This window comes from Polypterus senegalus, chromosome 11, assembly GCF_016835505.1.
Source record: "Polypterus senegalus isolate Bchr_013 chromosome 11, ASM1683550v1, whole genome shotgun sequence".
Lineage (NCBI taxonomy): Eukaryota > Metazoa > Chordata > Cladistia > Polypteriformes > Polypteridae > Polypterus > Polypterus senegalus.
Genome location: NC_053164.1, coordinates 66,628,481 through 66,700,569, shown reverse-complemented (window position 1 = coordinate 66,700,569; position 72,089 = coordinate 66,628,481). Strand labels below are relative to the sequence as shown.

The 72,089-nt window shown below is 39.4% G+C and overlaps 1 protein-coding gene across 1 annotated transcript; it reads left to right on the top strand.

Annotated features, from left to right (window-relative positions):
* The first annotated feature begins 21,083 nt into the window (after positions 1–21,083).
* LOC120538569 (C-type mannose receptor 2-like) lies at positions 21,084–56,127 on the top strand. The gene is made up of 3 exons (XM_039767964.1): positions 21,084–21,313; positions 55,241–55,576; positions 55,784–56,127. The coding sequence occupies exons 1-3, from the start codon at positions 21,292–21,294 to the stop codon at positions 56,125–56,127; spliced, it is 702 nt and encodes a 233-aa protein (XP_039623898.1). The 5' UTR covers positions 21,084–21,291.
* Positions 56,128–72,089: the final 15,962 nt, after the last annotated feature.

Below are 72,089 nucleotides of genomic sequence, written 5' to 3'. Positions count from 1 at the left end.
CACAAAGTTGTTTTCGTCTTGATGCATCAGAAAATGTACCACGACGTGTGACACGCCTGCTTTTTAGTGTTTTCTCACAGCTTGGATTGCTGTTGTTATAATCGGTTTGAGTCTACATATACATATATATAGTGTCACAGATGTATGGGGACACTGCCCAGCCGGCACGCCGGGACAGTCCACTGGGACAATACTTCTCCTCGGCCACGAGAGGGCAGCCGCCCGGGTCTATTTGGGGGCCACAGAGACTGGGATGCCCATGAGAGGACGTGGCCACCGCCAGGGGGCGCCCAAACAGTTGGAGAATCCAGGATGGCAGCTGTAGCAGTTCGAGAGAGAGAGAGAGAGCTGGGCGAGCGACATAAGGAGAGAGAGAGAGAGAGAGAGACGCTCTGGGCGAGCGAGCGAGATAAGGAGAGAGAGAGAGAGATGCGCTGGGCGAGCGAGTGAGCGAGATAAGGAGAGAGAGAGAGACACGCTGGGCGAGCGAGCGAGATAAGGAGAGAGAGAGAGAAGAACCATAAGCTCAGTTGTAATCACATGACGCTCAGCAGACAAAGTGTATCCATACTACTCGTATTGCAAGACATTGCTCGTTTATCAAGTCAAAATTTATTAAAAATTTTTGTTCGTCTTGCAAAACACTCGAAAAAAAAAGTTACCCGTAAACGAGGTTCCACTATATATATATATATATATATATATATATATACATACTATATACAGTATATACTAGCAAAATACCAACCGCGGAGAAGTAGTGTGTTGAAGAAGCAATGAAAAAGAAAAGGAAACATTTTGAAAATAACGAAACATGATTGTCAATGTAATTGTTTTGTCACTGTTGTGAGTGATGAGTGTTGCTGTCATATATATATATACTAGCAGAATACCCGCGCTTCGCAGCGGAGAAGTAGTGTGTTAAAGAAGGTACGAAAAAGAAAAGGAAAAATTTTAAAAATAACGTAACATGATTGTTAATGTAATTGTTTTGTCATTGATATGAGTGTTGTTCTCATATCTATCTATCTATCTATCTATCTATATATATATATATATATATATATATATATATATATATATATATATATATATATACCGCGCTTGCAGCGAGAAGTAGTGTGTTAAAGAAGTTATGAAAAGAAAAGGAAACATTTTAAAAATAATGTAACATGATTGTCAAAGTAATTGTTTTGTGTATTTGGCAGCGTCACAAAGTTTTTTAGATCTAGCTGCATCAGAAAATGTACCACGACGTCTGACACGCCTCCTTTTTACTGTTTTCTCACAGCTTGGATTGCTGCTGTCATATATATATATATATATACACACACACACACACACACACACACAACACATACATATATACACATATATATACACATACATATCTTCATATCTACATATCTATATACATATCTACATATACACATATATATATATACATACCTATCTACATCATATATACACACACACAAATTATATATATGTGTGTATGTATGTATGTATGTATGTATGTATGTACGTACGTACGTACGTATGTATGTATGTATGTATGTGTGTGTGTGTGTGTGTGTATATATATATATATATATAATGTAGATAGGGGTGTGTGTGTGTATATATATATATATATACACATACATACATATATATACACATACATATACTTGTGTGTATAGCTTTTATATATGTGTGTGTATACCTTTGGTCATTGAGTGCAAGTGAGAAATAATAAAATATAGTCTATAAGTTATTAAACAGTAAAACATTAACGTTTTAAAAGTACAGGTACATTGAGCACTACTGGAGTGGTTGCGGGTAAACTACATTTTAAAGACTGTGTAACACAACAGGTAAGTAACTTACAGCAGCTAAAATGTATATGGATCATCTCTCATCTTTTGAAAGGCGCTACACGACGGCTGTGGTATAGAAATTACATTTTCTATGTGAACATTCAAATTTGTGCCTCTGGTAATGTGCCTTACCTGCATTTAAAGAAAATTAGTTTTGTGTCCTCTGCAGTGTTAAGCGAGAAAGGCTTTGGTTTGGGATCAAAGAAAAAAAGGTGTAAAGAAAGCAAAGTTGTCTTTTTCTTTTATATAGTATAGAGAGATGTGTTCGCTGACGTTATGATCGGCTTTTGGGGACAGTCGCGGTGGGTCTTGTGTAGACTGGTGAGACGTCCCTGCCATTAATCGGCTGTGATGGCACGTGCAAAAGAAAGTGTGAATTGCCTTAATATTATTTTGCCGTGGTGTAGAAAAGGGGTCCCGTGTTTGCACTTGTCTGGGCTATAGCGCAGGGGGAGGATGAAAAAAATTAAAAGTGCTCACTTTGACTTAAGGCAGAAGCGCGCTGGCTGCTCGACTTTTGCTGGGCAGGAGACAACAGTTTTTGCAGACTCGTTCATGATATCAAAAGTCTCAGCGATCTTTGGAGGTCATTCATATATTATATGATATCTATACTAATAAAAGGCAAAGCCCTCACTCACTCACTCACTCACTCACTCACTCACTCACTCACTCAATCACTCATCACTAATTCTCCAACTTCCCATGTAGGTAGAAGGCTGAAATTTGGCAGGCTTATTCCTTACAGCTTACTTACAAAAGTTAAGCAGGTTTCATTTAAAAATTCTACACGTAACGGTCATAACGGTCGATAACGTTCGACAACGTCCGCCATGTTGAACTTTCTTATTTATGGCCCCATCTTCACGAAATTTGGTAGGTGGCTTCCCTGCACTAACCAAAACCGATGTACGTACTTATTTCGGTGGTATGACGCCACTGTCGGCCGCCATATTGAATTTTCCAAACGTCACTAATTCTCCAACTTCCCGTGTAGGTAGAAGCTGAAATTTGGTACATATTTCGGTGGTATGATGCCACTTTCGGCCGCCATATTGAACTTTTAACGGAAACTGATGTCCATACTTATTTCGTTGGTATAACACCACTGTCGGCCGCCATATTGAACTTTCCAACGTCACTAATTCTCCAACATCCCGTGTAGGTAGAAGGCTGAAATTTGGCAGTGTTAAAGAAGTAATGAAAAAGAAAAGGAAACATTTTAATAATAACGTAACATGATTGACATTGTCATGAGTGTTGCTGTCATATATATGCCTGCCTAAATAAGTCACCCTCGCTTTGCTCTTACTTTTTTACCGTTCATTTAATCATGGCTAGTGGCGGAAAAATTATAAAATGGAAGGAGGATGGCTTTACCAAAACAATTATTGATGGTGAATCGATTATTTATAAAGCTTGAATTGGTGATCTGTTTTTCAGTGTTAACCTCATATTTTTTCAAACTTCTTGTCAAACTAAGGTGGTGCGAGGGTAAAATGAATCGGGATGCGCTGATCAATGTAATCTGCTTGTAATGCAAAGTGTGATTAAATGTGTAATGTGTTATTTTTTAACGCGTTATGGAGCACATGCATCGAAGCTTCTCAGCTGTGCTTGTGCTAAGAAAAGGAAAGTTTTTAAAAATAACGTAACACGATTGTCAATGTGACCTTTTGTAAGTAGTGCCTGGAGGATTCAGTGTATAGAAACTCTAGAGACAGCGTGTGGATTTTTCTGTGAGTATTTGGTGGCAGTCTGACGAAGTTGCTTCGGAAGACAGCGTTAGCAGCGGAGCTCAGCTCAGAGCGAAATTAGATGAATGGGAGGGGATATGATGACGTGACTCCCCCACCCGCCTTAACTGTCAATCCCCCACAAACACAGTCTCTCAGAATTTGCATAAGCACACCCTTTCACCTACAATTTTAACTTAGTTACAAAGTGATCAAAACTCTCGTTTATATCCTGCGTCCTCTCATTAAACTTGTATCCCGCATTACCTGTGAGCATGTGAAACACCAGCGGTAGCCTGTCTATGAACTTAATTTAAAATTTAGGTTTACACCTTGCTTTCTTTTCGAGGTAGCATCACTCATGAATATGGTAGTATATGTCACTCGCTCGCTTCTTATTGTTTCGCTGCCTTCTCAATTATATAATGCATGTTTTCTTAAGCGCTTTTTGGAGGTCTTCCTGGTTTTCTACGCACTGCGTTGACAGTCAGTTCACGTGATTACGTGGGAGGCGTGATGATGTCACACGAAACTCGCCCCCCCACGTCATTCCAGCTCAACTCCATTACAGTTAATGGAGAAAAATACCTTCCAGTTATGACCATTAGGCGTAGAATTTCGAAATGAAACCTGTCCAACTTTTATAAGTAAGCTGCAAGGAATGAGCCTGCCAAATTTCAGCCTTCTACCTACACGGGAAGTTGGAGAATTAGTGATGAGTGAGTGAGTGAGTGAGTGAGTGAGTGAGTGAGGGCTTTGCCTTTTATTAGTATAGATATATATATATATCTATACACACACACACATAAACATATATATATACATATCTATACATACACACATACATACATACACACACATATATACACACAAATATATATATATATATACATACACACACACATATATAAACATATATACATATACATACATATCTACATATATACACACACAGCTATTTCAGAATCAGTGCAATACGCTGCTTGTTAAAACGGATAACTCCCGCTCTTACGTGCAAGTCTGCGTGGATATTATGAACTATCGTATTTGTTCAAGTTCTATTTAAATTTTAAATAGAAGGAATTTTTATTTAGTCGACAGAAATATCTTTGGTAGGAATGGTAAAAACAGACAGGAATATTATTCGTGAATAAATCAACTCAAACCTTAAATAACTTAAAAGAACAAACATTCAAATTTCTTTACTCTTATGTAAATTTATATAAAAAATAAACTTAGATTTTAAATATCCCAAAAGATTTTGCTCTCCATAAAAATATATCCTTTCAAAATTATACAAATTCAAATATGAACATGCTGCATAACAAAACCTGGAAATATAAATAAAATGTGTTCCTTTCAGCAATAACAAATCAAATCATTCAGTTGTCTTTGCTCATATGTCATTTTAGAGCTGGACGCCTGGCATCTATTTTTGGCAACAGGTTCGTTTATGTTTGGTGTGAGGTTCTGTGTTGTGGAGATTCTCAGGATGGATTGCAGGTGCTCATCAGTGAGGCGACTCCTGTGTGCTGTTTTGTTAGTCTTTATCACTGAGAAGAGCTTCTCACACAGATATGTGCTACCAAACATGCACAAGGTTCGAGCCGCATGTAGACGGACTTTTTTTGTTCTTCAAAGTCACCAAAGCGCCGTGCAAACTCAGTGCGCTCGGTTTATCAGCAAAGTGCGATTTGGGAACACCGTAGTGACGACTTGGTTTAACATTACTTGGCAACAGGGAAAGTTGCACTGGTGCATTTGTGTCTCCCATAAAAGCAACTTCACTTGAAATCACTTTGTGATTGTGTACGGGTAAAACGTCCGCTGAAGTGTCAGATTCTTATTTAATTCTTCTGCTTTCTGTATCTTCTGCATTGCATTCAGGTCTTTCAGCCTCACTGATGAGCACCTGCAATCCATCCTGAGAATCTCCACAACACAGAACTCCCTGATGTTTTGTCTCATAGTGCCATCTTAGATTAAATTCTGTAATTACAGCCACATTAGCTCCACAAATGAGACACACGGGTTCAGTAAACATATACTCAGCCTCCCATCGGTTTTTAAAGGCTCTATTTTCAGAATCAACTTTTCTCTTCAGCATCGTGTGAGCTAGCTTCGCAATAACTTGCAGCATCATAAGCTAGACTTGATTAACGCGTAAGTGTTGGCAAGGCAGCTGAAGCGCTGCATTATGGGATCTGTAGTTTATTGTGTTACCAGCGCTTCATATACCCGGGCCATTAATAACAATAATACAGTATATAAAATGATCTCGCGGCCTGGATATAATTACACGGGCGGATGTGGCCCGCGCCCTTGAGTTTGACACATATGGACTAAATAGAACTTGAAAAGATATATTTTTCAAATGTGATCGCAATTCAGATAGAGTTGACGCGCACTACAGCCTGCATGCCTCAATAAGTCATCCTCCCCTCGCTCTTACTTTTTTACCGTTCATCTAATGAATACACTGAGTATGGCTTTACCAAAACAATCATTGATGGCGAATAAAGTATCCATTATTCGAGTATGTAGATCGGGATATATATATACCCGCGTATCGCAGCGGAGAAGTAGTGTGTTAAAAAAGCTAGAAAAAGAAAAGGGAACATTTTAAAAATAACGTAACATGACTGTCAATATACAGTATTTGTTTTGTGAGTGTTACTGAGTGTTGCTGTCATCAATGATTTGATTATCATTATTTCTTTCAATCAGGTTTGTATTTGTAGGATGTGTTGTGTTCAAGTTACATTCCGTGTTTGTCAATCGTTGTAAAGATGACAGGTTTCATTCATCGATTCGTTTCTTACTGCATCAATAAACAGCTCGTCTTCTTCTTTATCCGAGACCTGACACACTGCATGCGGGTTTTTTTTACACTGTCTTCCTTTAGCGGGACATTGACTTTTTCCACCGTGTGCTTTGTTTCCACAGTAGCAGCATTTATGAATATGCTTGTATGTATCAGACGCTTCATATTTTTTGCTGCCTTTTCAATTGTGTAATTCGGTTTTTGTTCAGCTCTTTGGAACTGTTGCTTTTTATCTGTGCACTGCGTCAGTTCACGTGAGCCGCTCGGTGTACATGCATCGAAGTTCCCCAGTTGTGCTGGTGCCATCTCGTGCTATGTCTATGGCTGTATTTAATGTTACCTTAGTCCTGGCACTTAAAACTTTCTCTCGCAGTTTCGCTGAGTTTGTGCCAAACACCACGCTGACCATCTCATCTTCCTCTGCATAAGCACAGTCCTTAACCCGTGAATATTTAGTGGGAGTTTGCTATTGGATTGCCGCTGACGGACGGCCTTATATGGGCAGGCACTAAATTACAAACGCCAGTGGCAGCCTGTCTATGAACTTAATTTAAAGTGTAGGTTTACATCGTGCTTTGTTTCCGAAGTAGCAGAACACATCAATATAGTTGTATATGTCACTCAACCGCTTCTTATTGTTTCGCTGCCTTCTCAATTATATAATGCATGTTTTCTTCAGCACTTTTTGGAGGTCTTCCTGATTTTCTATGTACTGCGTGATTACGTGAGGCGTGATGATGTCACACGAAACTCCCACGGCGTTCAAGCTCATCTCCATTACAGTAAATGGAGAAAAACTGCTTCCAGTTATGACCATTACGCGTAGAATTTCGAAATGAAACCTGCCCAACTTTTGTAAGGAAGCTGTAAGGAATGAACCTGCCAAATTTCAGCCTTCCACCCACACGGGAAGTTGGAGAATTAGTGATGAGTCAGTGAGTGAGTGAGTGAGTGAGTGAGAGCTTTGCCTTTTATTAGTATAGATAAATAAATAAATCTCACTTACATAAGAAAGATATATAATTAAGAGATGAAGTGTTCTTAAGTATAGATTTTTTAAAAAAGTTTCTAATGACAGTCTGATTGTAAGTCAGATGGCCAGGGTGGAAACAAATAACCCAAAAAACTCCTGCTTAAAAAAAAATCTCAGGTTAAGATGGAAAAAAAAAACCAATATGTAGGGGTTCCACAACCAAAAAAAACACCCAGTCAAACTGGACATTCTGCATAACATAAATGTTTTAGGTAGTTCTTTATTATTTTTTTCTTTCTGCTTCATCTTACAGGATTCACTGCAGTGGGTTGTGTGACAAGATAGGGTATCTGTTTTCATTTAGACATTACAGGAAGCTACACAGGACTTTGATTATTTGGTGGTGGTGCAGAACACAATAGAACTGGAAACAAAAAGAGAAGTGCAGAGAAGTACAGATTAATAAAGATTGCAGTTTCACTAAAGAAAATGATAATTATATACATGTCTAGGTTATTAGGAGAAGAACTAAACTAAAACTATGAAAAGCCAAATTAAAAAATTGTGAGTTTCTTAAAATGTTCCACATTGGTAAAGTATTCCAGGTTTTTGGTTAAAAAAGAAAATAGCAAAAGTCTGTTCCACCATTTCTTTTAAGCTTCACTCTTGGGATTATAAGCAGACCACATTATAAGATCCCAGTTTATGACCTGTAATGTAGGGGGACAGGCACTCCAAGAAAAGAGCAATATTATTCATGACTTTATAGACCATCAGTAGTATTTTAAAGTTAATTCTAAATGACAGGGGTAACCAATGTAACGATACTAAAACTGGTGTGATGTGCTCAGAATTTAATTCTTTTGTTACGATTCTTGCTGCTACATTCTGAACTAACTGCCTAAGGTTTTTGTTAGGTAGAACTATTCAGAGTGCATTACAATAATCTATCCAAGTAAAAACAAAAGCATCAAGTGGACATGGACAACATGTTTGTATTTATGACATACATTAAATTCAGATTCGTAACAGATATGTAAATATTTTGCATTATGTTTAATGCATTGGCATGAAAGATTTCCATCTCCTAATGCTGTTCTTATGTGGTTTATTACATTTAAAAATATTGCTAATGTAAAGGACGTGTTTGTGGAACCACTGATGACTGTAAGAATACCAGAAGATATCAACAGGTTGAGACAAGCTGTAGACTTTCAGCATGACATCACTCAGTGGGAATAAACATTTCAAACCAGACAGTTCATTAAATTATTCATTAGGATTTACCCAGTCACTATATAAAAAAACAAATAGTACATATATTTTTAGGAATAATTTAGCTGCTAATGTTTACATGAAAAGTAGGGTAGGTTGAACTATTTGTAAAGTCATTTAGAAAAATGCATTGAGAAATGTGGACCTGATTTGAAAATGTAATTTTTTTAAATAATGTTATATAAGACACAGTAAGTAATCTGCATTTGTTAACTGTTTTCTGATAACTTTATTCCTTATCCACCAGAGCCATTAATCAAGCAACTAAGTCAAGTGACTATTTATGCTTCCTCTTCTTCTTTCAGCTGCTCCCGTTAAGGGTTGCCACAGCGGATCATCCAAAATTGTTGTTCGCATATTGATTTGGCAAAATTTTACACTGGATGCCCTTCCTGATGTAACCCTCCCCATTTATCCGGGCTTCGGACTGGCACGAAGAAACACACTGGTTTTTGCATCCCCTGTGGCTGGGTTAAGTGACTATTTATACTATCTTTCCAAAAACAATTACATCCTCTTGCCACACCAAAAATGCTGATCTCACTCTTCTTTACTAAAGGTTAAACTCAGCATTTACTTGGACATGGAATCTCCTCCTTGTTTTGAATGATAAATATTGTTTCACAATACACTTGCTTTCCACTTTTCTGTTTTTAGTAACATTCACATGGGAAATATGCCTGAAAGGAAACAAAAAAGTGTATATGGACATTGTTAGTTGTCTACTTATTGCTCTGATGTCATTGTAACAATAATGCTCTTTTTGGATCCCAGTTTGGTACTGATTTTCATATTTGGATTCTCAGATTAAAAAGGCCAAGAATCCCTTCTATAAAATATTCATTAATATATTTAATTTAAATGGAAATAAATATTAAGAACAATATAAAAACTATTTTATGAACAGAAGAGGTAATTTAGGTCACATAGCTCATCAGTCCATACTCCTATGACATTTCCAAAAATATCATGGCAAAGATAGCTTTTAAAGTACTACTTTGTAGCACAATACTTGGTAATTTATTTCATATGTCTATAGTTCTCTCTGTAAATAAATACATTGTTTGAAATGTAGTTTAAACCAGCTTCCATCTATATCCATGTTTTTAGTTGAAGAGCTCATTTTAAAATAACAGATGGCATCCTCCGTACTACTTTCCATTATAGTTTTGAACACTTCTACCATGGCATGTTTGCTTAAACTAAAAAAAAAATCTTCAAGTGTTTCCTGTATGCCTCTTGCTCTACTATCCTGAAATCAGTCTAGACCAAAACTACATTTGTGACAGACGGTTATCAGCAAGAGTGAAAGGGAATGTCTACAGGACGTTAGTGAGTCCATTTATGTTAAATGGGTTGGAGATGGTGGCACTGATCAGAACGCAGGAGACAGAGCTGGAGGTGGCAGAGTTTAAAATGCTAAGATTTGTGTGATGAGGAAGGATAGGATTAGAAATTAGTACGTTAAGAGGGTCAGCTCAAGTAGGATGGTTGGAAGACAAAGTCAGAGAGGCAAGATTGTGTTGGTTTGAACATGTGCAGAGAAGAGATGCTGAGTATATTGGGAGAAAGGTTGCTAAGAATAGAGCTACCAGGCAAGAATAAAAGAGGAAGGCTTAAGAGAAGGTTTATGGATGTGGTGAGAGAGGACATGCAGGTGATGGGTGTAACAGAAGAAGATGCAGAGGTCAGAAAGATATGGAAGAGGATGATCTGCTGTGGCAACCCCTAACGGGAGCAGCCGAAAGAAGAAGAAGTTACACTAGCCAGCTCAGTTTGGAAACTTTGGAGCTGCTGTAGGAAGCTGTTGGTGGGGTGGCTTCCCTGCCTGCCTCCATCTTACACAGAACTGCTTTTGGGACAGGTTTCTGATGTTTCAGATCTAGGTCTAACTTTAAAAAGAAGCACTATACCCCCCTCAGACAAGTGAGTCTGGAGTCAGGAAGATCAATGGCTTACCTGGGGTACAAGAGGCCAAGGAGAGTGAAATTCTCTGCATTTTGAGGAAATTTATTGTGTAATGGTATCATTTTAGCAAATACGTTTTTATTTTTGTTTTAAGCAGAAATTGGTGTACTTAGGTGTGTCTATGTGTTATGATGCTTCTGTTCAAAAATACTAACAGCAAGTTGAGAAAGGCAACATATCACTACATGGCAAAGACACAGAGTGCATTTCAGAAAGCAATGCATTCCACTTGAAACTTGAGCATCGTCATGTAACTCCACATCATTGTTAAAGCTATGATGTTATGCTAAAATTTTAAAAGGGAAACATTAAACTGAAAAGTTTGCAAAGCCAAGAAAATCTGTGAAATCAAATGAATGGTACTTATTCTTAAAACAAGTATGGTTTAGTTATCTTCATTTAAGTCCAAGAGTTGGGTGCTTTCCTGAATTATCTAATTAATTACTGCCATTACCAAAGGCAAAAATAATAATTAATGAACTTATTAAGATGAATCAATTGATTTTTCTCATTAGTAGAAGTATAATGGCATGTTATCATTTGTGGTATATTGAAATATGAATCTATCTTTCATGTCATGCATGTATGCCACCTGGTTAAAGCTGCTTCCAACATTCAAGTTCTTAACTGATGAATGGAAGGACCTAGACACTTGAGATTATGGTTTTGAACCATTTTGGTATATTTTTTTTAAACTTCTTTGAATGCTGAATGTATTTTGTTTTTTGTGATTTTCAGATTAAATATTATCCAAATACACGTGCAGATACTGCAGAAACCCTGCAGTGATGGGAATGTATCACATTACTTTTTCCTAGAAATGCCACCCTTATGCAAAGCTAATTCAAATATAATTCACAGGACACTCATTAGAGACATATTAAATGTTCTTCACTATAAAGTTAACATAAAATCTATCAGAGGTCTCTATCACGATTTCACAGTTTATTGGGTGAGTTAAATTTCTTTTTGTTTGTCTATCTTTAATACATTTCACAAACTGCAAAAAATATGTACTATATTTATAAACAGAGGAGTAATCTAACCAATATAATAGACATATGTTCTAATATTTTTGATAATTTAATCTAGATGAGGACAGATATGGATTTTATAGATAACTGTATATTGTTTATGTATAAGGCCGATGATTTTACTACTCCATAATAAGAGTCATTTTCAAGCCAGTTGTATTGAGGTTAATTTAAATCAGAAAAATTACTGTATCTGATATAGCAAATTCATTTTTCCTACATTAATAAAATAATGTAAATGTGTACTGCTTCAATGCCAAATCGTATAATATACTGAAAAAACTATGCAGTTATCCCTATTATTATTTTTCCCTCCCTTTCCTAAAAACATCTAAGATCTTAAATTATTCTGGGAACAGAAGAATAAAAAAAGATGCTTTATTCAAGAAAGTTTGCCATTGTTTGAAAAAGAGCTGAGTTGATATATTCCAATTTTATATTAAATAATACATCTCCCAGCAATAATAAAAGAAAATGTTATAGAGCTTTTTCCATATGAGAAAACTATGTAATAAACTAGCAATAAAACAAAAGCAATTCTATTGTACTTTGTGATTGAGCTTTCCATATAGAATTCTGATTATTCTGAATGAGGTATTAAAAGTACAGATAGATGTTCTAAATAGTTTTATGATGAGGCAGTGCCAATACTTATAATCAACTGTGGTTTCAGTTTCTGAGTTTATTTTGCATTATTGGGTATATTTTTCTCTAAATCAGTCCAATAGTTGGCATAATTCAGAGTGTTGGCTTAAAGCTGTTTCAGGGTACATCTGAGTCTACAGTTGGAGTGAAGACTCACTGTAGGCAACAGTTTAGGGTCATATCACAGAACACAAGACACAATAATAGGTTTAGAAAGAGTGTGATTTGTGAGAGTTGGTGGGGGAACCATTGCACCACAAACACAAACATTCAGACAAAGTATAGTTGTTTCTAAGTTTGCCTATCCTTTATTATTCTTATTCTTTCTCCCATTTTATATCTTCTTTGAATGTATATATATGCAAGTTATTCCTTAAACCAACATATAATTTATTAGCATTGACTGACTGGAATTGTTCACAGCATGAGAAATGTGCTCTCCTTTTAAAATATTCTGCATATAATAGTATAATGTCTATAGATATTATGGATTTTACCTGGCTGTCAAGGAGTTGCAACAAGGCAAAGGTGGCACTGGAGTTGTACTCATCAAAATGCAGAAAGAGAGACACTAACACCCTGAGGAGAGGAGAATGCCTCTATGTGTGAGTGATGGAAGAATGCTAACTACTAGGACCTGCAAGGGACATCCTTGAAAAAAGAGATATTAGAGAGCAGATATTTGACTGAACACAATGTCAGCCTGTTCTTCTGGTAGGACTCTTTATCGTATACACAGGGTTACATTATAAAGTTAGCATAGAAAAGGGGGTTACACTGTATAAAAAAATTCTTACATTGAGGCTCTTTCTTGATGCCAAAACACATAACAAAGGTATAGACAGTCAGTCAGTCAGTCATTCTCCAATCCGCTATATCCTAACACAGGGTCACGGGGGTCTGCCGGAGCCAATCCCAGCAAGCACAGGGCACAAGGCAGGAACCAATCCTGGACAGGAAGCCAACCCACCCCAGGACAAACACACCCACACACCAAGCACACACTAGGGACAATTTAGGAATGCCAATGCACCTAACCTGCACGTCTTTGGACTGTGGGAGGAGACCCATGCAGACACAGGGAGAACATGCAAAATCCATATAAGGAGGACCCAGGAAGCGAACCCCTATGCCGCCCCAGTATAGACAATAATATTGTAAAGTACAACCTAGTTATTATTACGCACATTCCATTATTCTAGCAGATGTGTGCAATGAGTTAAATAGTAGTAGCAAAAAAATACTTGTAATGAATCCAAAGATTGTACTAGGAGACCTAGTTGTTGTCATCTTTTAAAGTGTTGTGTCATCACACATAATGACAAGACAATCGCATAATTAGCAAGAGGTGCCATTTCTACAAACAACATGGCTACTCCCTTGCCGGGAACAGACAAAATGGTGACAATGATAATGACAACATAACCAGAAGATGGCACTGCAATGATAAAAATAATCACATTAAAAAAATAAAACAGTGGAAGTATATTGATTCTACAGTATGGCTCCTATCTTATTGGTAATGGATCATATACCACTGAAATGTATGTCCTGGAGGCAATATGAAAGGAGACAAAGTTGTCACAGTTCACTCCATCTTTCTATGAAAAGTGGGTTAAGAACGCTGCCTGCTTCAGAGCCTGGTGGAGGGAGTGGATCTGCAGTAAACGGGAAACCAGGCCAAGAAAGTAAGAAAACAAGAAAGAGCCTAATAAGGAACCAAGAAGGAGGAAGAACAGCTGTCTTCCTTGTGTCTTAAATGGACTAAAATGTAAAACGTAAAGAAGCAAAGTATGACTTTAAAATGTACATACAAATGTAGCTTAAATTATTGACAGGTATGATGTGGCTAAAATTTTTGTTTTTGTTTTTTTTACTGTTTAAGTTTCTGATATGGAGAAAGACATTTTAGTGATACTTCTGCTAACAGGTAAGTTGTTAATAAGAAGTCAATTTAGCATTCATGAAATATACATGTTTTCCTGATAAGTTCTGTTTGTTTCTGAGCAATTGTTGGTTTTACAGCAGCTATATAATCCCAGTGTCAAATATGCGTTTGAAAGGCTTTCGACCGCAGACTTTATTTTATCTGTTGGTAATCTACAATGGAGGTTGTGATGCTGATGGAACTAGTTTTATCTGGTGCTGGGTTTGATGACATGTATGTTTAGCTCTTTTGACCAGTTCAGTCACTACATGCTGTAATTTCTGTACATGTCTATTCTCTGTCTTCTGACTTGCTCTTACCCATAATATTATTATTATAATATTTAATATTGGATACTCTGTGTGTGTGTGTCCTGTCCTTTAGTGTCTATGATCCAGATATGTCTTAGCAGGTGCAGATGAGATTTAAAAGACACACACCTCAAAGCCCAGTACTGTAGTCTCTTGATCTGTGTCTTTTTAAATATGTGACATACAAATTTTGCATCTGCTTGGGTTTTCCAAAACTGAATATTCCCTTTTTTTCCATTTCACCAATGACATGCAGGTTAGGTTTTTTTGTACTCTGGTCCAAAGTGCAAGCAACCGCAAATTAAAACAAGTGGTGTACAGAAAATAAGTTTATGCGTGGAAAAGTGTTATGATATGGTATTATAATTTTATAATTCTGTGATTACGATCTGATTAGATTAAAAAAAAACACATACAAATGCTCCTTGTATATGAAATAACTGAATAACTAAGTAAGTCAAAAAGTGAGACTAGCGTTTCAGCAGGCAACATTAGAAACAAGGTATATGCATGTTCACAAAAATGTGTTACAGTTTGCAGAAAAACTGGATAGTCTGGCTTCTCTAAAAGACATGCTCATTGTCTTTAAATTATCTGGAATAGGTCAGCATGGTTTTGTATTTGCAGTAGAATTCAATCCAAGGCTTGTTTATGCCTTCATCTGACTCCTTCCTCCCACACAAAATAGTGGAATGCTACAGACACATATACCTACATTTTCTGTATGTTAATTTATCTTCATTGTTTAAACTGGAACTGAAATTGAGATGTACACAATGCCCTGGGGCCTCATGTATAAATGTTGCGTACCCACAGAAACGTTGCGTAAGAACTTTTCCACGTTCAAATCGTGATGTATAAAACCTACATTTGGCGTAAATCCACGAACTTTTCCACGGTACCTCATACCTTGTTGTACGCAAGTTCTCCGCTCGGTTTTGCAGACTGGCGGCACCCAGCGTCAAAGCAGTTCTAATGTTCCTGTGTGGTTACACCTTATTTTCCTGACGCGGCTTTATAAATACACCGAAACTAACCGCATATTGTTTATTAGTGTAATGCATCTGATTGTAATTAACTTGTAACAATATAACGGTAGAGGGAACAGCCATAGTATTCCAAATACCATAACTGCTTTAGCGTTGTTACTCTCACTTCTTCTTCTTCTTCTTCTTTCAGCTCCTCTTGTTAGGAGTTGCCACAGCGGATCATCTTTTTCAATATTTCTCTCACTGCACCACTCAGAGTATTTATATCGCTGTATCTGAGTGTGAATCACAGCAGCAGCTGATCGGAAAGGGAATTATCGGTATACAGCTTCAAGGACACGCTGTCTCAGCCACTGCAAAATGTTTTAAAGCCTTTCCTGTACGGACCTCGCGGTTCAGAAACAGAAACGATATCATTTATAAGGTGAAATTCAGCAAAATATGTTTATTAAATTATACAGATAAAACTTTAACTTCATTTAAATAATCTATATTCTTCACTGGGAGTGTCGTTAAGGATAGAATAATTAAACATGTACTACAAAAATATTTCAATGTTCTTTAAACGTTTTGAAGAATCGGTAGCTAAGCTTACAGATGGCTTAACGTCTATTACAGAGCTGATTGTATGGCGATCGGTTACTTGGGGAAAGAAAAGCACTGACTGCAGTGGCGGCTACGCCAATATATATTGAATATAAAACAGAAAGAGAAAATAACAACACAGCTAAAAACACAGCGACAAATTTCGGCAAAAGTTAAATGCGTGTGTCATGAGCACGAGGCGGCTATGCAGTGTCCGCAACGGACGTAGCCATCCACTGTGCATAAGCTACCTTACTGACGGGCGGGCGAAGGAGCCACCGATTCTTCCTCTGCCCAGTGCCACCACAAGCCTAGAGCCGCCCCTGATTGTACTGCTGCAATAAATTATTTCATCGAAGTGAAACACATGTTTAATAACGTGCTTTAACTCCTATCATCATGAAAATGATATCACGTATACATCTCAGTATTTTAGTTATTCAGAGAACTGTAATATCACGAATGTAATTGATTCTGTGTCCAGTTGGTGGAAGAGAGCCGGTTTAAAAAGCAAGTAGTGATTCACACACATAGAGCACATAGAAGATCAAATACAAAACAAAGCATTTAACGTGCTACTTTAATTACAATGTGATTTGAGAAACTGGTTAATTAAACGATTTTAAGATGAAGTTTATGATGTTCTACTTTAATGACAAAATAAACTACGTGATTAAAGTGGAAATGTTGAGATTGAAGTTGACATTTCGTGCTTTTTTCTTACTGTGTGCCTTTTTTCTCTGTACCCTAATAAGCTTTCATATGACACTCAGACAGTGGGCTTACAACTCTTCTTTTCACGGCAACTTTGATATGTGACTTCTTTTTTATTTCCGGCACTGTGCGATTTGTGAATGTGAGCTTTCAAGTTTCTCCAACACGCTATGTCACTCGATCAAATTCCTTTTGTTGATTATACCACGGTTTATTTGAACAAATAGTATGTTTTTCATTTGCCTCCACTTGGTATTCGCTGAAATTCTTATATTTTCCCTGTGCTTTTCCCATTGTCTTTTCACAGAAGGCTGCGCTTAAGGGTGATTTATATTGATTTGCATATTCAAATAGGCGTAATTCTGGGAGGATTTGGGGCGTTACATAATGCGCGTGCACGAGCGTTAGTTTTCACGCTGATCGGGATTTATGTAGCGGAAGAACGTGGAAGTTGGAGTACGCACAGATTCCTGCCTCTGGATTTTTCTGTGCGTAAACACATTTCGGCTTTTGTGCTTACGCCATGTTATAGTGCGAGTTCTACGCACGGCGTTATACATGAGGCCCCTGGTGTTTTTGCACACAAAAAGGACTAATTTTATAGTTTTACTTTTATTAAACTAAAATATTACAATCTAAGCTAAATTAAAATTTGAAAGTTTTTCTTTCCTGTTTTCACGTACACCCGTATATACACTGCTAAAAAATTAAGGGAACACTTAATCATCATAGTCTAACACCAAGTCAGTTAAGCTTCAGAGAATTTAGTCTGTCCAGTTAGGAAGCATAATAATTGTGAATCAACTTCACCTGCTTTGGGGCAAATGAAAGTGACAACAGGTTCACTGGAGAGGCAACTGCAAGATGATCCTCAAAAAGAGAATAGTTTTGCTGGTGGTGACCACAGACAATTGCTCTCTTCCTTATTCCTTCTCTATTTTTGCATTTTGCTAGTGTCTTTGAGCCTTATGTATAAATGGTGCATACACTTATTTCCACGCTCACTTGTATAAAAACTAAACTTGGCGTAAATCCACGCACATTTCCGCAGCAGCCCCGCACATTCCATAAGCTTTTTTCTGCTTGGTTTTGCAAACTGGTGGCACCCACTGTCTAAGCAGTGCTACTGTTTCTATGCTGTCTCCTTTTATTCAGATTTGCATCAGTTCAATTCAATTCAATAGAAGAGAGCACATATTTACAGATGATGACAACTGGCTTCTATGTCAAATTAAATTTCCAAGAGCTATCCCGAAGCTGTGCAAATGAAATGAGATGAAATTTGTTAAAGTATGTATATTACATTTTACAGATAGATTGTTAACTTCATTTAAATAATGTATACTGTTAAGAATTAAACAAGTGGAGTCACAGCAGTGCAGTAGTAGCGATACGCTGGTGCCCTGTCCAAGGATTTTGTACCTCACTTGTGCTGTATGCTTGCTGAGACTGGTGTGACCCTGGATGGATAGATGGATGAAATAATTTAATGTGTATTGAGAAGATTTTTCAATGTTCCTTAAAAGTTTTGAAGAATTGGCAATCTGAGCTTACAGCTGGTTTTACATTTACTGCAGAGCTTATACTGAGGTGATAGGTTATGTGGAGAAAGGAACTTGGGGTTGGTATGTTTGACAGACATAGTATTGCTGCAATAAATTATTTCATCCAGGGTCTTGCATCTTGTGGGAAGCCAAAACAATCCTTGGACTGGGCGCCAGCTCATTGCTACCTCTGCACCACTGTGTTCTCATGTTTAACACAAGCTTTAATGCATTTCATCAAGAAAATTATATCAAATATACATCTTAGTATTCTAAAATATTCAGAGAGCTGCAATATAATGTATGTAATGTGTGATGATCACTGCCTGCACACGCCTGTCAAAAAGTATGTTTTTCTTTGCCTCCACTTCACTAAGTAGGACCTCCACTTCTCATTCGGTGACATTCTTCTTTTTTATATGTGCTTTTACCATTGTCTTTTAACAAAACATGTAACAGAAGGGGCTATTCATATTAATTTTCATATTCAAATATGCAAAATTCTGGGAGGAGTCAGTGTGGGGCTGTAGGTGCGTGCACGTGTGTTGAATTTTATATTCATCGGGATTTATGAAGGGGAAGTGTGTGGAATTTGACATATGCACAGTTTTATGCATTTGGATTTTATCTGTGCACCATGTTTTAGTGAGAAAGTGGTCACTTTCCTCGTCACATTGATGCCATTGATTGGACCACACATCTATTGGTATCTTCTCCACACTCTTGAGACACCCTTGCAACACACATATGGATCTGCCATCCTGGAGAAGCAACCTGAATCAGCTGTAGATACTGCCTCATGCTACCAGTAGTGACAAGGACACTAGAAAAAAACAAAACTAGAGGAGAATCATTCAGGAAAGATAAGGAGGGAGCAATTGTCTGTTTCAGCCAACTACAAAACCATTCCCTTTTGGGAATGTGTTGCTGTTGTCTCTCCAGTGCACCTCTTGCAACTTATTGGACCAAAGCAGGTGAAACTGATAATTCATAATAACTTTTGCTTTCTAACTGGACAGATTGATATCCCTAAAGTTTAATTGACTTGGTGTTATTGTGATGATTAAGTATTGTTTTAATTTTTTGAGAAGTATATAAATTAATTATGTAATGCGTGTCTATATATCTCAAAATAAAAAGAATGCTCTTTTCCAGTCTGCACGCTAATACCGTCATCAAACTTTCACTCAGAAGTGAGGCACAGTTTTTTCTATAAAACAGTATTCTTGTTTTATTTTGAACCTGTAATTACCTTTTCTATACTTTCAACTCTGTCTTTGTGTGAGCCACCTGTTAATGCTGCCACCTCCCTGATTTTGCATATACAAGCTTTATTCCATCCATCCATTTTCCAACCCACTGAATCCAAACACAGGGTCACAGGGGTATGCTGGAGCCAGTCCCAGCCAACACAAGGCGCAAGGCAGGAACCAATCCCGGGCAGGTCGCCAAACCACTGCAGGACACACACACACACACACACACCCACCAAGCACAATACTAGGGACAATTTAGAATTGCCAATACACCTAACCTTCATGTCTTTGTACTGTGGGAGGAAACCCAGGCAAAAACAACATAACAGATAGATAGATAGATAGATAGATCTTTATTTGTCCCGAGGGGAAAATTTGGCTTTTTACAAATGCTCTTCAAATAAATAAATACATTCATTACATACTGCTTAAGTAGGTTGGTAAGTAAGCAAATAAATAAATATACACACTCACTTTGGTCTGAATACACCCCCGAATGACTACAAAACAAAAAAATTAAAAAAGTAAACAAAGAAAACTTCTGACTTAGCTGTCATAGTCACAGTTAGGCATTATGCAGGCGTGTTGCTGTTTCGTCTATTTACTTCAATATCAGTACAGGGAAAACAAAAGGTAAATATAAATAAAGAAAACAAAGTTTTCAAAATGGAAGTGATCTAACAATAGAGGTCTGTCATATATATATATATATATATATATATATATGGTTGAGGCCCCGAGTGGCTGGACCAGTCCAAGGGGACATCCATGTAACACCTGGCTGCAGCAGATAGAGGGTCATTTCTGGAGGGTGGGACTGGACCGCGTGTTTGCCTGGGGGGTTGCCAACCAGGATCCTGAGCTGTTTCGTCATGTGGTGGGTGCAGCAATGTGCTGTACCAGTGCATGCTCCCCAACCTGACCTGGGCTGACCTGACAACTATCTAGGCTTAATAGAAATATGTTTGCATAATATAAAGCAATATAATAAATATTAATTTATCCATTCTTCCGAATCTTGACTACATAATCTTTATAAAAAGCAGGATATGAACAATTGGAAGGAAGGAAAAAAGAGGCACAATGTACTTATCAAATAAATAAATTAATTAGGTATTTGCTTAACAAATGATTCATAAGCTAATCATACTTAATGATTGTATTAATCTTAACAATTGAACTTAAAAGGCGTTCAAGGTAGAAGAGGAAACTTGGTGTCATAAATGATGTATGTAAGAAAAAATGTACAGTACAAATACATTTAGAGTGCATTTACTTGTTTAAATAAAGGCTTGTCATGGCCCTTTCTAATAATATTTCTAAAAAAATCTTTATTACAGGGTCATATTCAATGATGTCTTGCAATGTCACCCAATTTACCTTTGTGTCAAACAAAATGACGAGGGATGCTGCACAGAATTTCTGTAGAACTAATTACACAGATTTGGCTACAGTTGAAAATGAAGAAATAAATCAGCAGCTGGTAAACACCTCTCAAGGAAATTCATTCTGGATTGGACTGAGACGTAACAGAGACAACTGGCAGTGGTCAAGGGGGGAAAATGTTACTTATACCAACTGGAGTAGAGACTTCTTCTGTGCATTTGTTCAATCAGATGGCTCCTGGAATGATGATATATGCAGTAGAGAAATGCCTTTCATGTGTTACAATGGTAGGCAATTTAATATTTCATGATTTGTGCACATTTATATTGCCAAAAAACTGAACAGAGTTTGAATGGAATAGTTTATTGGAAAAAAATATCTTGGCTGAAAATAAATGTGATGGCTGATAACTGAGTCTGTCAAAATTCAGAATTAATGGTTTTTCCAATGCTCTTTTAATGAGTCTAAAAAACTGAATTCCCAGGAGATACAAGTGAGCATGTAAAGGGTTACAGCAGTTTTAGCTTGGTGATATGTAATTGATTCACCTGAGCTCCCCTTGAATGTTATTTTTCCTTACTGACCAAGTTGGATTCACTTCTAATATATAATTTTACAGCTTATGACCAGCAGGGGGCCCAACACAAAGGCTCAGACAGAAGTTCTCCAATGAGCAAAGCGTTTTATTGCACAAAACTGTTACACCACAAAGCATTTCCTGCACCACAACTATCATTCTCACTCTCTACAATTCCATTGTCTCTCTTCCACTCCTCCAGGCAAGCTTTGTCTTCCTCCTCTCGACTCTGGCTCATTAATGTTGAAGCAGGAGGCTCCTTTTATGGAGGTCCCAGTAGTACTTCCATTGTCCTGAAACTGTGGCTCGAGAGTACCCTGGCAGCCCCCATGGAGCCAACAGGACTGACCCAACAGAACTACAACTCCCATGAAGCCCTGTGGGTGTCTGGACATATAAAAATGTGTAAGAAAGGAGCCTACTGCCCCAGATGGCATGACAGGTTTGCTTCAAAGCACATGATAAATCATTTATTATCAGAATATAATCTATGTACAAACTAAAATTGAGTATTTTGAAGATTAGGGTTTCTAGTTGATACCGACATGTTTTTGAAGATGAGGGTCCAAGGATAGATCATGTGGTCAAATACTTGAATAGGCAAAGCACAATGTAAAGCATCTCGCAAATGTGCATATAGGGCTGATACTGGTTTTGCACACTGAGATATTAATGTGTATAATTTGATTAATGGATGAGGGAGGGGGTGGAGAAGATATAGACATTTTACTTGGATTAAGGATTGATCTACACTGTAGATAAACAAAGAATGACAAAGAAGGAATGCCATAGATGGACCACAAGGACAGAAATGCAAAGACCAGAGTCATCAAAAAGTATCTGTGTGGAAATGTCTTACTTGGACCAGTGTGGGAAGGAAAACTAGGTTATCTACAATAAATAGTGCTGAGGGTTGAAAAATAAGTTTGAAGATGCCAAGATAGGTATGAATCCACCTTCTCTTCACCTTATGCCACCTTTACACTGGTACTAAAACAGCTATGACCCCTGGTTTTCAATGTTTGTTGATTTTTCCAGTACCTTTAACACCATTCTGCCTCATTGGCTAGGAAAAAACCTCAAAGCTTTGCATCTTGATGCCCGCGCAATCTCCTGGATTATAGGCTACCTAACCAACAGACAACAGTTTGTATGTCTGAGGGGACTGTGTGTCAGAAATAGCGGTGAGTAATACTGGAGCACTTCTGGGAAAAGTCCTGTCTCCCTTCCCGTTTACCCTCTACCCAAAAGATGTCCAGTACAGGGGGATTTGACGATGCGGGTTTGGGAGCCCTTGAACCCAAAACCGTCGATAATGTCACCAAGATGAGCTAAACAGTGAGACAACATTTGTGCAAGGGAATGGTTCAAATGTGCAAAAGTGCTTTTATTAAAATCAAATCAACAAAACAAAGTGTCACAATAAATAAAGTGCAATGATTCCAAAACTGTTCAAATAAATAATCCAATACAAAAAATTGTGGAGGTTAAAAACAATAGAAAAAACAATCCTTTAAAATCGAGGTTAAAACGTTCTCTAGGAAGCAGTTTTTAAAACAATGACAAGCTCGGTGCTTCTTCTATGCTGGCATCTCAACTGCTTCTCCCGACTAGGCTTTGCAGCAGGCGAGACACTCTCTCTCCAGCTGCCCTTTTCCATCCACACACATGAGACTGGAGACCTCCCGATCCCTGGCTTCGATCTGGTACTCATCCCAGCCTCGAGACTTGGACTCCTTGGTCTCCAGGACGCCCACACCAAGGACTGCCACATCCAAACCTCCCGACTTCCGCTGCCTTTCCAGCCTTCCGCGGCCAGTCGCCTTCCACTGGTCACTCCCGCTACCTGGTTGCTCAGCGGGAGCAACATCAACTCTAACGCCTGGGTGTCGGCCTAACACACAGCTTCCTCGCAGCTGCCCACGAGCACTCGTTCGCTTGCCCACACGCTCCGCGTGTCTCTGTCTCTCTTGCACCGACTTTCTCGCTCCCTGTAACCTCTGTCCTTTCTTTCTCTTTCCTTTCGTTCTTTTTCCTTATTTTTCCGACTCGCACTTCTTTTATACAGTGAGGGGCCATAGCAGCTGCAGCATATTAGCCACGGGAACAATCACGGATGTGGGCAGTTCCTCACCTGTGCACTCGGTGAGAAACGCCCACACCGCAGATCGCCCCATGGCTTGCTATGGCCCAACGCCCCCTCACTAAGCCGCCACGAGAGCGGTGATTATTTATTTAAAAGAAATGCTCTTTGCTCAGCGAGCTGTGGACCCATAACACCACAGGGGGTATTTTTCGTACGTGGATTACTCGTTTAGCCGGATTTAATTGTTGACAATTTGGCATGACCCTGGATCTGTCGGTTTTTTGAAACTCTTGCTGGATGTGTTGTCATAGCAGCACATCCAAATCCTCAAATCTCGTTGGAGCAGGTTTGTTCTATGTAAACAAGGATTAGCTCACACACTTAATTGTGCATGGAATTCATTCAGTCATGGCTTCGCCGTTCATTAATGAGCAACCAATTGCTATCGGTACACAAATTATAAGAAGAGAATTTCATATAGAGAGGGTTTTGCGCAATCGGCAAGACACTTTATTGTTCCCGGATGAAATTATTTTCGAAAGATACCGCTTTAGCCGGGTGGGAATATTGTACCTTAAAGATTTATTAGCACCTTATATTTGAAGTCAAAATCGTCGAAGTCGGGCTCTCACAACTACAGAGACAGTATGCATTGCTTTGAGGTTTTTTGCAAGCGGCACTTTTTTATATACTGTAGGCCAGGAGTTCCCAAACTTTTTTTTTGCCGCAGACCCCTTTACCAAAAACTTTTAAAACCATCGACCCCCTAGTCACATGCAACGGTTTTTCATGTCCACACTTGCTTTGATAAGTACGTTAAGACAATGCACAGACATGTTTGTGCTACATGTATTTTCATGCATTCTTACGTGTGACTCTTTTAATGACACATTTTACCTTTTCGTTCACAAGTTTGGTATGTAATGTGTTTTTATTAAAAAAGTGTTTTTTTGAATTATTTTGCTTCATAATTAGGTACTTATTGGAATCATAGATATTTTGAAGTAACAAACAAATAGCAGTAGTAAAGGGGTCTATTTTTGCTGTCGTCGACCCCCAAATTTTTTTATTGAAACTATCGACCCCTAGAAAGTTCAAATCGACCCCAGGGGGTCAATATCGACCACTTTGGGAAGCCTTGCTGTAGGCTATGTGGAAAATGTGTCTAAAAGTGCAGTTTGCCAGGCAATTCGTGAAGTCTGTTTGTCTCTGAAATATTTCCTTCGGGTTTTCATAGTGTTTCCTGGACACATGCGTGTGCAGACAATAAAAGAGGCGTTTCATGCCATTGCAGGTACACAGGCAAAAACACCCACATTTCCGTAAAGAATCTCACAATCAGCCTAACATTCTCATTACCCAGGATTTCCAAATGTGATTGGGGCACATGGGACTGATCAGAGTGGAGTTTGATCAAACATTATTTGGAAAATGTACCTCTCCTCCTGATGAATAATCAGACACAGCGTCTTCATCAAATATTTGACCTCCGTCAATATCTCGTTGGTCAGACACAAGTTCTATGGATATGACATTCACTGTAACTGACTCCAAAAAAAAAAAAGAGGGCTATATGGAACCTACCTATAGCACACATTGAGGACAAATATATGCAATGACCATCCTTTACCTGAAATGAAGTGACCACTGCATCCTGCCACTGGTTCTGAGGAGGAGCTTCCCACTGGAATGCCCTCAGAAACAGGGCGATGGGCATTTTGCTGGAGAGCCAACTCTTCTGCAGGGGTTAGGTCTGGACCGCGTGGACCTCCACCTGTTTTTTGCTTGTCTGCCTTTTATTAGCTTTAAAATTAATGTTTTTTATATTTTATATGATTCTTTATGTCAACAATTCTTTAAATAGTTATATATCAATATTTACTACTTTGAAGTATATTCTTGTACTTCACTTTAACCTGTCCCCATGTTCTCCTTGTGCTCACATTTGATCTGGAATTATGACATATTAAATAATAATTAATCTGACATAGGAAATGAAACTCTGCTTTTAGTAAATTTAATGCACACGCGTTTAATCTGTCGGCCACTTTTTGCCAGCCGTCTTTTCTGGTGTGGGCTGCTTTTGCGGTGTTACCCCTTGTGCACATTAAATCTTGAAATCCTTTGAGTAACACACACACGAACGCACGCACGCACAGCTTGTGTGAAAAAAATGCTCCCGTTCTTTTGTCATTTTGTTGCAGCCTATCAAAGACTTGCTGATCATGTTTTCTATACTCAATATATATGGGCTTTTCAATCAGCGCGGGCGCGCGCATTCATCTCGGATGATTAAATCCAGCTAGACTAATCTACTACACCGCTGCGTTTGAAAAAGCGACTTATCCCCGATGAGTTTCACCGGCATTAACTCATCCAAAGTGAGGCATCTGATCTTGGATGATTTAAGCGACGTACGGAAAATACCCCCCAGTACCAGTGATTGCAATCTACAGAAATTTCAGATGATACCTCCATCATAGGCTGCATTAATAACGGAAAAGAGTCAATGAACAGGAAAGTTATTGAGGACTTTGTCTTGTGGTGCAGTGACAACAACCTGCAACTCAACATCAGCAAGACAAAAGAGCTGGGGGCTGTTCCACGAAGCGAGCTTATAAAATCGAGGATTATTTGTAATAGCCTCGCTTGAGTTAGCCTAACAGTTCACTTCAGGCTCATTGAGTTCCACGAACAAAATTCAGGTGTATTTAATCTCTGCTAATTCAAGCCAAGCTTGATAAGCGAGGCTCGTGCGCGTCCACGCGATATAAAAGGCAGCCTTGTTAATCGATGCTGGATAAGTAAGAATGGAAACTAAGGAAAGAGCTGCGTTTTTAGGCGAGCAAAATTATTATTACAAGCCTATGAGGACTACAAAGCTATAATAACTAGAAAAGGGAACACGAGCTGTATTATCAAAGCTCGTGAGGCTGCATGGCAGAAAATAGCTGACAAGTTAAATGCGTAAGAACATGATTTTAGTAACTTTTGTGTTAAGGATGTCAAACTATTTAACAACTAAATGAGAACAGTTTCAAGCCTTCAAAATGTATAGTCATTAAAATTTCCTTTTACATATGCATTTTGTTACCAGTTGTAAGGTACATTAAGGTTATTTTAACACATTGATAAACAGGACAGCATGTTAATTATATGGGTTCATCTTGGATAAAAAGTGATATATAATTGTAATTATTAATATAATCTATACTAATAAAAGGCAAAGCCCTCACTCACTCACTCACTCACTCACTCACTCACTCACTCATCACTAATTCTCCAACTTCCCATTTGGGTGGAAGGCTGAAATTTGGCAGGTTCATTCCTTACAGCTTCCTTACAAAAGTTGGGCAGGTTTTATATCGAAATTCTACGCGTAATGGTTATAACTGGAAGCTGTTTTTCTCCATTTACTGTAATGGAGATGAGCTTGATCGCCGTGGGGGCGGAGTTTCGTGTGACATCATCACGCTCCCACGTAATCACGCAGTACATAGAAAACCAGGAAGACCTCCAAAAAGCGCTGAAGAAAACATGCATTATATAATTGAGAAGGCAGCGAAACAATAAGAAGCGAGCAAGTGACATATACAACCATGTTCATGAGTTCTGCTACTTCGGAAACAAAGCACGATGTAAACCTACACTTTAAATTAAGTTCATAGACAGGCTGCCGCTGGCGTTTGTAATTTAGTGCCTGCCCATATAAGGCCGTCCGTCAGCGGCAATCCAATAGCAAACTCCACTAAATATTCACGGGTGAAGGACTGTGTTTATGGAGAGGAAGATGAGATGGTCAGGGTGGTGTTTGACACAAACTCAGCGAAACTGCGAGAGAAAGTTTTAAGTGCCAGGACTAAGGTAACATTAAATACAGCCATGGACATAGCACGAGATGGCACCAGCACAGCTGGGAACCTTCGATGCATGTACACCGAGTGGCTCACGTGAACTGACGCAGTGCACAGATAAAAGCAACAGTTCCAAAGAGCTGAACAAAACCAATTACACAATTGAAAAGGCAGCAAAAATATGAAGCGCCTGATAAGCATATTCATAAATCCAGCTACTGCGGAAACAAAGCACACGGTGGAAAAAGTCAATGTCCCGCTAAAGGAAGACAGTGTAAAAAACCCGTGCATGCAGTGGTGTCAGGTCTCAGATAAAGAAGAAGACGAGCTGTTTATTGATGCAGTAAGAAACGAATCGATGAATGAAACCTGTCATCTTTACAACGATTGACAAACACGGAATGTAACTTGAACACAACACATCCTACAAATACGAACCTGATTGAAAGAAATAATGATAATCAAATCCTTGATGACAGCAACACTCAGTAACACTCACAAAACAAATACTGTATATTGACAGTCATGTTACGTTATTTTTAAAATGTTCCCTTTTCTTTTCTAGCTTTTTAACACACTACTTCTCGCTGCGATACGCTGGTATATATATATGTATATATATATCCCGATCTACATACTCGAATAATGGATACTTTATTCGCCATCAATGATTGTTTTGGTAAAGCCATACTCAGTGTATTCATTAGATGAACGGTAAAAAGTAAGAGCGAGGGAGGATGCAGGCTGTAGTGCGCGTCAACTCTATCTGAATTGCGCGATCACATTTCAAAAATATATCTTTTCAAGTTCTATTTAGTCCATATTTGTCAAACTCAAGGGCCACGGGCCACATCCGCCCGGCGTAATTATATCCGCCCGCGAGATCATTTTATATACTGTATTATTGTTATTAATGGCCCAGGTATATGAAGCGCTGGTAACACAATAAACTACAGATCCCATAATGCAGCGCTTCAGCTGCCTTGCGAACACTTACCGCTTAATCAAGTCTAGCTTATGATGCTGCAAGTTATTGCGAAGCTAGCTCACACGATGCTGAGAGAAAAGTTGATTCTGAAAATAGAGCCTTTAAAAGATGGGAGGCTGAGTATATGTTTACTGAACCCGTGTGTCTCATTTGTGGAGCTAATGTGGCTGTAATTACAGAATTTAATCTAAGACGGCACTATGAGACAAAACATCAGGGTAACCTTAATGCAATGCAGAAGATACAGAAAGCAGAAGAATTAAATAAGAATCTGACACTTCAGCGGACGTTTTACCGTGCACAATCACAAAGTGATTTCAAGTGAAGCTGCTTTTATGGGAGACACAAATGCACCAGTGCAATTGCCCCACTTTCCCTGTTGCCAAGTAATGTTAAACCAAGTCGTCACTACGGTGTTCCCAAATCGCACTTTGCTGATAAACTGAGCGCACTGAGTTTGCACGGCGCTTTGGTGACTTTGAAGAACAAAAAGTCCGTCTACATGCGGCTCGAACCTTGTGCATGTTTGGTAGCACATATCTGTGTGAGAAGCTCTTCTCAGTGATAAAGACTAACAAAACAGCACACAGGAGTCGCCTCACTGATGAGCACCTGCAATCCATCCTGAGAATCTCCACAACACAGAACCTCACACCAAACAGAAACGAACTTGTTGCCAAAAAAAGATGCCAGGCGTCCAGCTCTAAAATGACATATGAGCAAAGACAACTGAATGATTTGATTTGTTATTGCTGAAAGGAACACATTTTATTTATATTTCCAGGTTTTGTTATGCAGCATGTTCATATTTGAATTTGTATAATTTTGACAGGATATATTTTTATGGAGAGCAAAATCTTTTGGGATATTTAAAATCTAAGTTTATTTTTTATATAAAATTACATAAGAGTAAAGAAATTTGAATGTTTGTTCTTTTAATGTTTACTTTATTTCTAACTTGTATAATTTAGACAGGATATATTTTTATGGAGAGCAAAATATTATAAGTTGTTTAAGGTTTGAGTTGATTTATTCAGGAATAATATTCCTGTCTGTTTTACCATTCCTACCAAAGATATTTCTGTCGACTAAATAAAAATTCCTTCTATTTAAAATTTAAATAGAACTTGAACAAATACGATAGTTCATAATATCCACGCAGACTTGCACGTAAGAGCGGGAGTTATCCGTTTTAACAAGCAGTGTATTGCACTGATACGAAATAGCTGTGTGTGTATATATGTAGATATGTATGTATATGTATGTATGTGTGTATGTATATGTATGTGTATATATGTAGATATATATGTATGTATATATGTGTATATGTATAGATATGTATATATATATATGTTTATGTGTGTGTGTGTAAATATATATATATATATATATATGACAACAACACTCATCACTCACAACAGTGACAAAACAATTACATTGACAATCATGTTACGTTATTTTCAAAATGTTTCCTTTTCTTTTTCATTGCTTCTTTATCACACTACTTCTCCGCTGCGAAGCGCGGGTATTTTGCTAGTTATTAATAATGCTTGGTTTCAGGAGCAACATGAGTGGAACGAAAAGGTCCTGGCAGCAAGTGAAGAATGTGTCATTATTGGCATACGCTCCTGCTGCAGTATTGCCACATTATGCAAAACTGCACAGGCTACTACAATGTCACATGCTCTGTCTGGTGTAACTCTGAGATGCCGCAGGCAGTTAAACCTGGATTTTAACTGTCCAAATGTCATTTCAATGCGTGCCCTTGTCTTACAATGGGCATGGTTGAAATGTCTTTCTGCTTGTGTTGCAGGATCTGTATATGGTGTGAAAAGAAACGGTAGACATGGGTATCCTCTGTCACCAAGCAGCACACCAGGAAAAATTCCTATAATGGAAAGTAGACACATTAGACTGTAGTATAATAAACTATAGTATATTTGTGAATTTTAGTTGACTTGCCTTGTCTGAGGCTTTGAGCCAGTGAAGACTTGCAAAAAATTCTGACATCATGTACTGATCCTGGCCATTTTGCCACAATGTTTGAAATTAGATGTTCAGCAGTGCATACCATCTGAAACATTTTAGGAAATGGTAATGACATACATTGCTAATGTTGGACGACTACACTTTCACCTCTTGTATATAAATGTGAGATATTATCAGTACTTACCTGTACATTAATACTGTGATATGATTTTAGGTTTATGTAATCAGGCTCTGTTGGACCTGCTGGAGCCTTTATCCTCACGTGTGTACAGTCAATGGCTCCAATGACGTTAGGAAAGCCTGACAAATTAAATTCAGTTACTTATCAGGTAATGATTTATGTGCTGTAAATGAGTAGATGTTTAAGATTAAGCACCATTAATTCCAAAGAAAGTTTCCTTAATGGCAAGAAATTCCTCGGTGGCCAGGAAAGGTAATGAATATATTTAAAAAGGCCTTAAATGCAACGCAAACCTTCCTGATTTCACGGCACACTGTAGCTTTGCTTAAATGTTCAGCATCCCCCACACTGTACAGAAATGAACCACTGGCAAAATAACGCAAAGCGATACACAAAGACTGTGCAACCGTAAGGGCTTTAGAGCGGCGTGTGTTTTAGAAATGTAAGGTTCCAATAACTGACACAAATATGCAATACTGTGTCTACTAAATCTATAGCGCTCGGATAAATAATCATCCGCAAAATGCAACGGATCTATCCTGGGCCAAAGTAATTGTGGAACCTGTTGCCTTAAAGCTCTACGAATGAGCCTCGCTCCCTCATCAACTGGATTATGAATAAATGGGCACGCCATGGTTATTCATGTAAAAGCCTTCAATGCACTCCTTGTCATTTTATACTTTCTAAGTAATTAGAATCGCCTGCATGTAATCTGTAATAATTTTATATTGGAGGGTCGATGTGTGTGAAAGAGGGAGAGAACAGCAGCAGAATAATCCCAGCCCCGCAGAATGTCGTGCTGTGACATCACATGGCTTGTCCAATCATATTCATCAAGCTAAGCTAAGCTTCACAACTAACCTGCCACGGAGCAGGCTTGTCCAAGAGCATATGTTGACATAGTAATTAAGCGGAGCTTCAGATTAGCCTCGTTCGTGGAACCGAATTTGGAGAAAATAAGCCGGGATTATCGAAATAAGCCTGGATTTTGAGGTTAGCTCGCTTCGTGGAACAGCCCTCTGGTGTTGGACTTGTGCCAAGGAGCCTATGAGACCTGTCACCTTTCGGGGAGGACATGGAAGTAGTGCAGTGCTACACGTAACTGGGGATTCACATAAACAACAAACTGGACTTGTCTGACAACACAGTAGTTCTTTACAAGAAGGGTCAGAGCAGACTGTACGTCTTAAGGAGATGCAGGTCTTTTGATGTATGCATCAAGCTGCTAGAAATGTTCTATCACCCCATTGTAGTTAGTGTGCTGTACTAAGTTGCAGTCTCCTGGGAAAGCAACTTGAGCTCAAAAGAAGCACAATGCGGGAACAAACGTATTAGGAAAGGCTGCACCAACACAGGGCAAATGATGGATACACTGGAAGCCGTTGTGGAAATGAGGATGGTGGGAAAATTGGATGCAATCAGGAAAAAATCCCCTCCATCCCCTCCAGGAGGCACTCTCTTGGAGCACTTTTAGCCACAGGCTCATTCCACCAAGGTGTACTAAGAAGTGTCTCTGGGTTTTGTTTTTTTCCCATTTCTCTAAGGCAATTCAATACCGCCTCCCAATGTACTTAAGTCAATTTTGAAATATCTGCATATTTACATAATGTATAAAATAAATATACATTTATTTTATTGATTGATTGATTGATTGATCAGCTGTATCATTTGTCCTGTGAGTCTGTATCCTTGTTTTTATGTTTCTGTTCCTATGCATCAGAATTTCCCCATGGAATTAATACAGTTTATTTAATCTAATATTATAAAGAAAGTGTTTCTCAGTGAGCAGCCTTCACTGTCATACACTGCTGAGTCAGGAAGTTGAACCCACAGCAGATCCAGTCAGAGACAAAGAGACATGTGATGTCTTTCAGAATAACCATTTTATTTTATACTAGACATTAAGCCTGTTACAATAACGGGCGCTAGAACAGTAGTGCATATACATTAGTAGGAACAGTTTATATTAAATGGCAAGGACCTTGACCTCATTCTGTTTCTTGTCTTAATTTTTTTTTGTCAGAAATATTTTTGCAAGAAGCCTAAAGTAAAATAATAAAAATAAAATAGAAACGGATGACATTATAGTAAGTATAATTAATATTGCCTTAGTGTAAACCTTTGTAACAATCTGTAATACACAATATCTGAAGAAGATATTTAGAAAAAAAATTCTATTTTTTTACCTCATGAATTTTTTCTATAAAATTTCATTATAGACAACATTTCTTGTAAATATTCTGTCTGAGTTTTGTCAAGAGTTTGCCTTGTTCAGGACCATCTGAAACGTTGACAACAACATCTGGATAACTTCTAACTCTTGATAATGCAACATATAACTGACCATGGCTGAATACTGGTTCTGGCAAGTAAATGCCAACTTTTTGTAAGGTCTTCTGAGTCTCTCTCTTTTAGCATTTTTCTGACGCTGATTTTCTTTTTCTTCAATTGATCTATTTGTTCGTATTTTTTTTATTGTCTTTCAGCCTTTCTTTTGTTGATGTTTACTTGTTGAGCTGACCTATCTTCCAGGAGATGTTACTTATATAGGATTTAATTGTCTGTGTCTTTTGTCCTACTTGATGTGTACTTTTTTTTTTGGGTGGCATGTTGTTAGCAGGCGGCACGGTGGTGCAGTGGTAGCGCTGCTGCCTCGCAGTTAGGAGGAGTTTGCATGTTCTCCCCGTGTCTGCGTGGGTTTCCTCCGGGCACTCCGGTTTCCTCCCACAATCCAAAGACATGCAGGTTAGGTGGATTGGCGATTCTAAATTGGCCCTAGTGTGTGTTTGTGTGTGTCCTGCAGTGGGTTGGCACCCTGCCTGGGATTGGTTCCTGCCTTGTGCCCTGTGTTGGCTGGGATTGGCTCCAGCTGACCCCCGTGACCCTGTGTTCAGATTCAGCGGGTTAGAAAATGGATGGATGGATGCTGTTAGTAGATATGTCCGTAATATTTTCTCTTACAGTAATACTGGCTTGTATGTGGCTGTAATATGCGTCAGTGTATTGTGTGCCTTTAAATTTCTCTCGCAGTAATACTGGTTTGTATTTCCATAAAATGCCTGTAATTTTCTCTGACAGTAATACTGGCTTTGATGTCCGTAATATGACTTTAATTTTCTGTCACAAAAGTGGGCAATCAGCAGAGTGTCCCCAGCAACTGATGTAATGTGTGGCGTGCAGTTGATAATCGTGACTGTGTCGAGAAATTAGACAGCATCAGTTTCCATAAGGAGGAGAATGATGCTGTCCATCCTTTTTTTACTGAATTGGACAGATAGCCATTTTAACATTATCAAAAAAATAGGCAAACTTGAAAATAATTATATAATGTTTAATATATAAAAATGCATTTTTCGGCATTTGGCAAAAGAAACCAAGTATTCTAAACCAATACTCAAACAAAACAACATTTGTGAAAATTTAGTCCCACAGTGTCAAACGTTTTTACACATTACATGACGCAATAGCCAAACTGAGTCTCTGCTGATATGTTACTTGGTCTGCAAAAAAGAAAAACTTTGCTCCAAATTCAATTTGATCCAATAAATGGAATTTCGGGTTCCCCTGGTTATACGTTTTATTTTAAACATTCGACTAACATGAAAAGCCAGTGTTACATCACAACTTGGACAATCTGGGTAGCTTTGATTTGTCTGAATTGTCTAACTTGTAATTTCAAGTCCATTGAGTACTTATGTAGTGTTTCCAACTTGACAACTTACATTTTCTGTCTGTCTGACAGCATGTGAGGGCAGAAAAATTGTGCATATAACATAAATAGTGAATGAATGAGATAACATGCTACTAATGTGCAAACAATGAGTGTTGGAGAGAGACTGAGGATCTATGTAATGGCAGGAGGCCTACAAATCACTTCATATGCAGGAATTTAGCGTAGCACTCAGCGCATGGCAGATTCAACTTTTGCTTTTTTTAATATATTTTTGATCTACTGTTAGTTGAATTTTTGGATGCAGTACCCACAGATACGGAAGGCCAACTGTATACTGTATGTGTTCAATCACTGAAGTTTATACTGTTCACTTACGTAGTACACATTAAATACATTCTTTAGTTCTGTGTCTACGTAGCTTCTGCAGTCACTTTTCCAAAACCAAACCTTTCCTGAAGTTTGTATTCATTTCATACTCACAATACCGCAGGTGTTGTTATTTTGATACACATACAGTACCTTTGGCAGTCCCTATTATCACATCTGTGCAAAACTCTAGTTTTTACCACTAACTGAGCTCCTCCTTTGAAACAATGTACTTATCCATGATTTCCCTAGGCTCAGTGATTACTGTTGGGAATGCCTGTAGTGGGTCTTTTCATTCCAGATGGATACATCTGTAAAGGAGCTGATTATCCACTATTACAAACTAAAATGAAAAATACAACAATGCTGTAGTTTATGTGTATATAGACAATACAGACAGTAGACAACAGATGTGGTATCCTGTTCACTTATACACAACTCTCTTTCTGTTTCTGTTTCTCTTAATCTTGTCCCCCTTGCCCAAAATTCTCCTTCTGGCCTTAGATGTTATTGTAACTTGGCTATTAGATGGCTTTAACCTTTTTGAATCTCCTTCATTCTAGCTCCAGAAACACGTTTCTGGTTAGGGGTACCCACATGTAGTACCCCCAGTACACCTAAACCCCTCTGATTTTGGTTTTCTTTATAGGATCAGATTTTGCAGGCAGGCTCCTTGCCAGTCGCTTAGAGCAGACAACACAGTGCATATATATATATATTTTTTTAATATTAAGCAACCCATATGCTGTCTCCTGTAAGTCAGAAGATATTTTCAACTCCTTCCAAACAATCTTATGTTCACTTTTTGCCATTTTTGGTGCTCCTACACTTGAATGGAATATAAACTTATCAAGACTCTACTACAATAAAATTTAAAAAATAATAAAAATAACATAATTACAATAGAAGGCACAAAATGTGAAGCCGAGTGAAAGAGCATTTGAATAAAAACAGAAAGACAAAACAAGACAAAATAAGGGAGTGACCAGGATTGTTGTTGTACCAGTCTAATGTTCAGGGTGACTTTTTCCCATGGTGCAGTTATCTTGGATATCAAGTGCAGTAGAAGCGTGTTTATTGATTGCTCACAGGTTTGGTGTAAGGATGCACGTTAAAAACACTTTGTACTCTTAGATAGAGCAATAACCTGTTATGTAGCATGTATTTCACTCATTTCAATGTGTAAACAGTACTGCTGAATACTTGTGAATACTGTGCAGCTGATTATTAAAGGCTTCCTGGTAGATATCTTTGTCGTGGACCAGTTTTTATCCAGTCCACGTGGATTAGGGTTAAACAACTAAAATGCCTGACTTCTATCTAGTGTGAAAGGCACTATATGGCGCCCGACCTGGCACAGACTTACGCAGAGGCACATGTAAAATAAACAGTCTTTTTATTTTTCTTCAGCTGGAGAGCACATCTTCCCCGCAATCCCTCCAGCCACAACACAGTCCCATAAGCACTTAATACAGCACAAACACTCTTTTCTCTCCACCTTGGCACCACCACTCCTCCCAGGCAACCTCGCCTCCTTCTTCCCGATTCTGGCTCCTGAGTGGTGGATGCTGGCCCTTTTTATAGCCCACCCGGAAGTGCTCCAGGTGCTTGATCACCTGAGTGGGTGGGGCTGCAGAGATGTCCAGGCGGGTTCCTGGCTCAATGCAACACCCCCTGGCGGCCACCCCAGCTCCCCACAGGGTTGTGGAGAACTCCATCTCCCATGAAACCCTTTGGGAAACTGAGGCACCATCATCAGCCAGGGAGGCTGCCACCAAGCGTCCCAGGGGAGGTAGCGAGATAGCTGCTCCCCCGGAACATATACAGAAGAGCCATCCTGGCCGGGCATTGGACCCGGCCGCCTGTCACACTAGAAAACAAGTCCTTAAAGTATAGCCTACAATGTCCATTTACTCATTCATCCTTACTGTATAAACAGTATTCGCAAGAACAGTGCTAGGAAGAGGAGTTTTATGTGGAGCAACTCTTAGCCTAGCCAGTAATTCTGCTTGCTTATCTCTCTTTTGCTTCCTCTCTCTGTGCTGTCTTTCATCGCCTTCTTCGGAGGGTAGGAGTCAATGTTACTCCCAGTGATCTGAGAATCTCCTGCGTTATTGCTTCTGTGTTATAATAATTTTCTGTGCTGTTTGAACCAATCTGTGAAAGCTTTTGGGAATTGTAGTGGATGCTCGCTTTTGTTTGAAACAATATTAGCACAAAAGAGCACCTAATCAGGGAGCACAAAGCATCTGTGTGTACTGCCATTGTAAAAAAAAAAGCAAATTGCACAAAACACATATATAAAGAAATACAGTAAATACGTGAACAATAAAAAAAATTTAAAAGTGCTCCATTCAAGCAACCCTCTAGTTTTTTGCCGATTATTTGGTGCACCTGATGCTAATGTTTCAGCAGATGACTACTATCCTTTAGGGTATATCTTTAGATCTTTGTTGACTAAATAAAAGCAATGCACAGTGCTTCAATGTTTGTTTACATCTCAGGCCATCTTACTCATTGGATTGCATTGAAATGAAATTCAGATTTCCCTCTGTTTGCATGTTTGCAAGGGATCAGTTTATTTCATACAAGGGACGCTATTGGCAGATGGCTGAGAAACTACCCAATCAGAGCACGTATTACATATTAAATAAAACTCCTCAATGATATTCGATATGCTTCCCGCGCGCTGCTTCGCACACTTAAAAGCTCTAACAGCTCATATTGATTTTTCATTGTTTGCTCACTCTCTCTGAGAAATACAGGCAGATACTTATCCATCATGCAATACCATCAGGGAGACGTATGATTGGACCCATTATCTGCTCCTGATGCAGGGGGTCTGAGCAGAGGGGCTGTTTGCACAGAGGCTGTTTGCTTAGAAGATACGGACGCGCCTGTAAAATAATGCTGAAAGGCTACCTTCACATTGATCCCTTCATTGCGCCGCTTTATCGCGGTGCTTGCATACTTAAAAGCGCACCAGCCCTATTGATTTTTGATTGTTTACTTTACTCTCTCTCTGACATTCTCCGCTCCTCACACGCACCTTGAAGAGGAAGATCTGTTTGCATTCTTTTAATTGTGGGAAAGAACTATTATCTCTGTCTTGTCATGGAGTACAGTTTAAATTTTTGACTAAAGGGTGTTATTTCATGTCTAGAGGGCTCTAATAATGTTAAAAAAACGTATTTAGAAGGTCGTAAACAGGTTTTCAATGCTCTAACTGAGAAAATAGTAGATTTATAAATAAAAAATCCTACTTCTTGGAAATTCATTTATCTGTCTGGAGCGGATCAACCGTTATAAACGAGGGTTTACTGTATAACTGTGCGGAGAATATTTATGAACAGTGTGGGAGAGTTTCTAAGAGCTTAAAATATATAAAAATAACCATACAAACATATGGTTTCTACTTCTCGGATTTTCACCTATCGCGGGGGGTTCTGGAACACAACCCCCGCGATCGAGGAGGGATTACTGTATACAAATGCAAAAATAAACAGCAGTCATTCTTTGTTTCTGTACACATCAGCAGTAAAATCAGTATGTGTGCATGTGATTCAATACATGCAATTATATTGTAGAAACACATACTATTGTGTTTGTATGTTATTCAATATGTGCACTGGCATTTTCATATAGCTATACACAAAAATTTTTTTTGAAAAGACACTTTATTCCAAGCCAAGTACCATATTCCATCAGTCCTTCAATCTTCACAAAGAAAGCCCACCGTTTATTTTCTTATTTGCATATATAGTCAGGCCTGCTGTTATTTGTGGAAACATTGTGAGTAAGACACCTTTCAGCACAATGCCTTTCTCTCATGTCCAAGTGCCTTAGCCACCCATCTCCACAAAGAAAGCCCACAGTTTATTCTTGTATTGCGTACATTGCTGGGTCTTCTGTGTCTGTGGAAACATTGAGTGAGATGGCTTTCACTTTGAAAAATTCAATCTAGCCACCGTTATTGAGGGTACTGCATTTTGCTGCACAAATATGAATTGCTGTCTCTCCTCCAGATGTCTACACAACGCTCACAGAAAAAAATATTACTTACAATCACTGACATTGTTTCAGTATGTGATATACTGTAAATTAATCTGAAAAAACTTTCCAAAAGAGAGAGGCGGTGACCTGGGTAAAAATGATCAGTGGTGTTGCTTGTGGCATTAATAGCAAGGTCTTTGGTTTAAAAATAAAAATATCATGTTTCCTACATCGAATTTCAGACTTATAAAAACACAGGCGGTAATTTAAGAAACATCAATGAGTGACGGGAACATAACAGGAATGATGAAATAATTAAGCATTTAAAAATACAAAATGCCATATGGTGTCAACTGTAACACTTCTTGTGCTACAGGCAGTATTAACATATGAATACTTAAGCATCACGTAGTACTTTTTATAATGTACTGTGAGTATCGTGAAGGACAGACGAGCATCCCAGCCAGGATGGAAGTTGTCTTCCAGCCAGAAAAGGAAGCCAGAAATGAAAGGACAACAGACACCTGTCACATAAAGTTATATTCTTCTCCTATACACAAAGTAGCAGCATCTCACTGATGGGACACCCATAGGAATGTCTTTGGGACAGACTGGAAACTGTAATCCTTAGGAGACAGTCCTGTTGGGGTACTTGAGTGCCGCCAGGGGGAGCTTCAAGGGATCAGCATGACTTCTTTAATAGAATTCCACCTGGCCTGGATGTGCTGCCGGTGTGCAATACTGGGAGTACTCCTGGGTCTGGCATAAAAGAAACAGTTTCCAGTAAGTGTAGTCAGAGTGTGGAGATGTGGAAAGGGGGTAAATTAGTTGATTTTGATAATTGTATTATTAAGGAAGAGAACTGGGAGAATGTTGGAAGTAAAGATAATAAAGAAGATCTTAGATTTGAACCTAGGACTGTATTGTGTAGTTGTGTCTGGGAGTTTAGGGTCACCTACTGGTTACAACTACATAATTTGTCTTTCTGTTGTGGCTTCCTTTTCTGGTTGGAAGCCAACCACCATCCCGGCCGGAATGCCTGCCCATCCCCCATGACCCTCAAAGTACATATTTTTTTAATACAAGAAGGTGGATAATGAAACATTATGTTTAAAATATATTTTTATTTATAGGTGTAATTAACTGTCTACATGTGTTATTATCACACAATTCAAGATGGTTCTTACTTTAAAATGTTGAAAAATTGCAAATGACTGGCTTTCTTAGGGGAATGTATTTAGGGCACTGACTTAGTGTCCACAGGCCGAAAGTGACCAGGTTTTAAAACTAATACAGTAAAAATAAAGAAGAAGTGATAGAGCTTTAGGTTAAAGCCATGTCCATGTTCAATTATTCTTCATGAAGAAACCAACAAAACTACATTTTTATTATGATGAAAAACATTACTTGCTAATGCCTGTACACAGTGCCTTGAAATACATTCTTGGCAGATAAACCCAGGTTACAAAATTTAGCAGTATGACCCAGGAAACATTCCTTGATGCCAAATAATTGTTTCTATCAAGATGGAAAAAAGGGAGAGGAGAGGAGACCGAGATGTAATTGGAGACTTAGAGTAAGGTATTGACGTGTTGATGTCATCCTTGCAAGTTGAAGTGAAAGGAGTGCTAAGTATTGTGCATTACTGCTGAATGAGAGTTAATTGAAGTTTGACTTTTGTTCCTAAAAAATCTGTATTCTTGGTTGTCACTAGCTAGCATTAACATTGGTAGAGAGCGAAGGCATATGTGCTCATTTAAGGAGGAATTAAACTATTTTAACTGTTGTAGGCAATGGGCAAGAAAGTAAAGAAGTATAAGAGATGGGCTTTGTGGTAGGCAAACAGTCATTCTAGTGAAGGTAAGCAGTGGTAGGCACTGGTATGTGAATATGATGGCTTGTTGGTAAGGTAACTGGCTAATCCCTCAGTGTTTCATGTGTTCCATAATATTCATTGTTCCAGAAATCAGGTCATAACATGTGCTAGGTAATAATGGCTACCTGTTCAGATGCTGGCACCTTATGCCTTTATCAAAATCCCAGAGTGCTAATGAGCAGCGTTACAATGCTATGGAGACCATATTACTTCTCAAATGCAATTGGTGGTGGCTGGTTTATTTAGTTGGGAGGTTGCTCTATTAGCCAATGAAGGTCTGCAGCATCGCGACTGCATATGTATGAGGTTCATTAGCATAGACCATGTATAATTTTTCCTGGATGGCAACCACACAATGTTCCAGGTTTGTTCATGTGCATACATTTGCAAGGTGATTATGATTTAAAAAGGTGAATTGCATAGAAATTTGTGCACACCAGGTTTTATAAATCTGACCGTTTTTGGCATAAGCATTTTCCTATTGTTTATTTTTGGTGTAAAAGCATAGTTTCATGCTTCTATCTACACAAAGTTTGATAAATGAGATCCCTGGCCCTGGTGTCCTTTATGGAGTTTGTACCACTAATGTAACATGGGAGGAGACTCCTGATTAATGATGTAGAGATGGGTGAATTATAGTCTAATTTACTGTAAGTGCAAGGTAAAGGGTGCAAACCATTCAGGGGCATTAACCCCAGAACTGGAATTGTCAAGCATTTTTGAAAGACCTTTTCAGAGCTGCACAGCAACTCTAAAGGTTGTGAGATGGTAGGCAAGCATGAGGAGCCTCAGTGACCCATGTTAAAACCAGTCCCCAGAAGGAGAGAGATGTGATAGTGGAAGACTCAATCTTTATTTGGTGTGAGATGCAGTTTTGCTCTAGATATAGAGAGTCTCATGTGTTATCTTCCAAGTGCAACCATAAAGAAGGGTATTAGGGAGGCTAAAAGGCATTTCAAGAGGAATATTGCAGGTAAGGCAAAAGATGACCCAAATAGATTCTTTGAATATTTTAGTAATAAAAGAACAGTCAGGGAGGAGATGAAGAAATTAAAATATTTAGACAATGAAATGGCAAATGCTTTAAACTTGTGTTTTTTTGAAGTTTTCACATGTGAGAAAGTGGTCAACCAGCCGACAGTAAAAGAGGGAAGGAGAAGTACTGCTTACATTAAATAGGATGAGATCTAACAGCACCAGGTAACATTTATCCTCAAGTGCTTAAGAAGGTTAGTCACTGCACACTCAAGAAATTTCTCAGGACTAGAAAATAGCCAATATTGTTCCGTTATATAAAAAAGTGTGATTGGGTAGATCCAAGTAAGCCAGTAAGCTTAACATGCATCAAAAGTAAATCAATGGCATTTACATCAGAAAAAAATGAAAAAACAGGTTAAAGGGGTGTGGAATATAAAGAAAAAAGAAGCTCCACAAAAACAAAGTTTTGGGGACCGTGCCCGTTTATTGTCCAATGGACAAAAATAAAGCAGCAAAAATGGCTGAAATGATCAAAAGTACTGTAATGGTAGCAATTGACAAAGTACATGAAACAAAATTGCATTTATATACAGTATGGGAATGAAAACAGGAAGTGGTTGGCAGGAAATGACATCGAATTCAGGAGCTGGAAGTGACGTCATTCTGAACGGAACCGAAGTGAAGTCATTCATAGTGGCCGGTCCCAGAAGTGAGTTCTTGGCAGCCATTTTGGAATCCGGAAATGGAAGGACTTATTTTTCCTCTGCTTTCCTGTTGGGAGATTAAGAGATTTGGGTAAGTACCACATGACAACCCCTTGTCTCGCGATGTTTCACTCACCTTTAGGCTTTTTGACTGTCTCCTAAACGCATGTGTGTGACAGGGTCTAACCAGGAAGAGAAGTAACTAGGCAGGCAAAGATCTAAACCAGGAAGACAAGAGATCTGGCAGCTAAACTGAAGGGTAAGGAAAATCTTTGCTCAAAAAAGAAAACAAAGCAGGGTCAAAACAAGAAAATAAATGAAAGATTATTGTGTACATTTTTCTATAGTTATCCACAAAGTGGGATAGTGAATGTTTCACTCAGAAATGATTTATACTACTTATACTATCATGTAACTGACATGGGAGCCAAACGTTCTGTAGAGATGTAACCCTGGCAATCACCTAGCAACAAGGTTCCTCAATGGCAATGTCCAAATAAAAACAAAAAGGTATCATGGCATTTTAAAATACTAACATAAAATAATTAATCATTTTCAAAAGGCACAATTTCTCAACCTTTCTCAACCTTATGGTTGAAAAGGTCCAGAGAAGAGCGACTAGGCTGATTCCAGGTCTACAGGGGTTGAATTATGAGGAGAGATTAAAAGAGCTGAGTCTTTACAGTTTAAGCAAAAGAAGATTAAGAGGTGACATGATTGAAGTGTTTAAAATTATGAAGGGAATTAGTACAGTGGATTGAGACTTGTATTTTAAAATGAGCTCATCAAGAACACGGGGACACAGTTGGAAACTTGTTAAGGGTAAATTTCGCACAAACATTAGGAAGTTTTTCTTTACACAAAGAACGATAGACACTTGGAATAAGCTACCAAGTAGTGTGGTAGACAGTAAGACGTTAGGGACTTTCAAAACTCGACTTGATGTTTTCTTGGAGGAAACAAGTGGATAGGACTGGCAAGCTTTGTTGGGCTGAATGGCCTGTTCTCGTCTAGAGTGTTCTAATGTTCTAATGTTCATCATGACACAGAGGGGCCACTTGTAGCCCACTTGCACTCCCACTGCCTGGCATGAAAAAGTAATAATAATAATACATTTTCAGATAAAGGAGTACTGGAATCACAGGGTAGAAGAGTCCTTTCATCAGATTGGCTAGTTTCATCAGAATGTCCAGTTCCATTACCTCAAAACACTACTCACATCTAAAGTTAATCCAGTTTCAAATAAAAACTATCAGCGTGAGATCCCTGGGGGGTCCGGTAGTATGTATCATGATCATGACTGAGAAAATAAAACGGTAACTTTTACATGTCCTATAAATGTATACCGCCTGTTGCAGACCCAAACCAAGTGTATGTGTGTACTGTATATTATTAACAATAAGAGCAGCTCACTACTGAAAATGACAAATAAAGGAGGTAGTCAGGATTGAACCGGGGACTGTTGATTACAAGTCAGCAAACCTTACTGCTGCACCAAGGATATCGCATGTTAGTTGAGGTATAGCTGCAATTCTTGAGAGACGATCTACCAGAATTATTGCAGGTTTGAATCTTGCTCATGGCACATTGCTAAATGGAAGAATATATCTCTAAAATAAATAAAAAAAAAACTTTCTCTACAATGAACAGTGGTTTGAATCCTACTTTGCAGATGTAGTTGTTTGTTTTTTTTTTGATTAAATAAAAACTGTTTAGCGAATGATTGATTTTTCAAGGAACACATGGACAACACACATACTGTAGTTAAAATCACACTTAAAGAAACTGCCTGCCCATTCTATTAAATCATAATTATAACAAATAATAATGAATTTCACTTACCTATATAGCACCTTTACCATGGTCTGAGATGGCTGCACAGATAATCAAGAGGGGTACAATAAAAATGAAAGCACAATAAGAATGAATAAATAATAATAGTGCACAGCCTTGTGTTTGCATGTATTTATAAAATTTGGGAAGTAATATATTGTAGTTGATGATGACATTTAATAAATTTGAAGTAGGTAAAAAGAAATATTTGGTAATATTGCAAAGTGAAATGTTTATATATTTATTGTAAACAGCACACACACCATTTAGTTAATTATATATATATATATATATATATATATATATATATATATATATATATATATATATATATATATATATATATACACTGCGGTGGGCTGGCACCCTTACCGGGTTTTGTTTCCTGCCTTGCGCCCTTTGTTGGCTGGGATTGGCTTGCACACTTTCTGTATATCCAATAAACTTCATTTCACTTCTCAAATATCACTGTGTGTGTCTCCTATATGATATATTTAACTGACATTTTTTATCGTAACAACCAACGATTTACACAGGAAAATAATGACTATTAACAAGGTTGCCCAAACTTTTGCATCCCACTGTATATATTTATGTATACATATATACCTCCTAAATTTAACATGTCTTTCTTTGAGGAATTCTCTGACTTAATGTTAATTTTAATTAGGAACTATGACACAGTCTTAATAGTCGGCGACTTTAATTTTCATATCGATAATCAGTGTGACCTAAAAGTAAAAGAATTCATGAACCTCCTGGACTCTTTTGATTTGAGACAGCTCATTAATCAGCCTACACATAAAACAGGTCATACGTTAGACTTAGTAATTACTAAAGGACTAAAAGTTGATATAAAGCAGGTCATTGATATTGGTCTATCAGACCATTTTCTTTTACTTTTTAGTATAGAAATGATAGAAAACACTCATGAGAAGCATATTGTCAAAAAACACTTCTTTGACTTATCAGCAGCTTTAAAACTTACAAACATTCTAAGCAATCAGTCTGTTTATAGTGCCAACTATAATAGCGAGTATAATGTAAATAATAAACTGGAAAGATTTAATACTAAAGTGAGAGCTGCTGTTGACATAGTTGCACCTGAAAAGACAGTTAAAAAATCTAGCATTGTGATACCATGGAAGACCCAAAGAGTGTCTGATTTAAAGAGAACATGCCGCAGAGCTGAGCGTAAATGGAGGAAAACTAAACTAACAAACCACTATGAAATATTAAAAGTTAAAATAACAGAATACAATAACACAGTCCGTCTTGAGAGGCGCTGCTATTTCTCTAAGATTATAAATAACAATGCTAGTAATCCCAGAGTCTTATTCTCGACAATTGATCATCTGCTAAACCCAGGTAACTCAAAGGAATGCCTACCAAGTACTTCCAGTAAAACCTGTGAGACTATTGCTGTATTTTTCAATCAAAAAATTAATGATATTTGAAATAACAAAGTACATCTCCCCAACACCGCGGATCCTCCTAAACCCCAATTCTCCATTATAAACAAATTTAACTCTTTCTCAAGGATAGATTTACCTGATTTACAAAAAATAATTTCTCAACTGAAACTCTCCACCTGCGTCCTTGACCCAATACCAACAAATTTTTTCAAAGAAGTATCAGGCGTGCTATTTGATAATATTCTTGACATAGTAAATTCGTCATTAGATACGGGAGTCTTCCCAGACTGTCTTAAGACTGCTGTAGTTAAAACCCCTACTTAAGAAAAATAATCTTGACCCCTCTTCTTTTGAAAATTTTAGACTTACAGTATCTCTAACCTGACTTTCTTAAGTAAAATTCTAGAGAAGGCAGTCATTATACACTTAAATGACCACCTCAATAAACATGCTATTCTTGATAAATTTCAGTCAGGTTTCAGAACAAATCACAGCACAGAAACTGCTCTTGTTAAAGTAGTACATGACTTGCGGGTAAATGCAGATAGAGGCCATTTATCTGTACTCATCCTCTTAGATCTGAGTGCCGCATTTGACACCATTGATCATAATATTCTTAGTAATTGCCTTAGTCAATGGGTGGGCCTCTCTGGCAGTGTCTTAAATTTGTTTGAATCCTACCTGGCAGGGAGAAAATTCTTTGTTAGTTGTGGTAATCACATCTCAAAGACACATGATATCCGATATGGTGTTCCACAAGGCTCTATCCTGGGTCTGCTGCTCTTCTCAATCTCTATGCTTCCGTTAGGTCAGATTATCTCAGGTTACAACGTGAGCTACCACAGCTATGCTGATGACACACAGCTGTACTTATCAATAGCACCTGATGACCCCGACTCTCTTGATTCACTATTTCAATGTCTTACTTGTATTTCTGAATGGATGAATAGTAACTTTCTCAAGCTAAATAAAGAGAAAACTGAAATCTTAGTGATTAGCAATAATGGATACAATGAGGCTATTAGAAATAAACTGGATACATTAGGATTAAAATTCGAGACTGAGGTTAGGGGTAATTGTTGACTGTAATCTGAATTTTAAATTGCATATTAATCAGATCACTAGGACATTTTGCATTTAATTAACGCGCACACGTGCCAGTCCCGGGACATAACAGCGTTTTAAAAACGTTACAGTAATGTGTGCGTGCCCATCTGCCATGCATCTCGACACCCTACCCATCAAATGAAACTTCAAAGTCTCATCTTTCCGATTATATAAACCATTTTGACACACAACAACCACAGCACTGACACTAAAGCCTTTTTTGCAGAGAAGTACATACTTTTAAGAGTTGACTGTGCCTACCTTTGAAGACCCCCTGCAAGTCAAACATCAATATTTCCGAGCAGTATTGATCCCATTGTGTCCGTAAGGCTCCAGCGAATATAATCCAGTAAAACGATTTAGGTCCAAAACACACGATATATTCTCAAAGGGACAAAACTCCAGAAAACGTTTCATAACTTGAGACCACCTATGTAATTTTTTTTCACTTATATTGCTCATATTAGACGTAATTTGTTTCTGTCGGCGATAACCATGCTACCGCATGAAACACGGAAGTGTTAGCTTCCGAAAGACACCTAAGTTGGCCAATTACGACGGGTCTGGGGTTGACTGGCACCTCGTATAGCCAACCAGTGTCACAGAAAGCTTTGAGGATGACGTATAGCTCTGAACTCTGGTAGAATCTACCAGTTTGATTGGACACTGTGACTGACACTCAAAACTTACAGCCAATGAGCAGCCGAGCATTTTGATATGTAACTTGCCATACTAACTTGTAAACAAAACGATCGAGCTGCGTGAAGGTGGCATTTGTGCCAGTCTGCAGAGTTGGTGCGTGGTTGTTTATTATGATTTCGCCAAGTTTTTTCGCATTTTAAATATGAATAAAAGTAGAAGTTTAAACGTAAATAAACGCTCGATTAAATAATAGATGCATGTACGCGTTGAAAGTATTCAACCGGCACAGGGGACTTGTAATGGCGGAGAGCGACGTGCCACGCCCTTGTGCTTTCTGCTTGCTAGTGATTGCTGCCATCAAGTGGCACATGGAAAAACGCTGAGCTGTGTTGTAACAGTTTGTAAAAGAAATATATATAGTTTGTGTGCATTTTATAAAAAAAAAAAGTAAAAATATAAATATATTTTTGGCCCATAACTTGTATTGACTATTTTACATAGAAATGTGTATTTTTATTGTTTTATTATGGAACATGAATTTCCATAACTAATAGAGTGACACTGTGTGTAGATATAGATTCCTTTAGGTGTAAGCTTTCAGTAGAGCCCTCATTGATATAAGTGGGTTGAAGCATTCAAAAGTTATTACACTTTTTCCATATGTTCCAAAATGTGGATAATGGTCCCTCTAAACAGCCCCTGGGCATGCCCACATAAAAACTGGTGTAAAAAATGTCATTTTTACAGGTATTCTTTTCAAATTTGAAATTTGAGTAGTCAACAAGTTATTCTGTTGGTACATAGTGTGTTTCTGTCCCCACCTACCTACTGCAGCTTTATTTTCCTTTATTTTCATAAAAAAACTTAGGCGAGAACAAAGAAATTCGTTTTTTTTGTGAGTTCTAATGTGCATAACTTTTGATCAGTCACACCTACAGTGATTCTGACTACTAAGGGTGAAACTAGAGAATGTTACCTTTACAAAGAGACCAAACATGTGTTTATACTCCAGATAGTTCAATAACAGCAATGATTCTAATTTGGAGAGGTCGAATTACAAGCGATTTAGCAAAAATGACCCCGAATGATAAGGGGTTAAGAAACACAGCAAAAGTTAGACTTCTTATATCACTGAAAGATGCTGAGAAATTAGTTCACGCATTTGTTTTCAGTCGACTAGATTACTGTAACGAAATCCTCTCAGGAATACCCAAAAAAGACATAAATCATTTGCAACTAGTGCAAAATGCAGCTGCTAGAATTCTAACCAGGAAAACGAAATCCAAGCACATTTCTCCAATTTTGATGTTACTACACTGGTTACCTGTGTCATTCAGGATTGAGTTTTAAAATTCTGCTTATGGTTTATAAAGCCTTAAATAATCTCGCCCCATCTTATATATCGGAATGTCTGACATCTTATATTCCAAATCGTTACCACAGATCCTCAAATGAGTGTCTCCTTAGAATTCCAAGAGCAAAACTTAAAAGAAGTGGTGAAGCGGCCTTCTGCTGTTATGTACCTAAAATCTGAAATAGCCTGCCTAAAGGAATTCGCCAGGCTAATACAGTGGAGCACTTCAAAAAACTGCTGAAAACACATTTTTTTAACATGGCCTTCTCATAACCTCCTGTAATTTAATCCTGATACTCTGTATATCCAATTAATTATAATAACTATTAATGGTGGCTCTAAAATCTGTACTAACTCCTACTCTCTCTTCTGTTTCTTTTTTCGGTGTCTTTTTGGTGGTGGCTTGCACCATCTCCATCTACTCAAAGCACTGTGATGTTCCAACAGTGATGGATTAAAAGCCAGGAGTCTGCATGACCATCATCAAGAGTGTCCGTGAGAACCCTAAATAAAAAGAGGACTATTTCATTTTTATTTATGTTAGGTAGAATGCCCAGAGGGGACTGGGTGGTGTCGTGGCCTGGAACCCCTGCAGATTTTATTTTTTTCTCCAGCTGTCTGGAGTTTTTTTTGTTTTTTCTGTCCTCCCTGGCCATCGGATCTTACTCTTTTTCTATGTTAACTAATGTTGTCTTATTTAATTTCTTATTTTGTCTTTTATTTTTCTTCATTATGTAAAGCACTTTGAGCTACTTTTTTGTATGAAAATGTGCTATATACATAGTTTCACCACACACCATTTAATTACAAGAATATTTACAAGTTTGTGCTCACGTGCACCCCCAGTGCCTCCAGCACCGTTCCCCCAAATGTCCAGGCCTTTCTCTTGGCCGCCTCCCGTCCTCTCTCCAGCTCTGTCCTCTTCCATCCGACATCCACTAACGACTGGAGGGAGGCGGCCCCTTATATGGGAACCCGGATGGGCTCCAGCTGCTTCCCGGCAATCAGTCATGGCCACACCCCAGTGTGGCGGAAGTGCCGGCTGATCACCCAGAAGCTGTCCGGGTGTCCCCTGTCGTCTTCCCCCCAGCACTTCCTGGTGTGGTGGAAGTGCTGGGCTCCAGGGTTCCTCAGGCACCTGGGCACCGCCTGGCGGTGGCCACGGGCACCTACAGGGTTGGGCTTCCAAGCCCCCTACCCGAGGCCACCAACATAACCAGGACGGACGCCCCCTCGCGGTCTGAAGGAGGCACAAGCCCTCCTCTGGTCCTCCTGGGTGTCCCGGCCGGGGACCACAGTGTCCCACCGCTAGCGAAGACATGTGGGTCTGAGTGACACGCCCCGAAAGGGCAGCACGTCCCCGGAGAGGGTCCTACTATGTCCCCAGGGTCCAACACGGCACCCTGGGACATTTCGCTTCAGCACCCTCTCCAACGCCAACACGCCCCTCCTGTCTGTGCCGCTCTCGCCCCCGCCGTCCCCACCAGCTGGGTCACCATCGGCCCACCCGCGGAAGGGCCCGTTCCAGAAGGGCAGGTCCCAAACGACGTCGGCTCCAGCGCTCGTCGGGGCTTCGGACCTTTATAGTTTATGCCTACATTTTGTCATTTACTACAAAAATATGAAAACGTTTCTCTTTTAAAAATGTGTTTACACTGATTATTGTAGAAACAGAACACACATGAAATGCATGTGTTCCCAATAACAATCTATTATTTCCATTCTAAAACTCAAGACTGGGAGAACTTTGTGCACGTTCTAAATCGGTGAGTAGATGGAGCAGTAGGCTGCTTGCTGCTTGTCTTTATCAGCATATTTACAGGACAAAAGACGCTGGCGGAGAGGTGCAAACGGATTTAAAGTGGGCCGGGTCTACAAGTTTTTTCATAGGCTCTGCTAATTCTAGTGTAAGGAAAAATGTATCCTTCCCAGGAAAAGTTGTGGTTCATGACAATGGAATGAATTATTATGGAGAAGATTGAGCAGAATATGGAAAGAACAGGAGTTAGCATGGGTTCCGACAGGTGAGGTTATGTTTATTAACATGGTGGATTTCCACGGAGAAGCAACCAAACAACATGACCAGAGTGGTAAATAGGATATTATTTATATTGATTTTCAGAAAGTATTTGATAAGGTCCCTCACAGGAAGATGGTCACATTCCAGGGTTCTCCAACAAAAGTATTTCAGGACCTAGGAGCATTTGTAGGGGACCAACCGCTAGCAGGACAATAAAGGAGGTAGATAAAAGAGTAGCTAATGCAAATAATGTGTGCTTTTATTGTGTAATACATAATTAAAAACTATTTCAAGGGTTCAACCTCTAAAATAATTAAACTAATAATAAATATATGTTACTAAAATGGTGAAATAGTGTTTTTTTAAAACATGTGCAATAAATACATTATATTTATATATAAACCTTTAAGGGCTCTATGCAAATCATCAACCCTAATCACAAACCTTTGCAGCTCTCTCTCTCATATCTATTCAAAGAGTGCAACTGTCCCACAGGACACTGGCTTCCAGCCTCTCCTTTCACTCTCTACCTTCATAAACTAACCCTTCTCAGGCACACACCAGCCTTTTAACAGGTCTCCTGGTGTATCAAATGATACTGGACTAAACTCCAGTACCCTGTCACATGCATGCACATGACATAAATTATGCTATTTCCATGCAAAAAAGCATTTGGAGCCACACACACCAAGAAAAATAAAAATTATCTAACAGTTCTCAGCGGGCACAGAGGCACAGTGGTAGTGCTGCTACCTTACAGTAAGGAGACCTGGGTTCACTTTGAAGGGTCCTCCCTTAGTGGAGTTTGCATGTTCTCCCCGTGTCTGCATGGGTTTCGTCCGGGTGCTGGTTAGGTGCATTGCCGATCCTAAATTGGCCTTAATGTGTTTTTGTTGTGGGTGTGGGTGTGTGTGTGTGTGCCCTGCAGTAGACTGGTGCCCTGCCTGGGATTTGTTCCTGCCTTGTGCCCTGTGTTGGCTGGGACTGGTTCCAGCAGACCCCCATGACCCTGTTTTTTGGCAGGTTGGACAATGACTGATTAACTGACTAACGGTTCTCTAGGTGATTCATTCCATCACAGGCATCAAATTAAAAGAAGTGGGAGTTCAGGATATAGTGTGTAGATGGGTGCAGAATTAGCTAAAACACAATAAGTAGAGGGTTATAATGTGAAAAACCTTGTGTGAATTGGGGGCAGTTAAGAATGGTGTCCCTCAGTGGTCAGTGCTGGGATGCTGCAATTTTTAACAAATATAAATGATCTAGACAGGAGTATATTTTCAGCTTTGCAGATGATGCCAAGCTAGACGAATTAGCAGATAATCTAAAATCTATTGAATCATTACAGAGGGACTTAGATCAGCATTCAGGCCTGGGCAGAAGTGTAGAGTACAAGTCAAAGAAGGTTGTGATTAAGAATTACAGTGCACTTATGAGACCTAATCTGGAGTACTGTGTGAATTTTGTTTTTTCAGGTTACAAAAAATATATGGAAGTACAGTAATCCCTCGCTATATTGTGCTTTGACTTTCGCGGTTTCGCTCTATCGCGGATTTTATATGAAAGCATAACTAAATATATAACGTGGATTTTTTCGCTGCTTCATGGTTCTGCGGACAATGTGTCTTTTACTTCCTGTACATGCTTCCTCAGTTGGTTTGCCCAGTTGATTTCATACAAGGGACGCTATTGGCGGATGACTGAGAAGCTAACCAATCAGAGCACGCAGTTAAGTTCCTGCCTGCTGAATGCAGTGTTAACCAGGAAGTCTCGTCTCGCTCATTCAGCATCAACGTGTTTCGCTGTGTAAAGAGTTGTGCTCTTTTGTGTTTATCTTTTTGCATAGTCAAGCCCTTCATTATGGCTCCAAAACGATCTGCTACTGCTTCAAGGGCCGTGCCCAAGCGCAAACGGAAGATGTTAATGATTGCCGAAAAGGTAAACGTTTTGGATTTGTTGAAGGCTACGATTCTTTTTATTTAAAAAGTAGGAAAGGAATATAAGATCTACGTTCGCAGTGTCCTTTTAACCAGGGTGCAAAACGAGTTGTAAGTGGATGTAAAAAGGCAGTAGTCTAGATGAAATCTGCTTTAGGGATTTGCATTGAAGACTGCCAGAAGAAGAACGGCAGTGCTACACAATCGCCTGAAGTAGCTCCTTTAAGGGCTGTAACGCTCTCCTTTGTTGTGCAGTAAAATAAAACTCATTGTTATCGGACAAGTCATCGTGTCATTGTTGGTGAGTAACCATAATTAATTTTCTACTTACAGTACTTAGTACATGTACGTGCGTTTAGTGTCACTGTACACACATTTACTGTATACTATTTTTCTTGTATTGTACGTATTTATTGCTGGTGGCATGTCTATCGTAATGGCTGTAACATATGTGCTATCGGAGACACTCAATATCTTTAAAATAATATTTAGGTTTTACTGTATATAAACAGTGTGTTTATATACATAATTTCAATGAATCTTACCTAATATCTAAGAGAATACAAAGGGATTATGCTGTATATCTCTGCGGGGAATATTTATAAACAGTGTGGGAGAGTTTATAAGGGCTTAAAATATATAAAAATAACCATAGAAACATATGGTTTTTACTTCGCGGATTTTCACCTATCGCGGGGGGGTCTGGAACGCAACCCCCGCGATTGAGGAGGGATTACTGTACTAGAAAAACTCCAGAGAAGATTAGGCTAATTCTAGGACTGCAGATTAATTTATAATTTACAGTAATCCCTCGCTATATCGCGCTTCGACTTTCGCGGCTTCACTCCATCGCGGATTTTAAATGTAAGCATATCTAAATATATATCACGGATTTTTCACAGGTTCTCGGATTTCTGTGAACAATAGGTCTTTTAATTTAAAGTACATGCTTCCTCAGTTTGTTTGCTCAGTTGATTTCATACAAGGGACGCTATTGGCAGATGGCTTAGAAGCTACCCAATCAGAGCACGTATTACATATTAAATAAAACTCCTCAATGATATACGATATGCTTCCTCGCAGCTGCTTCAAGACACTTAAAAGCTCTAACAGCCGGTATTGATTTTTCATTGTTTGCTTTTCTCTGTGTCTCACTCTCTGTGAGAAATACAGGCAGATACTTATCCATCATGCAATACCATCAGGGAGACGTATGATTGGCCCCATTATCTGCTTCTGACGGAGGGGGTGTGAGCAGAGGGGCTGTTTGCACAGTGGTTATTTGCTTAGAAGATAGGGAGGCGCCTGTAAAAAAATGCTGAAAGACTACCTTCACATTGATCCCTTCATTGCGCCGCTTTATCGCGGTGCTTGCATACTTAAAAGAGCACCAGCCCTATTGATTTTTGATTGTTTACTTTACTCTCACTATCTGACATTCTCTGCTCCTGACGGCGCACCTTGAAGAGGAAGATATGTTTGCATTCTTTTAATTGTGAGAAAGAACTGTCATCTCTGTCTTGTCATGGAGCACAGTTTAAACTTTTGACTAAAGGGTGTTACTTAATGACTAGAGTGCTCCAATAATGTTAAAATACGTATTTAGAAAGTTGTAAACAGGTTTTCAATGCTCTAACTGCGAAAATATTAGATTTATAAATAAAGAATCCTACTTCTTGGAAATCCATTTATCTGGCTGGAGCGGATCAACCGCTATAAACGAGGGTTTACTGTATAACTGTGCGGAGAATATTTATAAACAGTGTGGGAGAGTTTCTAAGAGCTTAAAATAAATAAAAATAACCATACAAACATATGGTCTCTACTTCGCGGATTTTCACCTATCGCGGGGAGTTCTGGAACGCAACCCCCGCGATTAAGGAGGGATTGCTGTATAAGGAAAAATTAAAGGGTTTTAACATTTTCAATTTAAGCAAAGGAGCTTAAGAGGTGACATGGTTGAAACATTTAAAATGATGAAAAGAATTAGTAAAGTGGATCAAGACTGTTAGTATAAAATGAGTTCAACAACAATATAGAGATACATTAGGAAACTTGTTAAAGGTCCAGCACAGCTGTTTATGTTACGTTAGGAAGTTCTTCTTCACTAAGAGAACTATAAATGCATTGAATAAGTTACATTGCAGATTGGTAGAGAGCAGAACTCTAGGTACATTCAAAACTCAATTTTATGTTATTTTGTAGGAATTATGTGGCTAGGATTGGCAAGCTTTGTTTGACTGAATAGCCTGTTCTCGTCAATTTTTTTCTAATGTTGTAAATGTTTCACTTTAATGGAGTAAATCAACACATTCAAATTAAATTTATTTTTCCTAAATCTTTAGTCATAGTTGCATAGTGACTAGTTGGTATATGCTAGTATGTCACCTAGTAACTTCAAAAATGAATATAAAACAACAAAAGCATAACCTCCTCAAAAGATTTCAGACAAATCATATTATAATTGATTCTATTTTTTGAATGTAAAGTTGAAATACTGTGTTACAGACTGCATGTATTAAGTAAAGAAACTAACATACAGTATATATGTACATTTTGCTGTTTAAAAAAAAAAAAAAGAATTATTTAACCCAATGAAAAATTTTCCATTTTGCTAAGCTAATATACTTTGTTTTCGCAGAAACCAATAACATTAATGAGAGGTATTTCTGGGTAAATGTGAACTTGAACTGGAGTAGAGCTCAGAACTACTGTCACGTGAACTACACAGACCTGGTCACTATAAGGAATGAAGCAGAAAATCAGGAAATAATGAAGAATGCTAAAAGCTTCCCCTTTTGGATCGGTTTATTCAATAACCCATGGAAATGGTCTGATGGTGGGAATTCAACATTTCAAAACTGGGAAAACAGTCAGCCCGATAATTGGCATAAAACTGAAAAGTGTGTGGAACTTAGAACTTCAGCTTGGAATGATGCTGCATGTAGTGAACAGAGACCATTTTTGTGCTACAACAGTAAGTTATCTAAATTATGTATGTGACCTAAAAAGAACATTTCTAATTCAGATTAAAAGGTACACAAGAGGTGTCAGAATAAATTTAAGGCCTATAAATGTAGTTATTTCTAAAATTAAAAGACTCATCTGATAGACCTTTACAATATGTTTTACAGACTAGTTGATATCATTGTAAATATTTGAATTTGTACACCCTGTTTTTCAGAGTCCTGCACTTCACTCTCCTACACCAGCACAAACATCTTTGTGTTAAATTCATTGTCCTGGGATGATGCTCAGAACTACTGCAGAGCAAACTACACAGACTTGGTGACTATTGAGAACCAAACAATGAATGACCAACTGTTAAATATGACAGCAAAGAAATACACTTGGATTGGACTCCGCCATGAACGTAACAACTGGCAGTGGTCTAATGGAGAACCTCTAGCGTACACAAACTGGGAAAGGGAGTATTTCTGTGCTGTGCTCCAGTCAGATGGCTCTTGGAATGACTCAGTCTGTGGAGAGGAAAAGCCTTTCATGTGTTACAAAGGCAAGTTCAATTAATAGTAAATGTTTTATAAAGCACACTTCCATTGACAGGTTCAGAGAGCAGTAGACCTTCACAAAATTAAGACATTGAAAATAAAGCATAAAGCAACATGTAACAACAAACAAAAAGGTGATAAGCGCAAAAACCCCATACAATGTGGCATATACATCAAATGGCAAGCAGCTAACTTGTCCAATCAAAAGTATAATCAGAAAGATTCAGTAGTTTAAATAAATTATTGAAACATATATTTATCTAAATATCAATAAATACATGAAAAAAATGTATGACTATTTCAAGCATTTGCCAACTGCTGATGAAATACAGAAATAGGAACTCTCAGGTTAGAAAAATGTGATCTTCCCTTGGATAACAGGTAGTTCTGCGCCACCATTTCAATGAGGATCTGGATTTAACTGTGCCATACTCAGAACCTCAATTGACACTGTCTGTTTCATTATGCACAGATAGCAACTGGGGAACTATGTTATCTCTTATGCCAGCATACAAAGTTCTAGTCCACTGTTGCCAGGTACTAAACAGCAATGTCTTCTACCACTGGCTGAAGTAAGAGCACTTATGATAGCCATAAATTAAACTTATACTGTAATTCACTTCATGCCTGACAGCTCAACCACATGCCTATATTCACTTAGAAAACTTCACACTCTCATTTGGCACATTAGAGACAGTTGGAGTTTATGGAAGTGGACACTTGCTAGTGGCATCTCACCAATACAGCAAAACAAAACAAAGGCTACCTGGACTGATGCTTGCCAAGCTGTACAAACATGACAGAAACAAGTCAGCAGCTGATTAGGTCATAAACATCTTGCAAAAACATAACTGTCTGGTTGTCAGCTTGCTAAACAGCCGGTGCTTTATACAACTGGAGACTGAACAAGATCAAGACTGTCATTATGCTAGAGACCCAGCTTAACAGAAACACTGACAGCTTCTCAGGATACCAGCAGGTCAGAAAGATGGACATCTTAATTATGGAATATGATTTGTGCCAAAATTAAATAATTAAAATAGCATTTATGAAATAATTAAGTGTAACAGTACAGTGATATATATTAATATATCTTAAAAATGGTGTAATAAATTAGATACAAGTCATCTAATTATTATAAAAAGTCATCTATTATGAAATAAAAAATTATTTTTATTACTATTATAGGTTGTTTTTCACAATGGCCTTATCTTTATTTTTAAATTTCATTATTGTTTCATAATCAACTTTTCCAAATGACACATTTCCGAATGGTTCTTTTACTGCTATCGCTATTTATTTCACAATGCCTCTTTTCATGATGGTTTTGTCACTTGTTAATCAAGGCCAATTGGCTGAACCTTTTTTATTGGTATAGGTGGTATAGTGCTGTCAAAAATCTTTTAGTGTTACTTCCACTTTTCTCACATTCAAACTGAAAAAACATTGAGACAGTAAGAGTTACGATAATTTTGCAGAAGAAATTTATAAAAACAGTTTAGTTTATTGTAACTGTATTGAATCCACTCATTAGCATTTAAATATTTCTTTACTTGTCTTCCTCTCACGTCATAGAAGTGCATAGACATGGTGTGCTAAATCCTGCATAACCCTCTAATAACCCCCTTATTTCAGTGTGATATTCTAATAAAATAATAATAATCATGGCCGTTCTCCCTTCTTTCCAGGATTGGTCATTGTTCAACATTTTGCTTTTCTGGAATTGGCTCTTCCACTGTAGGAAAGTCAACTGCTCTTTCTTTATTGCACTGTAGGTGTCTTCTATTCCTCCTCACAATTTGCCCACAATCCATCTTACCATCATATTATCTCTGTTCCAAAGCTGTCACTACTGCCACCCATTTCCACAAGTGTGTATTTCTTGTGAGCTGTTGGACCCTTGTTTTATCCTAGGGGTGTAGTTCTGGGACATCTTTAACTGAGGTGACATAATATTGACTCTGTCACAGCTGTCTGTTTGCATACTTCTCTTGCTTGCCCCCTGTCCCCACTGATAAGCTCTCACTCGTTGGCAGCAATGTTTTAGTGTGCCTGCCCATCAGTGCCATTGCTGGGCTGCTATCTATTCCTTGGCTCGGGTTATTTCTGTGATCCAGTATTGCTAGGAAAGATCACTTCCAGCACTTCTTGCCTTTGCCATCAGTCATTTTTGTGTTTTCACTGCCACCTCAACTTTCCCATTGCTTTGGGGGTATGCTGGTGAGGATGCTTTGTGTGTGAAGTCCCAGGATTTACTGATTTTTTTGTAATTCTTCAGATGAATATTGTGGGGCCATTGTCAGAGAACACTATGTCTGTTATTCCATTCATCCATCCATCCATCCATCCTCTTCCCATTATCCGAGATCGGGTCACGGGGGCAGCAGCTTCAGCAGAGATGCTCAGACTTCCCTGGACACTTCTTCTAGCTCTTCCGGGAGAATCCCAAGGTTTTTCCCAGGCCAGCCGAGAGACATAGTCCCTACAGCGTGTCCTGGGTCTTCCCCGGGGCCTCCTTCTGGTTAGACGTGCCTGGAACACCTCACCAGGGAAGCGTCCAGGAGGCATCCTGATCAGATGCCCAAGCCACCTCATCTGACTCCTCTCGATGCGGAGGAGCAGCGGCTCTACTCTGCCCCTCCTGGATGACTGAACTTCTCACCCTATCTTTAACGGAAAGCCCAGACACCCTACGGAGGAAACCCATTTCAGCCACTTGTATTCGCGATCTCGTTCTTTTGGTCACTACCCATAGCTCATGACCATAGGTGAGGATAGGAACATAGATCGATCGGTAAATTGAGAGCTTTGCCTTGCGGCTCAGCTCCTTTTTCACTACGACAGACCAATGCAGAGCCCGAATCACTGTGGACGCCGCACCGATCTGCCTGTCGATCTCACGCTCCATTCTTCCCTCACTCGTGAACAAGATCCCGAGATACTTGAACTCCTCCACTTGGGGCAGGATCTCAATCCCAACCCTGAGAGGGCATTCCACCCTTTTCCGGCTGAGGACCATGGTCTTGGATTTGGAGGTGCTGATTCTCATCCCAGCCGCATCACATTCAGCTGCGAACCGATCCAGAGAGAGCTGAAGATCACGGCCTGATGAAGCAAACAGGACAACATCATCTGCATAAAGCAGTGACCCAATCCTGAGTTCACCAAACCAGATCCCCACAATGCCCTGGCTGCGCCTAGAAATTCTGTCCATAAAAGTTATGAACAGAATCGGTGACAAAAGGGCAGCCCTGACGGAGTCCAACTCTCACTGAAAATGGGCTCGACTTACTGCCAGCAATGCGGACCAAGCTCTGACACTGGTTGTACAGGGGCCGAACAGCTCTTATCATGGGTTCGGTACCCTATACTCCTGGAGCACCCCCCACAGGATTTCCCGAGGGACACGGTCTAACGCCTTTTCCAAGTCCACAACACCCATGTAGACTGGATGGGCAAACTCCCATGCACCCTCCAGGATTCTGCTAAGAGTATGGAGCTGGTCCACTGTTCCACGACCAGGACAAAAACCACACTGTTCCTCCTGAATCCAAGGTTCAACTATCCAACGGACCCTCCTCTCCAGGACCCCCGAATAGACTTTTCCAGGGAGGCTGAGGAGTGTGATCCCTCTGTAGTTGGAACACACCCTCCGGTCCCCTTTCTTAAAGAGGGGAACCACCACCCCAGTCTGCCAGTCCAGAGGCACTGTCCCTGATGTCCATGCGATGTTGCAGAGGCGTGTCAACCAAGACAGTCCTACAACATCCAGAGCCTTGTCGAACCCCGGGCGTATCTCATCCACCCCTGGGGCCCTGCCACCAAGGAGTTTTTTGACCACCTCAGTGACCTAGTCCCAGAGATGGGGGAGCCCACCCTCGAGTCTCCAGGCTCTGCTTCCTCATTGGAAGGCATGTTAGTGGGATTGAGGAGGTCTTCGAAGTACTGCCCCCCACAGACCCACAACATCATCGACAGGCACCGACCACCTTACGGCCACAGCTCCGGTCAGCCGCCTCAACAATAGAGGCACAGAACATGGCCCATTTGGACTCAATGTCCCCCACCTCCCACGGGATGTGGTCGAAGTTCAGCCGGAAGTAAGAGTTGAAGCTACTTCTGACAGGGGACTCTGCCAGACGTTCCCAATAGACCCTCACAACACATTTGGGCCTACCAGACCTGACCGGCATCCTCCTCCACCATCGAAGCCAACTCACCACCAGGTGGTGATCAGTTGACAGGTCCGCCCCTCTCTTTAACCGAGTGTTCAAGACGTGGCCACAAGTCTGATGACATGACCACAAAGTCGATCATCGAACTGAGGCCTAGGGTGTCCTGGTGCCAAGTGCACATATGAATGCCCCTATGCTTGAACATGGTGTTCGTTATGGACAATCCGTGATGAGCACAGAAGTCCAATAAACAAACATCGCTCGGGTTCAAATCGTGGGGCCATTCCTCCCAATCACGCCCTTCCAGGTCTCACTGTCATTGCCCATGTGAGCATTGAAGTCTCCCAGCAGAACGAGGGAGTCCCCAGAAGGTATGCCCTCTAGCACCCCCTCCAGGGACTCCAAAAAGAGTGGATACTCCAAACTGCTGTTCGGCGCATATGCACAAACAACAGTCAGGACCATTCCCCCCACCCGAAGGCGGAGGGAGGCTACCCTCTCATCCACCGGGGTAAACCCCAATGCACAGGCTCCAAGTTGGGGGGCAATAAGTATGCCCACACCCGCTCGACGCCTCTCACCGGGGACAACTCTGGAGTGGTAGAGAGTCCAGCCCCTCTCAATGAAATTGGTTCCAGAGTCTAAGCTGTCCATCGAGGTGAGTCTGACTATATCTAGCCGGAACCTCTCGACCTCACGCACTAGCTCAGGCTCCTTCCCTTTCAGAGAGGTGACATTCCACGTCCCAAGAGCCATTTTCTGTAGCCGAGGATCAGACCACCAAGGTCCCCGCCTTCGGCCACCACCCAACTCACACTGCACCCGACCTCCTTGGCCCCTTGCATAGGTGGTTAGCCCATGGGAAGGGGGACCCACGTTACCTCTGCAGGCTGTGACCGGCCGAGCCCCAAGGGTGCATGCCTGGCCACCAGGTGCTCGCCATCGAGCCCCACCTCCAGGCATGGCTCCAGAGGGGCCCCGGTGACCCGCGTCCGGGCAAGGAAAAACGTCGTCCAAAGTTTTGATTCATTATTGGAGGTTTATTGAACCGTTCCTTGTCTCATCCCTCACCTAGGACCAGTTTGCCTTGGGTGGCCCTACCAGGGGCATAAAGCCCTGGACAACAGATCATTGGGACACGCAAACCACTCCAACACGATAAGGTGACATAAGGGGCAATATGTGCTTTCAGTTTTCCTGTCACCATTTTTGACTTTGTGTTTTCTAAATGGTCCACCTCCAGTAAGCTAAACAGATGATCTATTAATATCAGGTAGTCTCTGTCATTGAATTGGAACAGATAAGTCCCTATTTTTCTCCAGGGCCATGTTGGTTCTTTGTGAGTTCTATGTGTAACTTTTTGTTGTTTCAGCTCCATGCTAAGCATGCACTGCATTGTTCCATGAATGCTTTCAACTGTGCATTCATGCCTGGCTAGTAAACACACTCAAGGGCTTGTGTCAGCCAACCATCAATTCTAAAATGACAACACGCTCACCTCTAAAAATTATTCAATTTTATAAACTCAGCTCATCTCTGTGTTGGAAGTATTTAGTCATGTTAATATGCAGAAGTTCCTTCACTTCAGACCAAACCTGCAAGATAAGATTCTTTAAGGCTTGAAGCTCATTGTGTGATAAAGTGCCCTCTAAATAGCTTTCAGATTCTTACTTGATACAGGTAAGTCGTCTTCTTCTTCTTTCAGCTGCTCCCGTAACAGGTGGATCATCTTTCTCTGTTACACCCACCACTTCATGTCCTCTTTCACCACATCCATAAACCTTCTCTTAAGCCTTCCTCTTTTCATCTTACCTGGCACCATTATCCTGAGCATTATTTTTCCAATATACCAACGCAATCTTGCCATTCTGATTTTGTCTCCAAACCATCCAACCTTAGCTGACCCTCTAATTTACTAATTTCTGATCCTGTCCATCCTCATCACACCCAATGCAAATCTCTGTCACCTCCAGCCTTTATCCTGTTTCTTTGGTCAGTGCCACCATATCCAACCCATATAACATAGCTAATAAATAATAATAATACATTTTATTTATATAGTACCTTTCCAATGCTCAAGGCACTTCACAGGGTATACAGTATATAGCATTGTACAAACCAGGTAAATAAAGAACATTAAGACAGTAAATTCAGAGAAAAAGCCTAACAGACAACATAATTGATGGGTTAGCACACACATACAGGATACATAAGTATTTTGACATAGAGGTAAACTGAAAGAAGTATAGTAAAGTGAAGTAGAGTTAAAAGCTTTCCTGAACAGATGAGTTTTGACTTGTTTTTTAAAAGAATTTATGGAGTCAGCTGACCTAATTAATTTCGGTAGGTCATTCCAGAGACTGAGCGTTATACAGTAATCCCTCGCTATATCGCGCTTCGACTTTCGCGGCTTCACTCTATCGCGGATTTTATATATAAGCATAACTAAATATATAATGCGGTTTGTTCGCTGCTTCGCGGGTTCTGCGGACAATGTGTCTTTTCAATTCCTTGTACATGCTTCCTCAGTTGGTTTGCCCAGTTGATTTCATACAAGTGACACTGTTGGCAGATGACTGAGAAGCTAACCAATCAGAGCACGCAGTTAAGTTCTCCTGACTGAGAAGCGAACCAATCAGAGCATGCAGTTAAGTTCCTTTGTGCTGAATGCAGTGTTAAAGAGTTAACTTTTGGACTCTTTTGTGTTTATCTTTGTGCGTAGTCAAGCCCTTCATTATGGCTCCAAAACGATCTGCTCCTGTTACTTCTTCAGGCGCTGTGCCTAAGCGCCAACGGAAGATGTTAACGATTGCCGAAAGGTAAATGTTTTGCATTTGTTGAAGTAAGGGAAAATCTACACCGCTGTAGGACGCCATTACAGAATCAATGAGGCTACGATTCTTTTTATTTAAAAAGTAGGAAAGGAATATAAGATCTATGGCCGCAGTGTCCTTTTAACCAGGGTGCAACACGAGTTGTAAGTGGATGTAATAAGGCAGTATTCTGGATGGAATCTGCTTTAGGGATTTGGATTGAAGACTGCCAGAAGAAGAACAACAGCAGTGCTACACAATTGCCTGAAGTGGCTCCTTTGGAAGAGCTGTAACGCTCTCCTTTGTTGTGCAGTAAAATTAAACTCATTGTTATCGGACAAGTCATCGTGTCATTGTTGGTGAGTAACCATAATTAATTTTTCTACTTACAGTACTTAGTACATGTACGTACGTTTACTGTCACTGTACACACATTTACTGTATGCTATTTTTCTTGCATTGTACGTATTTATTGCTGGTGGCCTTTCTATTGTAATGGCTGTAACATATGTGATATCGGAGACACTCGATATCTTTAAAATATTTAGGTTTTACTGTATATAAACAGTGTTTTTACATACATAATTTCAATGAATCTTATCTGATATCTAAGAGAATACAAAGGGTTTATGCTGTATAACTGTGTGGGGAATATTTATAAACAGTGTGGGAGAGTTTATAAGGTCTTAAAATATATAAAAATAACCATACAAACATATGGTTTCTACTTTGCGGATTTTCACCTATCGCGGGGGGCGCTTGGGTTCTGGTACGCAACCCCCGTGATCGAGGAGGGATTACTGTACATCTGAAGGCCCTGTCACCCATGGAGTGTAGATTAGTGTGGGGCACAACAAGATTGCCTGAATCAGAGGACCTTAGTGGGCGGGCAGGCACACAGTGATGGAGAAGGTCACTGATGTGCAGTTTGGTCCATAAATATTTAGACAGAGACAACTTTTTTCTAATTTTGGTTCTATATATTACCACAATGAATTTTAAATGAAACAATTCAGATGCAGTTGAAGTGCAGACTTTCAGCTTTAATTCAGTGGGTTGAACAAAACGATTGCATTAAAATGTGAGGCAACTAAAGCATTTTTTAACACAATCCCTTCATTTCAGGGGCTCAAATGTAATTGGACAATTGACTCAAAGGCTATTTCATGGGCAGGTGTGGGCAAGTCATTCGTTATGTCATTATCAATTAAGCAGATAAAAGGCCTGGAGTTTATTTGAGGTTTGGTGCTTGCATGTGGAAGATTTTGCTGTGAACAGACAACATGCAGTTAAAGGAGCTCTCCATGCAGGTGAAAGAAGCCATCTTTAAGCTGCGAAAACAGAAAAAAAACATCCGAGAAAGTGCTACAATATTACGAGTGGCAAAATCTGCAATTTGGTACATCCTGAGAAAGAAAGCAAGCACTGTTGAACTCAGCAACGCAAAAAGACCTGGACGTCCACGGAAGACAACAGTGGTGGATGATCACAGAATCATTTCCATAGTGAAGAGAAACCCCTTCACAACAGCCAACCAAGTGAACAACACTCTCCAGGGGGTAGGTGTATCGATATCCAAGTCCATAAAGAGAAGACTGCATGACAGTAAATACAGAGGGTGCACTGCAAGGTGCAAGCCACTCATAAGCCTCAAGAATAGAAAGGCTAGATTGGACTTTGCTAAAGAACATCTGAACAAGCCAGCACAGTTCTGGAAAAACATTCCTTGGACAGATGAAACCAAGATCAGCCTCTACCAGAATGATGGCAAGAAAAAAGTATGGAGAAGGCGTGGAACAGCTCATTATCCAAAGCATACCACATCATCTGTAAAACATGGTGGAGGCAGTGCAATGGCTTGGGTGTGCATGGCTGCCAGTGGCACTGGGACACTAGTGTTTATTGATGATGTGACACAGGACAGAAGCAGCCGAATGAATTCTGAGGTTTTCAGAGACATACTGTCTGCTCAAATCCAGCTAAATGCAGTCAAATTGGCAGCATTTCATGATACAGATAGACAATGACCCAAAACAATACAGCCAAAGCAACCCAGGAGGTTTATTAAAGCAAAGAAGTGGAAAATTATTCAATGGTCAAGTCAGTCACCTGATCTTAACCTAATTGAGCATGCATTTCACTTGTTGAAGACTAAACTTCAGACAGAAAGGCCCACAAACAAACTGCAACTGAAAGCCGTGCAGTAAAGGCAACATTTTATTGCCACATTTTATTTCCAGTTATTTAATTTGTCCAATTACTTTTGAGCCCCTGAAATGAAGGGATTGTGTTAAAAAATGCTTTAGTTGCCTCACATTTTATGCTATTTTATCACTGAATTAAAGATGAAAGTTTGCACTTCAGCTGCATCTGAGTTGTTTCATTTAAAATTCATTGTGGTAATGTACAGAACCAAAATTAGAAAAAAGTTTTCTCTGTCCAAATATTTATGGACCTAACTGTAGTTCGGCGCAAGGTCGTTTAAGGCTTTGTAGGTTATTAGTAGGATTTTATATTCGATTCTGTAAGACACAGGGAGCCAGTGAAGGTGGAGCAAGATGGGTGCTGCTGGTTCAAGTAAAGACTCTTGCAGCCAAGTTTTGAATAAGCTGGAGCTGTGATATGAGATTAGAAGGGGCACCTGCCAGTAGGGAATTACAATAATCGATGTGGGATGTGATAAAAGCATGGACAAGTTTCTCAGTATTAGAAAAGGAGAGGAAGGAGCGAACACGGGATATGTTACGGAGGTGAAAGTAGGAATGTTTCTTAATGTGGTTTATGTGGACGGAATAAGAAAAGGATGAATCAAAAATGACACCAAGAGTCTTTGCAGTAGAGGCAGGTCTGATGAGATCACTGCCAAGATGGACTGGGAAGGAGCTCATTTTATTAGTTTGTGTTTTAGTCCCAATTTGCAGGACTTCAGTTTTGTTGCAATTTAATTTTAAAGTGTTCTGCTCCATCCAGGTTTTAATTTCACTGAGGCAGGTTGTGAGCTGAGAAAGCTCTGATGAAGTTCCACTTTTAACATTGAAATAGAGTTGAGTATCATCTGCATAAAATGATAACCCAGTCTAAAGCTACGAATAATATGGCCAAGGAGAAGCATATAAATACAGAAGAGAAGAGGGTTGACGACAGAGCCCTGAGGAACTCCTTGTGTGACTGGCGAGGAGCTGGACCTGCTTTTGCCAAGACTAACAAACACTTGCCTATCAGTCAGATAGGACTTGAACCACTGGAGAGAAGTGCCAGAGATACCCAGCATGTTCTCCATTCTGGACAGTAGAATGTCATGTCTGACAGTGTCAAATGCTGCACTGATGTCTAACAGAATTAATATGCTGGTTTGTCCAGAGTCTGCTGCCATAAGCAAATCATTGGTTACCCGTAGCAGAGCAGTTTCACAGCTGTGCTGCACCCTGAAACCAGACTGAAAGGGTTCCATCAAATTATTAGAAGTTAAGTAGTTGGTGAGCTGAGAGGCTACAACACGCTCAAGAACTTATGACAGAAAAGGTAAGTGTAAAATAGGCTGAAAATTGTTAAAATTGTCAGCATCAAGACAAGACTTTTTTAACATTGGGGTTACAGAAGCGATTTTAAAAGTGTGCAGCACAGAGCCAGTGTCAAGGGATGAGTTTCTTATTGACGTAACAGTCGGGATTATGGCATGAAGGCAGGATTTAAGTAGTGTGCTGGGAATGGGGTCCAGTACACAAGTAGTCGGTCTTATCTTACAAAGCAGGTTATTAACAAATGCAGATGTGACTGGTGAGAACTTAGAGAAGGAGCTGGATGGAGTGGGAAAACAGGGAGAGATATAAACAGATGATGTATTTATGTTAGTTGAATTATTTAGATCTTTAATTTTGTTATGGAAAAAGTGGAGGAATTCCTCACAGACTTCAGTAGAAGAAGTAGTTGGGCCAGATGCAGGTTCAAGTAATTTATTAACTACAGAAAATAAAAACCTTGGGTTATCATGGCCTCTTTCTATTATTCTGCCATAATGAGTGTTCTTGGCAGCAGTTAGTGCTTCTCTGTAAGCTCTTTGGTGGTCAGAGAAAGCCTGGATGTGCACGGTGAGGCCAGTCTTACATGACATTCTCTCAAGGCATCGGCCAGCTGCTTTCATAGATCGCAATTCTGAGTTATACCAAGGAGCTGAACGCTTAAAGGAAACCTCCTTATGTTTTAAAGGAGCTGTTTTATCTAATGCTGAATGAAGGGCTGAGTTATAGTGGTCAACAAGACTATCTAGTGTTGACGGAATAGGTGCAGACAGTAAAAGATCAGAAATGGATCCAGAAAGGATAGAGGGACACATATTTTTAAGGTTTCTGTAAGAAATTTGTCGTTTACAGGCAAGAGGAGGGAGAGGCAATGTACTGCTTTATGGTCAGAGAGTCCCAAATCAGTACTGTAAATGTTGGCAACAGATAGTCCAGAAGTGCAGATCAGATTCAGTATGTGATCACCAGAGTGGGTGGGAATATCAACATGTTGTGTCAAGTCAATACAGTACAATAAGGATAGGAATTCATTTCTCAGTTTAGATGTAGTAATGTCAATATGGATGTTTAAATCACAGAGAAGAATAATTCTCTGAGAATAAGAGCTTAGGTGGGTCAAAAATTCAATCTGATCGGATAAGATGGGTGCATTGTATTTTGGAGGATGATAAAAAACAATGAGTGAGACGGGACCTGAAACCGTTATTAGTTTAAGAGCCCGGCATTCAAAAGACAATGGACAGTCAATTGGGATTTGTTTGATGTTTAAATCAACTCTGACAATTACTGCAAGTCCACCTCCTTGTCTAGAGCTGCGTGGTTCTGTGTGGAAAGTGATTCCAGATGGTGTCGCCTCCGTGAGAGAAGTAAATTCATTCGGTTTTTGCCAAGTCTCCGTTAAACACAGTATACCAAGTTTGGTGTCAGTGATGAATTCTGACAGCACCAATGCTTTGCCATTAAGAGATCTTGAATTAAACAGTGCAATATTAGTTAATGAGGCTTCCTTTTGCACAGAGCCATGATCGGAGTTTATTTTCACATAATGTAAATTCGGCACACTGACACTTCTATTTCCGGGGCCATGAGTAGGATGGTGTATTCCTGAGCAAATGCAACCTGATCCGCGATGTATATATTTCGGGCCACAAAATTCTGGCGTCTTTTAGGATGATCCAGTCAGACCATTTGCTCTGGACAAACTGTTTAATAAGAAAGAGTTTGTCATGAGAGTATTTTAGTATGAAAGTGAGTGATACTTAACTGATAGCAGTGGAGAAGAAGCACAGCACAGCAGAGCTGGTAGGACAGGTGGGTGTGGTAGCGTAGAGGGGCGGCGATAGCAAAACAGCAGAAAGCATAACAGGAGGAGGTGGCAGGATTTGGAGGTTCCAGTATCCAGCCATAAACAGTAAAGCTGGGTATTACAGGCGTGATCACCCCGGAGCCACCACCCAGGCAGGAATGGACATAAGATCAGTTCTTAGTTGTAGAGTACTGTAAAATGAATCGGGAGCAGACCAGGATAGCAAATATAATCAAGGAGACAGATTATACCGAGGTCCTAGAACGCTAGGTACAAAGAAATGTTCGTAGGTCTCGTCCCCTGATCCTCAGGTTCAGTTGTTCCCAGTCACAGTAGAGTCCATAAACTTCTGTAAAAATTAACCAGATCCATAAAATTCGAGTCAGCTGCATCCACGAACTATACGTACAATAAAGGAAACAAAACAAGCGTAAGAAAGTGTAGAATTAAGTCGAGTTTTGAAAAGTGTTGTTAACAGGGAGGAGTGATGACAGCATGCGTGTGCCAGCGTCCCCTCCCTACCAGATACAGGGTTCTACCATCCTGTAGACCTTCCTTTTCAATCTTGCTGATACCCATCTGTCACAAATCACTCCTGACACTCTTCTGCATCCACTCCATCCTGCCTGCGCTCTCTTCTTTATCTCTTTTCCACGCTCCCCATTACTCTGGACTGTTGATCCTAAATATTTAAACTCATCTACCTTTGCCAACTCTACTCCCTGCATCCTCACCATTCCACCAACCTCCCTCTCATTTATAAACATGTATTCTGTCTTGTTCCTACTGACCTTCTTCATTCCTCTCATCTGCAGGGTCTCTTCAACCTGCTACCTACTCTCGCTACAGATCACAATGTCATCTGCAAACATTATGATCCATGGGGACTCCTGTCTAATCTCATCTGTCAACCTGTCCATCACCATTGCAAATAAGAAAGGGCTCAGAGCTGATCCCTGAAGTAATTCCACCTTCACGTTGAATGTATCAGTCACTCCTACAGCAGACATACTTCTCTGCCACTCCTGACCTCCTCATACAATACCACAACTCCTCTCTAGGCACCCTGTCATATGCTTTCTCCAGGTCCACAAAAACACAATGCAACTCCTTCTTGCCTTCTCCATACTTCTCCATCAACATCCTCAGAGCAAAAATCAAATCTGTGGTGCTTTTTCCTGGCATGAAACCATACTGCTGCTCACTAATCATCACCTTCCTTCTTAACCTAGCTTCAACTACTGTTTCCCATAACTTCATGCTGTGGCTCATCAATTGTATCCCCTTATAATTACTACAGTTCTGCACATCTCCCTTATTCTTAAAAATCGGTACCAGTACACTTCTTCTCCACTCCTCAAGGCATCCTCTCACTTTCCAAGATTGCATTAAACAATCTGGTTAAAAACTCCACTGCCATATCTGCAAAACACCTCCATGCTTCTACAGGTATATCATCTGGACCAACGGCTTTTCCATTCTTCATCCTCTTCATAGCTGTCCTTACTTCCTCCTTGCTAATCTGTTGCACTTCCTGATTCACTAGCTCCACATCATCCAACCTTTTCTCTCTCTCATTCTCTTCATTCATCAGCCTCTCAAAGTACTCTTTCCATCTGCTCAACGCACTCTTTTTGCTTGCAAGTATGTTTCCATCTTAATACCTTATCACCCTAACCTGCTGGACATTCTTACTTCTCGGTCCTTCTGTATAGCCAATCGGTACAGGTCCTATTCTCCCACCTTAGTGACGAATCTCTCATACAGCTCATCATAGGCCTGTGCTTTAGCCTTCGCCACCTCTCTCTTCACTATATGCCTTATTTCCTTGTATTCCTGTCTACTTTCTGCATCTATCTGACTATTCGACTTCTTATTTGCCAACGTCTTCCTCTCTATACTTTCCTGGGGCCTCATGTATAAACGGTGTGTATGCACAAAAATGTTGCATACACCCATTTCCATGCTCAAATTGCAATGTATAAAACCTAAACTTGGCGTAAAGCCTTTTTCACAGTAGCTCAATCCCTGGTGTACGCAAGTTCTCCACTTGGTTTTGCAAACTGGCAGCACCCAGCGTCAAAGCAGTGCTTTTGTTCCAGTGTGGTTTCCCTTTCTTTTTTAGATCCATATCCCTGACATGGCTTTATCAAATACACTGAAATTAACTGCATATCGTTTATTAGTTTAAGGCATCTGATTGTAATTAACCTGTAACAATATAATGGTCCACATAATGGCCAAACTATTCCAAGTACCATAGCTGCTTTAGCATTGTTACTCTCACTGCACCTTCTTCTTCTTCTTCTTTCCGCTGCTTCCGTTAGGGGTTGCCACAGTAGATCATCTTTTTCCATTACTCTCACTGTACCACTCGGAGTATTTATATCTGAGTGTGGAATCACAGCTCTACAGCTGCAGATCGGAAAAAGAATTATTGGTATGCAACATCAGGCACACGCTGCCTCAGCCATGTGCGCAGTCTGTTGAACTGCTCTCATACAACAAACGCTTCAGAGCCTTTCCAGTACAGACCTTGTGGTTCAGAAACAGTTTCATCCCAAGAACAATAAATGCAATCAATCAGTCCCTCAAGTGCTCCTTGTAGAACTATTTGTAAATATAAGTACAATTACCTCACTGTAAACTTGCAACACAGTTTTAATATTGCACAACCTAAGCCCCTTTATAAAGCATGTATTTACATATGATGACGATATCATTTTAAGATGAAATACAGCAAAATATGTTCATTAAATTATACAGATAAAATGTTAAAATCATTTTAATAATCTACATTGTTAATAATTAAACAAGTGAGGATACGGTGGTGCAGCGCTAGCTAGTTTAGGGATTGTTCCTGCCTTGCGCTGTATTCTTGCTGGGGCAGCGTGACACAGGAAGGATAGAAGGATAGACTAATTAAACATGTACTATGAAGATATTTCAATGTTCCTTAAAGGTTTTGAAAAATCATCATTCTAAGCTTACAGATGGCTTAACGTCTATTACAGAGCTGATTGTGTGGCGATTGGGTACTTGGAGAAAGAAAAGGAAGGACAGGAATTGGGGGTTAGTTCGTTTGAAAGAAAAATTGCTGCTGCAATAAATAATTTCATCGAAGGTCACGCATGGTGCAGCAAGCATCTTGCAGGGAGCAGCAGGAATCTCTGGACGGAGAATCAGCTCGTTACTATCAGTGCGCCACTGTGTTCCCATGTTTAATACATGCTTCAATTCCAATCATCATGAAAATGATATCAAGTATGCATCTCAGTATTTAAATTATTTAGAGAGCTGTAACGTCAAAAATATAATGGATTCTGTGTCCTGTCAGAGGAAGAGAAAACCCGTTTTAGAAGCACGTAGTGATTCACACACATAGAGCACATTGAAGAACATATACAAAACAAAGCATTTAATGTGCTACTTTAGTTGCAATGGTGTTTGAGAAACTAGTAAATTAAACAATTTTAAGATGAAGTTTATGATGTTCTACTTGACAAAATAAACTGCGTGATTAAAGTGGAAATTTTGAGATTAAAGTTGACATTTTGAGCTTTTTTCCTCACGTTGTCCCTATTTTTTTTCTTTTATCTGAACCCTATTAAGCTTTCATATGACACTCAGATGGTGGGTTTATGACTCACCTTTTCACAGCGACTTTA

Excerpts from the sequence above, each read along its gene's own strand:
- LOC120538569 (XM_039767964.1), top strand. The coding sequence starts at position 21,292 with ATGCCTTTCATGTGTTACAATG. Across the intron at positions 21,314-55,240 it reads GCCTTTCATGTGTTACAATG|AAACCAATAACATTAATGAG; the intron begins GTAGGCAATTTA and ends TTGTTTTCGCAG. Across the intron at positions 55,577-55,783 it reads ACCATTTTTGTGCTACAACA|AGTCCTGCACTTCACTCTCC; the intron begins GTAAGTTATCTA and ends CCTGTTTTTCAG.